Raw genomic sequence first — 68,483 nt, forward strand, 5'->3', positions numbered from 1 at the left:
TTGGAAGAGCTGGTGATTTTGTTGGATCCAGAGAACCAAGGGGTAAAGAACACCAAACATCTGGCGTCTCATTGCTCCTTCCCCGCCACCTGGGTTACTTACACCTACTCCATGAAGGACAGCAAGAGTCCTCTGAAGGCGTTGCTGGAGGGAGTCACCAGCAAGCACCCCGACTGGACAGTAGGGCGCCTGGCCAAGCTGCTCAAACATATGGAGCGCAACGACGCCATCACGGTTCTCACCAAACTGGAACTGAATGGGATGCAAGTGTAACATATTACATCTTTCGCTTCAGGTGTAGGACTGCAGAAGGTTTGCCTTTCGTTGATCATTTCTGGAAGATTCACACTGTAAATATTTAACCAATAACTAGCAATCGATGAAGACATGTTGATGAAGGAGGCTTCCAGAACAGATCATGCAGCAACACAAAGGAAATGTATATCGGGTGCTTCAATGCAGAAGAGAAATGTTCATCTAAGGAGTCAACACAGTGAACCATATACTGTAGTAAACGGTTTACATAGTCTTATTACATTTATTATCTTATTATTTTTATACACTTATTGAAATATTAGTGTATAAATAACGATTTAACAAATGCGGTTTTTTGTTTTTAAAGCCTGTTGTAATATGTATACAACAGTATTAGAGCCACATTAAGGGAGAAATGAAAACAACCTCATGAGAAAAAAGAAGCCAGTCATGTGAAATACGAGTCGATGGCATTTGCTTTGAAGACGCAGCTGCAGTTGATGTTACATTTGAATAGAATTAAAGCTCAGTAGACTTTATGTAAATGATGTGAAAGGCCCTAGTCTGCTGTGTATTGCGTTATTGTTCTTTGCTGTATTATGGCTGTATCCCATTCAGACCGGCACAGTGACGCCTATAGTATCGCGATACTTTGCGTGGCGATATTGTATCAATACACGGAAGCCAAGTATCGATCTTTTATTATATAAATTATACACTTTTTGGTCCAAAATCAATTTTTCAGTCCACTAGATGATGCCGTGTTATTTTTTGGTGAGGTCAGCAGCGGTCCGGATCATCGTTATCGGTAGGAAGGAAACAAAAATGGAGACAGCGGAGAAAGAAATTAGAAATGCGCCGTACGTCTCGACTTCCTGCCGCTCGTAGTGCCGCTGCTCGCACAGCTGTTGCTCGACACACAGGATAACACTCAAAGACATAAAAAAAAGCATGAATCAAACCGGCTGCTGGTGCTCTAGCATTAGTATCTAGCCATTCAGACGCAATTCCTGGAGAAGCCGGTGAAATTCACCAAGCTGTGTGCGCCTACGGATATAATTATGAACCCAGACACGAGGGCGTTTGATGTTCCCATGTTTTTGGTATTTCCACAACAAGTATGAAGCAGAACTAGTGGTTATTTAGTGGTTAAGGTGGATGGTGTAAATGAAAACTGTCTGCACACAGAGATAAGCCCCGCCCCCTCTCCGGCGCAAATGACGCGACTATGTAGACTTCAGTTCAGTTCGTCAGGTGCAACATTTATGACATTTGTCTGCTTGACAATCACATTTTGCTGCAATAAAAATGATTGAAGTGAGATGAACAGACTGAAAACTATCTTATTAGATCAAATATGTTGACAAAGTTTTCCTTTGGGGACAATTTGCAGTTGGAAAAAGGGGAATAAATTGCAATACTCAACATATCGCAGTATCGTGATAGTATTGAATCGCGAGGCCTCTGGTGACGCCCCCATCTGACGGATACGTGACCCCGTTTCAGTCTGAAAGTTTAAAGGAACAGTCGTCTCGAAACTGTCTGAAAACACATTTGGTGATGCGGGAACCTCACTATAAGAGAGGAAGAAGCAGGGCAGACGTCACACTGCCAGCCAATGGACTTATGAAATGTTAAAACCTGTGCACGTAATCCAATCAATCCACAAGCATGACTTGAATGTCCAGTTCTTAGTCGTTTTCCAACAGTGGTCCTAATAATAATAATAATAATAATAATAGTAATACTCTCTCATGCATATAGGAAATTGTGATTACTTTTTCTACTTTCACCTTTAATAATAAAAAATAAAATATGTTCAAACATCTTAACATCTTTATTAAGCAAATAACATTATAAATAAAAAAAGTGCATAGAAAAATTAAACAGGTTTAGAAATATGTATACAAATATTTACAAACCCAGGGTTTATTTGTACATGGTAACAAAGACGTAAATTTAAAGATCACATATTTTCTCATTTGTATGTCTTTTACACTTACTTTAAAATAACCCTACTATATATTTATATATATTTTTATATATATGTGTGTATATATAACATACAGCTTTCTTAACAGATTCTGGGAGAGATGGTCATGATAACTTCAGGTTTTGACTTCATCCTTCGTTGCAAACACACACGCTCACACACACAAAGACGCGCGCGCACACACACACACACACATGCTTTGCAGGACATTAAAACCAACCTAATCTCAAATTATCATCCTCTCTTTTTGCATCAGTATTCCCAAACATCTGTATAAACAGCTGAGGTAGAATCTTTGCAAGGAGTTGGGAGTGACTCTGCTCTTGTTGTCAGCTAGGTGATTGACACAAGTTATTCTGGGGCTCCATCCCAGTGATTGGACATGCAAGAAAGAAAGGGGATTAAGATCAAGACAAAAACTTGATGGACATTTGCTCCAAGAAGGGTGAGGAAGAACAAGAGAAAGGGGGAGGGGGTGACGATGGGCTTGGGGAGGCAAACAGTGCTCACTTTACTCCTGTGGCTGATTCTAAGACCGTCAGTACTCTACCGTAACAAAAAATAAAATTAAAATGATTCTTTTAAAAATACCTGCTCTCGATCAATTCCTGTCATAAAGGATAAAGGCTTTTAAATGTATGACACAACTGCCCCAAAATAAAATTCAAGTAAATTAGTGAAACAAAGGACATCAGTTGTAAACGGAACAAAAAGATACAAATGGGGGAGATCTCCTTATAAACTCGACCGTCGCCGTTTATACAAAGCACAACCGTTTAAAATAGAAATCAAAAACATGAATAAATAGAACTACCAATTTGAACAGTGTGAATTAGATTAGTCTCATCAATGACGGCACTGAACATCGACTAAGAACAACAATTAAACATTATTTCAAAAAAAAGGTGCCGAGTGCATTCTCTCAGCTCCGTTTCAGACCGAATGTTTTCTGCAACATCTAAAAAGTCTGTGCGCCATGTTCTCAACAAGCTTGGTGCAGGAGCTGAACACACACACACACACACACACACACACTCACTCAGTGGCGATGCTTTATACCAGTGCGCTTCCTGATTAAGAGATAAACTGTAGCAGGTCTCGCAAAGATGAAGATTATTTGTACGTTTGATGGTTGTTTATGTGCAACTGTAGGGCAGCAACGTCTTATTGCAATAGGTAATGAGCATCTGGCATGACAGTAGTAAAATATATATTTAAAAAAAGTGATATTCACCACAACTCTTCACTTTTGGCTTGGGTAGTGTTTGCTACATACACTGTACATCAAGAGAAGAACACGCCTTAAAGACACGTTCCTGTCTTTATAAATATGACACTATGTTACCGACTGAAACAGTTACATTGCTATCTAATTTGAAATCAACACAGGATGCAAGTAGGTGACAAAAAGCACACCAATGATTCAAAGGGTGAAACTTTGCAGACACTTTACATTCCCATGACAATAAGAGTACTGCTTGAGTGCATACATTTAAGATAAATGGTCTCAGCAGGGTGAATGAACAGCTAAACAATTCCTGATTTACGGGACATTTTTGTCCAACTAAAGACGTTAAAGACCATTCAAAGCTTAGCACCATGGTTGTGTTGTTATTGCCCCACCTCCCCCCTTCCCAAAACAAAGTCAAATAAAAAATATTAACAACGAGAGAAGTGTTAAATGAGAGATAAAACACACAAATAAAGGTTTGAGTAAATGTATGGCTCAAGAACTGACTTCACCACGGCATGGATGGGGCTATAATGTTCCCATCACTGGAGGATGGAGCAAACATGATTACAAGTGTAATAAAGACAGACGTACCCTCCCCCCTCTCACCTCCCACACACACACACAGAAATGAATAAAACATAAAGGGAATCTCTCAAAACCTACCAATAGGTTTTCAGCATTGATTCAAACAGATAAGGCTTGACGTGTGTATTAAAGAAACTCTATTGGTGTCATCCATACTGATCCAGGAACCTCATACATTTTAACGCCTGGTCTAAATGTTCCGTTGTCCTGAACACTAAAACCATATTTACTGCTGCTGTGTCAGCTGTACATCTGAACTCTTTCACAGACAAAGGAGAAACTTGCCTGATACGAACTTTCTGTGCGGGTTCTCCACTTTTTCTTCTTCTAAATATCCATAAAAATGTCCAAATATCACCAGCAAAATATTTACGACTGGTCTCATAGTGGCTAATTCCCCTTCTGTGCGGACTCTGCTGCCTCCCCAAGCCCATTCCACCTTAATTTAAGGCTTACTGGTAAACAGGATCCTTCCCATTTTCATACGAGCGATGTCTCAGTTGAGGAAGCGGCGACATCGCCTGGCCCCACAGTTACAGTTGAGTTTGCTGCTGGCGTCTTCGATGGGGAACTTGTAATCATAGGTGAGCTCCTCCCCCCTGTAGATCTTCCGAAGAGCAAAGATGACGATATGCTTCCGGCCTTCCACGTTGATCACTCGAGAGTAGCAGTTCGGTTCACAGGAGTGGTTGATGAATCTCGCCGCGTTGCCATGCATGGTTGCATCCACCACATCAAAGTCATCGATGCGGAACATGTAACAGCCAATACCCTGCGAAGGCAAAAAGAAAAAGTCAATCCTATTGATACAGCCTCTAACCTTTCTCAACTTTATTGTCGACTACATTTGAGTGAAACTTATCAAAGAAATAGAAACCAGACCAACCTTGCCATCGTAGTACTTTTCTCTTTTGTCAGTGAGCACTGAGCGAATGACGATGCCTGCATATTCAATGACCATCTCCCCTGCTTCAATGTTCCTCTTGCAGAAAAGACCACGCCCGTGGATCGCCGACCTGCAACAGACCCAAAGGTGTCAGAACCGGTTGGATCAGACAAGTTCATTCAATCCAATTTCTCGCAACTATTTGCAATCGTCTTAAATATGTATATGTATGTATTAAGCATTAACTTTAAAGATTTAGGGCTTGGGAAAACAAATAATTATATGGGTTCATCGTTATACTAATACATTTTAATTCTGTCTATTTATTGAAACAGTGGCATAGCACTACAACAAATCTAACATGGATAATAGATACAGTAAAAAAAGTAGTTTAATTTTAGTATTAATTTTTCCAATACTTTGTTCATCACCCGAGCTGTAAATTGTGTTTCGTGCCCATTAGCAAATGTTGGCATAATAAACTGTGATGAAGATTATAGAAAATATTGTCTGCTGAACATCAAAAACTTTTCAACATTGATTGACTTTAGCATGTTTCTTAAAAGGAGCACTGGATCCAAGTAAAGACAAACGGAACCGAAAGCATGACTGGGCCTTACGTTTTGATTTAGTATATTCTTTGTTCTCACTTTGTGTTAAGTCTCTCATGCCTTCCTCATAGGCTCTCTCCCATTAAACGGCTACAGATTGCACATCTGGGCAGCAGCTGTTGTTGATGTCAACATCTCAGGCATGCAATTCAGCAGTTAGCCAGAGGCTTCTCACAGATCTCCTGTAATTTTCTATTTTTTCACCATTCCACCCACAAATGTTACCCAATCTTGCACATAGCATTTACATAACACATGGATACCAGCTAGAACTTTATTCATAATAAACTGAAGGAGTTGCATACTTGACATGAACACTGTAAATGTTGTATGCACTCCATTTGCCATTCAATTTAGAGGACATGTGCTTCTATGCAGAGTGGTCCTACACCATGTGATAGCACTTCTCCTATAGATGGCACTAACGCTCCATTTCATATTGAACTGGACTTAATAAGTTTGTCTCACTTAAAAGCTTACTTTTACAAATCCTTAGTATTCCCAGAAAGGATTTGGGTGGTCTCTGAAAATGATGGTCCTTACCAGCATGACTAATAGCAGACCATTTGTATAATATTACATTTGACTCACTGTGGGCTCAGACACAATTGATGACTTGTCCCATTATGGTTTTCAGTGTGTTTCTTCTCTAAATTTTCTCAGAATGCAAAGTGACAAGCATTCTTGTTACTCTGTTCTAGAATTCACGTGAAATTCTATGTTTTAATGATGGGTTGTACCTAAATGTATTATTCATTTGAAACCCTAAACATGGCAAACAACGATGATTGCAACTTCTTGCTGTAATCATTGTGTTCTTCCTTCCCAAGGCGTTCGTTTTGAAATTCTAAAAAGCGCTTCACAATTGTATTGTTCCCACCCAACATGTGAAACCAAAAGCATTGAATTCTGATTATTTTGCAAATGTAGTTCTGTGCTGACCTGTACACGCCTACAGCCTCTTTGGATGTCCTTTCCAGATGTCTGAAGCGCATGGCCATGGGCAACTCCAAACTAGTAGCCCGTCTGAGGAAGAGAGGACAATAAATCAACAAAAAAATTCCAGACATGATTATTCTGCCACTTTTACTAAATTGTCTAATTGGTCTTAACAAACACCACGGTTGTAAACGCAGTTTAACCGAGGAAGAATATACAACTAGATGAATGAAGCCTGACCTTGTGGACTTCAAAAGAACCTCGTCTTCCTCATCGTCATAAGGCCCAGTGTCAGGAAGCTGCCTATGCTGAGAAGCCAGGAAGTTGAACATGTCAAATGTGGACTTCCTGCTGAGAGACAAGAGAAAACAATATGAGGTTAAGATGAGTATGGATTCATTCAAAAGTAAAACACAAAGAGTAAATTACTTTAAGACCTTTCAGGTTTTTTATCCTTTGTAATGCTATCTCACTTTCCATCTACATTTAGAGAAAATGACTAGACAATAGCTCCAATAAAGACACAAGAGCAGAACTGATCTGCAACTGATGTGAACTATAATTGGCATACGTGCCTCAGATACAGCTCGGAGCGAGCACAACCAGTGGGATTGACAGGGAGGTCGTCCTCCTGCGTGAACTGTTTGAAGAAACGGAAGGCGTGGCGTTGACAGCGGTGGGCTCCTTGCAGTTGCTCCAGCAAGAACACCACTGCGTCATGGACCAGACCCATCATATGGGCCCCGGTCACCCTCTGAAAGGTCAGAGGTCTCAACCTTGCAATAGCTCGCGCCTCCTGCACCCCATCTACCACTGCTTTCCACGCCACTGAAAAGAGAGTTTAGAATTAGGGGTCATTAAGTAAATACGATGAACAGAAACTGGTTTTATTATTTTGAGAACATGCTTGATAAGACTTTTGAGGGAAATATTGCTCATGTAACATCAGCCTTACCCTCAATACAGTCTGCCTCTGCACTGAAACCATCATCACTGGTTATGTCGAATCTTAAGTGTGGCTGGTCTCTGTTCGTTGGAAATTCCTCATCCTCAGACAGTGGTGGTTCATCATCTGAGATAGAAGCAGCGCCTACAAAAAACAATACATACATTCAGTATTTCACACTATTTGTAAATGCTGTGGCCACAACTTTAACAAAGTCTCATGCAATATTTCTTAATTCCCAGAAATCATTCAATCAAGCAGTAAAATGCATGAATACCAGAGTATTTCTTCCAGTCAGTCAGGGTGCTGTGTCCCACCGGTTCCCATGCATGCTGTTTGCCTTGTTCGCCCTGAGACATATAATCCCAAGGCTCTGATCTGAGAAAAATGAGAATACAAACACAAAACAGTCACCAAATGCACTCAATGTGATAGTCTTCTGGTGTAATTTACTCTTTCTACAAGCCACAATGGGAACACCGACACTGTAATGGTTTAGTAAATCCAAACATATGCCATTCATAAAGTAAATGAAATATCAAAGCTTCATTTGTAATCACTAAAAAAACAATAATTTTGTGAAAACATGGGCGAACCATAGTAGACGCCACTAGTACAACTGTAACGAGTCAAAGGTGTTGATACAGTCAGAATCAGAACCATTTATTGCCATGTATGTTTTCACATACAAGGAATTTGTCTTGGCGGGAGGTCCATGACATTTAACAATAAACACTTAACGATAAACAAAGTGCAATAATGGGAGGAATATTTACAATTAAATCTACTATTCTAGTAATCTCCCCCCTATTTATTGTATTAACTTAATTTCAAACAAGCAGGATTGATCAATCTATTAGTTCATCCAAAGTTTTTCACAAGAAATTATTAATTTCAGATGCAAAAAAAGACAAACGTTTGCTGGTTAGTTTTAAGGCAAGTAAAAAAGTCTTACCCCGAGCTTTCAGAATCACTTATATGCTCCTCCTTTAACTGATCCAGGTTCAGTACTCCTTTCACTGTTGGGGTCTTGATGCGGACTCCTGAAGCTCTGCTGGAGATGCTTGGAAAGGTCGGTCTGCGGAGCTCCTCATCCTCACTGGGCGGCTCTGGTTTTAAGAAGTCAACTTTAGACTTCTTTGTGACAATACGGTCGGAAAGCGAAGACACTCTCTTCATGCGGACATGTGTGCGAGGTCGGGGTGCGGGTGCTGGTGCTGGTGTTACTGATGGAGAGCGAGGCAACACTGGAGTCTCCGGTTCAATTAGTAAGCCAGGTGGTAAAACCAGTGAGGAGGGGCTTAGTGTTCGAAGCCCACTCCACTTGGGGGTGTAGTTACTCGCCATTGCTTGATTGATGATTGCTTGGGCACTTTCAGCAGGAGTCATGGGAGGATCCTCAGTTGGAAGAGCAGGCTGAGGCCCTGATGACTTGGCTTTCTTGGATGCACTCGAATCCTTCTTCTTCTTTGTTTTTTTCAACTCTGGAGCGGTTTCATGTTTTGGTGTTTTTGCACTCTTTCTGGGCTTCTTCACATTAACTGATGTCACTGTACCGTTGCTATTGTGAGTGAGCAGCTGCGTAATTGTAGTTGGATTCTGAACTGTGGACGGAGGAGCTGCTGTAGCAACGCTGGCCCCGGGGGGTGGAGAAGTCAAATTACCAGCTGCGGCTAGCGTGGCCGACAGTGCATTGCTTTGCAAAAGGCTGGCGATCTGAGTGACACAGTTGTAGGAGGAAGAGCTGGGAGTGGGAAGCTGAAAAGTGTTGCTTTCAGGGTTCTTCACAAAGATCTGCCCGAGGCGGTTCACCAGGAGGACATGTGGTGTAGGATCAACATTGGGACCACCCACCTCCTTCACAGTAAGAATAGCATGTCCAGGTAAAGGCTGGGGGACAACAGGCTGTTGAGGTTCCAAAGTTGGCCTGGATGTAGAAAAGTTGATGGAGATTGTGTGGCCCGGTGTAGCTTCCTTCTGCACAGATAAAGAGCTGTAGCCATTTAAGATGACAGGGGCCGAGCTGGTTTGGACTGACGTTGGAGCTGTTGAACATTGTGTGGAAAGTAGAGCCGACATTGACGCAGAAGAAGAAACAATGGTGACGGCTGTAGAGCACAATGGCTGTGTTTGTGTGGAGTAGACGGGGAGAGAGACAGTTCCACATGTTCCTGATGGGGGACAAATGCCTGACAGAGCTGATTGCACTGGATCTACAACCGGACTCAGGGTGGTTAGTTTAGCCGACAAGTTGCCCATTAACTCTTGTGAGGATGTTACTGGCTGAAGTGTAATACTCGTTAGAGGAGGTTTACTGAAACCTGGCAAACAGGAATACATCTGCAGAGAATCCAAGAGGCTTTGAGAGGAGCTCTGTATATCCGCAGACATCACAGGGGAGGGCTGAAGAAGGTCTAGCAGGGCGCCTTGAATGGCATCAGCAGAATCTGCTAATGCGGGCTCCATTGTATTTGCTGTCAAGTGGTTCATCAACACAGTGGAGTTGCTGCTGTCAGACTCGGAGCTCAGGGGTTTACGATCTTCAGATTGCTGGGTCTCAAGCGGTGGGCCTTCTCCCAAAGGAACCATCTCAGTTAAATGTGGACTAGTGTCACATCTCTCAAGAACAAGAGGTGTTCCAGAGGCAAATCTGGAACCCTGGAATATATCCTCCGAGTTTTTGGAAATTTGTGGAGAAACCAATCCCATGTTGTCCTCATTTGAATGACTGGTGTCGTGGGATTGTGGCGGATCTTTATGTGATCCATCTGTAGGACTTTTGCTGGCAACTGAGATGGTGACTGATGAAGAATCTGTGTAATTATCATTGGACGATGCTTTGGGGAACAGACTCTGAACACCCAGTGTGCTGTTTGTAGAGTTCGATTCAGGGGCATTTTTATTATTGAGGGTCTTGGCCTGTATCTGAGCTTGACTACAACCCTCAACCTTCTGAGCGTCATCGCTGGTCGCTATACTTGCATCACTCTCTGTACCGTCGTCTACGCCATCTAGCTGAGCCATAGAACGGGAGGAAGGGGAGGAAGGAGATTTGGAATGATCTTTTGATCCGGGACAGCTGACTATCGTCCGAGAAAAGTCAAAATAGTGCTCCATATCATCATCAGAAGAAGTGTTGCTCAAGTCATCTCTGGCTGAAGCTGCGGACCGCGGCAGGTTGGCAACGAGAGTCTTCCTCTTGTGTACCTCTTGGGCTCTTCCCCAATATTCATCCCGATCATCACCGTCCACCACTATTTGTCCCCCACAGTTCATTGCCACGCCTTCATTCAGGAGTGTCTCTTCAATCTCCAGTTCTGTCCTCATCTCTTGGGCCAGACTCACGTTGGAATCCTTGTGGAATGAACTGAAGGGGAATACTTCTTCACCCTTCTGTTGGTCTAAATCCCTTTGTGGCGATGTACCATTTGCTGGAGAGACATCTTCAGGTTCTGGTGAAGCCAAGAAGTTGTGTGGCACCTCGACTGAGTCTGACTGGTTCAGATCAAATGACAATCGATTTCTGGGTAGATGTGGTATGGTTGGAGAGAAAGACAGACTCGGTGAGGGAAAGCTTGCTGCACCGTCCTGCCAGGGTGACTGAGGAAAGAAAGATGAGGTACAATGGGTCATTGTATTCCCAGGGCATCGGACTGAGGAGGCACTTCTACCTCCAGCTGAGCGGGATGATGGAGAATTCAGCAGGTTGTCTGGAGCGCCAAGTGGGAGCAGCGGGGAAGTGGGAAGGGAAGACTTTCCAGCACGGAGAGTAATTGGTCCAGTCAGAGGACCCAGAGGAGGGGTGGGCATGTGACCGTGGGGGCCTGCTGTCTGAGAGTGTGGGCGAAGAACCCTTCGCGTTTCCTCCAGATCACTTATGGTTAATATGTGATGGGGTTTCAACTTGTTTAATCCTGAGAAGAAATCAAAATTGAGATGTGAGTTTATGATTTGATCAACATATTTGTTGTTTGTGGACTTCAATTCATTTATACTTTACCTGGGGATGGCAGGGGTCGGGACATTCCTCCAGCTGGTCTCCTGGGAATCTTTGGCCTGGCACCGGGATCGAACTTGTGGGTTGGTCCTGGGATAAAGGTTTCCTCCATTGGGGGTTGGGATTCCGTTATATCACTCTCTTGGGCTTCAGATTCTGAAGATTAATTGGGGAAACATATTTTTGAAATTATTATTATCTATTACTATCTTTCTAAAAAAACTGCAGTTTTTCAGTAATAAAATACACACCAGATAGTGGACAGGGACTGTGAGCAATTGTGTTATTGTCTCCTTGGTCAGGCATCTCCTCAACAGGCTTCTCAAGGACAACCGGCCGAACCTCCCGCACTGTACATGTATATTTGCACCGGCGCAATGGATTAACTGTACTCCAGTACCAACGAGAACACCTTAAGAAGGAAGAAGAACATTTTAAAAGTGTCTTTCATTCTATGCATCTACATAATATGTATTTATATAATACAATTTAAAAAGAATCAAATGCAACTTACTGAAAACCCACAGGGAACAGTTTTCCTTTGCTAGCCGAAAGTTCTGTCAGCACACCCAGTTGGTCTATCTGCAAGGAACCTGCATAGTGACAATGTGAATACCAATTAGTTAAAGATAAGGTCATATCAGCAAACGTCAACAAGTGAATAGGAAACCAAGATAGGCGTTTACCAATAATCACGTTGATTAATTCAGGTTCCAGTCCGGTCAAGAATTTTCTGCGGGGGCTGATCCCCTCAAAATCCACATACACCCTGCGGTTGACTTCAAATTCCTGTCCAGTTACCATCTGCAAAACAAAAAGGAAAAACAAGTGATAATGCAAAGCAGAATCAAATTCAAAACCTTTAAACTGATACAGTCAGAGACTGTTGCTGGAAGAACTGGAGGAGCAGAATTTACCCTGCCACTGATGAGTTGTCGGTGTTTGTAGCAGTAGACCTTTTTATCCTCCTGGAAGACACAGTGACGGGAGCGAGCGCACATGAAGTGATAGTTGCTTTGACAAGATGTCAGACAACAGCCCACTGTGGCACCAGTCTGGTTGCAGCGTTCACATCGCTATGAGGGGGTTGGGATTGAGGTAATAAAGGAACAGCAATCAATTACAAGAATGCATGTTTGTTTACAATTGAAGCCATCAGATTTTTTTTTATTCTCCAATATCAATATCTATTTAGCAGTTTATAAGTCATCAAACTCAGATTCCTATTAATAGTGTAAGAATGCACATTATTAAACCAACAGGTAACTTAATTTATGAGGTAAATTAACAACCAACCATCAAGCGGCCCCTTGTGACAGCACTGTGTACATGTAGTAGAGAGCCATTGTCCTCTTCAAACACCTCAGCTGACCACAGAGAGCAGTTGACATGTGCCCACTCATTCTGGCCCAAGTACAGCAACCGGCCGGCGTCCTTTGGAACAAAAACAACAACCCTTGAGAAGGCAAAAAATGCTGTATATGCAGTATTTACAAGCAGTTTACTCGCCAAGTTGGGTATTAACAATGTACATGTTTAATGCGTTACTTACATTAGGTTTGAGGTCTCCATATTTTTGGCACAAAGAGCACTGTCTCTCATCATCCTTAGACCATCCGGTTTCTAAATCAGCTTTTGAAAGGCGGCCCCTTTTCCCTGAAAATAAATAAATACATAACTTAAGACAGAGGAGGCCAAACACTGGACACGATAAAAAAAATGGAGTAGCCAATTCTATTCCCAGCCCTCCAAAATTGACAGCATTACCTTTGTATTTGAGCCTGACAGCCCTGCTGGTTTTGAAGTAGTTCTGGCTTATTAGCTCCCCAGACATTGGAGAAACTGCTTCTTCCTCCTTTACAATTAAGCTTTGTCCATTGTCGTCCTGCAGGAGCCCCAGCTGAGCCCTAGATGAGAGCTCCTCCCTCTCCTGCCACTGGGCATAAACATGCTCCGTCGTAGGTGGATGAACAGCATTGGACAGCATACCCCTATTTAAGAAAGAATTCAACAGTTCAACATCTAATAAACAGTTTTTCATGCCTAAAAAAAGAAAAAAAGAAAATGCGCAGTGCTTGTTACTTGTATATATTTGTACAAGTGCATCATATACATAATCATGATTATAGATTATTTCCAAAAAGTACTAATTTAAAAACATCCTAAAAACTATAATAATAATTATTACATCCAGTAAATAAAAAAAGATTACTCACATGGGTAATTCTTTGGTACAAGAGTTCCACACCTTTGGGTCTTGGCTGTTGAACCAATTAAATACTTCCTCAAGGAGCTAAAGAAAAAAATTACATCAGTTATTCATAAATGCTAACGTTCCTGCATTTGTAAAGCTATTACATAGCTTCCTGTTGCAGTTTCTCGCACTCATATCCCAAAACAACCAATGCGTTGACAAACAATTCTCAGTAATCTGTGCACTACTATTTTGGTCATACCGCACCTTTAAGTAGTAAGAGCGTGCAAGGGCAGTAGGTCTCTGCTCCTCTGGAAGATCCTCCTCTTGCTCAAGCCTCTTTCTCACAACCTGAACCACATCTTCATGGAACATTTTCTATAAAAAACAAAACACATTTTAGTATCCACTAAGCTGCACTGAGAAAAAAATCATTTGCTAAAACACAGTTTATACGTCATATTCCAAGCAGTCATTTTCAGTTTTCTTGCTTAAAAAATATTTTTCAATCCGGAAATTTTGATTTTTATATCCATAAAGCCCAATAAAATTAAGATTTGTTTTCCCCACAGCACTAAAGGACAGAAGTGTTTAGACACAGAATAAGTGTTGTGTACTCACCAACGTAGTATAAAGGCCTTTGTCAAACTTCTTGCCAACAGCTCGGAGGTCACAGGCCGGCTGTCCTTCTACTCCGCTGTCAGGATCAACCGACTTCTCACACTGCAGGAGAAACCAAAGCATATTTGACACACTGTATTTTACAGGTTTAAGTACTGCATCAGCGCCATAACAAACCACACACATAAACACATCATGTGACTGTCGTACTGTCATGTTATGTTTGATCCAAAGAAAAAGAAAAGCCCAGTCGCCTACCTGTGAGCAGGCAACAAGGTGCTGGGTAAGGGTGGAGGAGAGCAAGCAAGCCAGCACCTTTTCCACCCCAGACCTGAGCTCAATATAGAGCAGCTCTCTCCAAGCGCTGGGCTGGGTCACACTGCAGGGCCGACATGAATACACGACACTCTCTGGCAAGCTGGACAGGATCTCATACAGCTCATCTAAAAACATTTTACAAGACACAGGAATGCATCAGTGGAGGTTTAGTGAAATGCATTTCTCACCAAAATATCTTCACATACCTACAGCATTTTTTTTACTAGGTCATGTGCACCCACTGCATGTGTGGGAAGCAGAGCATTGTATGAGCACTCAGCAAATATTAGGTTCCGACAAGTAATACAAGTATTACGTGTCCCGTTCTTAAGCTTTTTTTCCTTGCTGCTCACTTCATTCTTTGGTATCCTTTGTTTTGAAATGCAAAAACCTCAGAACAAAAGTGTCACCATTTTTTTGTTTAAGTTTGACATGGCTTCACCTGTGTTAATAAAGAATAAAAATCACCTGTTAGATCCTCACACTTGGCATGTACCCAGTGGTTACAGGTGCCACACTGCATCATCTGACTGTCATAGTCATTGTCCTCATAGCACTTGAAGCAGATTGGACAGTAGTTACCTAATGAGACAAAGAGACATTCAGAGGAGATTAGCCTCAACATAGATCAGTAATGGTGGTTGACAATGTTAGAGGACAGATCATTCATCAAGTCTCTCCTCACCCAGTTCATTGAGTTTTGAACAGTCTGGACAGAGTCCTTTGTCGTGGTTCCAGTCAGTGTCCCAACTCTTCCCCGGTGTGACGCCACAACTTTTACACCTGATGCACGTCATACATACCTGAAGAGACCAGTAATCAATTAAATCCAACATCAGCATGCTTGTTTGGAAATACTTCTTTGGGCTTTGTCAGAAATATGAAACATACCCAAGCTTTCCGCTTCTTGTTTTGTTTTGGATAGTTGGGTCCCAGACAGGAAGTATGATAGCAGTTCTGGCATCGTTCACACTCCAACAACGGCTGAGGGAGACAGGAAAATGTAATGCTCACTGACTGAACTACATTAATACTGAGAAATAAAAACGAAATAGCTGGTAGTACCTTTGACTCCTTGTCTTTCCTGCCGCACACGTGGCAAAACTTGCAGCGACGACAGCACCAGTTTTCCTTGTTCTCCTCAGAGGGGCGGTCCGCTGGATCAAGGCAAAACTGGTGGAAGGGCTCACAGCATACTTGGCAATACAGCATCTGCAATAAGAAGTTGATAAAAACATTTCAGAAGTTGCCCTAACATTTTGAAAAATCTCCTGCAATGATGAGATTCATGTTTTTGGTTTGTGTGTTGTGTTTTACAAGCGCACAACTGCAAAAAACTTGTCAGTCAAGAGCTTAACACAAATTAAATAAGGGCAAAGATAATCAACTATTTCTATAAAAATACAGCAAATATATTAAGCAGTTACCTCATGTTGCCCATTACTGGCACATAGGAAGCAGACACATGGTGGCATGGGCGGTGCAGAGGTCAATATACTTAAACCACCCATATTCCAGACGTTGTCCAAAGTACAGTCCTCCTGAAACACAAACATTGTTTACGCGACACATTTAACAGCTGGGAAAAGACTTCTTACAATGATTACAAGCAGAATATTATAACTACTGACTCATTCCAGTATATTGTTTCAGTGTGGTGACTATGTGAGGCTTGGGTTTACATGTTTAAGTTCTACTATGGTCAAATGTTTTTACACATGTTGTTCTGGGGTTAAAATGTGCCAGTGAAGAAATCACTCGAAACACAGACCTCACAGGGACACAAATAGAAATGTTACGTAAATTACATCGACTTTAATTAACTACATGTGACTTGAATCAAAACACTTTGGGGTTAAACACTTTGACTCCACAGAAAGTTTTTTTCCATCTCATTCACCATAAGGCAGTCACACAGTCTGTGTTGTAACAACTGAACATCATCATTTTAGAAGTGTTTTATGTTCCAATACGTTATGTATGGTAAAAAAGTGACTTACCTTGAAGTCAATCCTGATTTTATGAGTAGGTTTCGAAGATTCCGTGTCTCTCTGCTCAAAACCATGGGCAAGTGCAGCCAGGACACTGGGGGGAGTCTGCTCCAAAGCACCCTGAGAGACAACCATAGAGACATGAATGTGGGCAGGAATAGACACACTTAAAGAAAAACATATACTTGCTTTTCACTAAATATTTGAACGTACTACTTAAGCGATTACCTTAATTGCACCGTATTTATATTTCTTAGTCATCGTTTTTTCTTCCTTCACTCACTTTGTGATAAAGAGCAACAGAGAGCTATGATGTGCTTATATAACTGAGTTTCCCTTCCAGGTAACATATTCATTGGCTTGTCTCAGTGTTTAGGTCATGACTGCAGTGCAGCTGTTTATGTTCATTCATATTGTTTTGATTACAATCATCACAGGGTTTTAAGATATTATGACTATCTGGTGATGAAATTGTCTCAATGTAATACTGATACCTCTATATGACCTACATAAGTAAACAAGACCATCAGATTTCTGAATTCTTTCCCTCAAATCCTTGTTGTCACAAATAGCCCCTACTTGCATAGTCCTGACCAATGAAATAATCCCTGCTACGTTGCGGATGTTGCGACATGTTTCTTCAAGGCCAGGGCATTGGTGAGGTCATTTCAGAGGATGGAGATTGGTCATATTAGCGTTGTTTCTCTTTGACATTTTCTCTGCGTGTTTGACTGCGTGTGTGTGAGCGTGGTACGCAAGGACAAGCAGTCGAGGAGGAAATGAGATGAGCACACACACAGGTGAGATTCTCCGTCAGGTTGCATTGTTTTTCAATACCGCGGGTAAGCAAACGTACATGCTATGGTAACTGTTGGTTACCACGGTTTACTGTGAACCGGAATACCGCTGCAACCGTAGAGCAAATCAAACACTAAAGCGCCACAAATGCAAAGAAAAAAACCAAATGAGAATTACCTTCTCAGGTTTACGTCGAGCAGGCGGGACACGGTGTGAGCTGGACTTTCGATGCCGGACTTCTTCATCTGAAATGTCTTCAAGGAATCCATCCAGTGACACAAAGTCTTTAGAAGGCAAGAAAAAAAAAAAATATTATTAAGGAGGCACATCAAAGGGCTTGATACTCTTACTAGTGATACCAATGTTTAAAATGTAAGAAATACTTTATACGCATTATATGTAAGATATTTATTAATAGTAGTGTTAAAAAAAAAAATCATCTAGATTATGAATGAAGCAGCCGTGTTGTCTAGTTTCTGAATGTTACTTTACCTTGACTGAAACGGGATCCAGCGCCCCTTCTCCTGGCTGGTGAGGCCGAGCTTGAGAAGGCTTTGTCATCCAGATCGGAGTCGTAGTCCACAAGGTCAAAGTAGACGCGGGGTTTCACAACACGCTTCGGCTGCTTCCTTACCGACGGACTGTGGTCGTCACCCGGCAGGCCAGATGGTGAATCTGCACCACCCTCGTTCCCTTCATCATTACTCGAATGTCCCGCACTGAGAGAGGATCGCCGTCGCTTAGAGGCACCTTGGGGAAAAAAAGAAGAGGCGGCATGGAGTTGACACACTAAATGCTGTGGAAGTGTAACAGCAACATGAGGCTTGCACGCTCAAGTGAAAACGTACCTTTCGGTGCCGTTCTTCCACTTAGTCTGCGTGCTTTTCGCTCTTCAATTTGATCACATCTCTTATACCTTGTGGAAAGAAAAAAGGATTTTAAATATTTTTTTTACCACTGTGATGGGAGTGCAACTAAGATTTAAATGTAGGTGCACTTACACACAACACTGTCGTTTGGTATTGGGACCACCAAACTTGGGTTTGTCGAGGCAGTTCATGCACTTGCCACAGTCGTCCTCGTGGTTGCAGCCTTTGCATGTGCCACACCTGCGAGAGCGATACCCAAATGGCCCGAGTCCTTTCCGTTTCCCAAAACTCAACGGCTTCTTGGTCTTGATGAACTTTGGATCGGACAGCCCGGGACTGTCTGATTCAGAGGGAGAACCGATATCTGCAACAACAATAGACAATCATCCAATAGTCAGTTAAGTACTTCACCTTTCAGAATGCGGTTGCAGACTCACGCACAGTAACTGATATTTTGACTTTCAAAGATGTTTTTAAATGATTATACACAATCAAGCAGAATCACAAGAGCCAAAGGAACATCAAATCCATAGAATTGTAAGATGTATAGGAAGATGGTTCCAGCAATAAACCAACTGTAAATACAATGTATTAAATAATTCACCTGTTAAATAGGGCTACATTAATTGTGTGGTTCCTTTGTTTGCCTTTTACAGATAAATAGATCAACATAGATACCTAAAGAGATGCATTGAATAGAATATTTTATGATCAATGCATCATCCTTTGCTCGGAATAAGAATTATCACCACATCTACTGCCAACAAATCATCCCATTCAAGTCATGAGAAGTTTTATGAGCATGTCTTATGAAAGCCAATCATAAGGCAGACTAGTGTCTATCAGTTTACACCTACCTTTAGGGATGGCTGAAGGGGAAATGCCAGTCCTTTCATGCAGAGGCAAGGCGCTAAGTCTGGGAATGTCATCTGGTACCAAGGCTCGAGGCTGCCCCAGCACCACGGATGCAGCACGACACACATGCTTGATCCGTGGACCACCTGCTTTACGGAACTCCTGGCACAGCGGGGAGATTAGCTGCGGCTGGAATTGACAAATAGTTTTCAAATGTGAATAATTAGTCATAGATTTCCGTAAAGTCTACTGAACAGAGCATGTGTGCTTTTGCCAAGTTTGCAACTGTAGCGTAAGGTTAATTAACAACAATACAAATGTAAAACCAGAGACAGAAACAAGAATTGTAGTTGGATCGATTTCTGCTTCGGGCCTATTGATTTTTTTTTTTACACTTACTTGTCCTTGGGGTGGCTCTGTCTTGACTGGAGCATCAGCATTAAGCTGAACCCTCTGCTTCCTCCTTTGTCTTTTTGAGGTCACATCTCGAGATCTGGCACCAGCCGGGCCAGATAACAGCTACAGGGTTAATAGGAAAAAAACGCTAGGCATCAATACATGCTTCAGAAAACTAAAAGAAAAACTAAAAAAAACTGAATCATTCAAACACTTGGAGGTTTTTCTCATCTATAACAGGTGCTATTCCACAGCCGTTATCTAATAATGAACAATTTAAGTCTACAATGACAGATCATGACCTTACCCCGGATGACTTTAGCTGTTTCTGCTGGTCAATCTTCATGAGCTGGACCTTGGCTTTCCTGAGGAGATTGAACATTCTTTTATTTGCACCAGTGAGGCGCGCTCGTTGTGAAGCTCCCTTCTCCACAGGTCCGAGATAGTCGCCTTCACCTGCGCCCGATTTCTGCTCTGAATGCAGCTCTCCTGTAGAAATAAAGTAATAAATGGCAATCTCTGGTCCATTATACGTAATAAAGCACGTTACATTAAATAATCTGATGCTTTTTAAATAAAGTTGCTTACCTGAGTGAAGTTGGGCAGTGTCTTTCCCTGCTGAACCCACTTTTTCGCCGAGCTGAATGGCAAAGGACTTGGAGTTCATAGTCCGAACACACACAGAGACTTTTCTCACCACTCCAGGAGAATCGAGGTCTTCAATCTTGAGCTTGAGCTTGGATTTCTCCTTCCCTGCGTTTGTATTTCGTTGCCTCAGGCTGATGCTCATGGCCTCATCATCGAGCCCCTCTGCTAAATCAACAGGAGGCGGAGGAAGTTTACTCACACTATCTGTCTCAGGTGTGTTTCTGCTTTTGGGAAGACCTGTGTGTGCCTTCTTAAGCCTTTGATAAATCTTGAGCTGAGCCGCTTGTTTATTAAACTTGTGGGAACTTTTCTTTTTGGGGGCCTCCAGCAGTTCATTAGATACTACTGTGGGCTTTTCAAGTGGTCTAGATAAATACAGACCCTCACATTTGTCCTCTGAAGCTTTGTCCAGTGTGTACTCTTCCTCACTTGGCTCTTCTGGCACGTGCCACTTGTTGAATGTAGAGTTCTTGAATGTAGACTTCTTCTTTGAAATTTTGCCACTTAGTCCGTCAGAAAATAGGCTGTCAGCTATATCAAGGTCGTCATCTAGGTCCTGAGATGAAAACAGATCAACATCCAACTGAGCGTCACGCAATAGGTCCTCCTCGTCAATCGGCAGGATAGGGGACATTGCTCTGCCCGTCCCATCATCTCGCCTCTTTCCTGGGCGCATTTGCAGGCCCAGTTGGAAACCCTTCTTTGGTGAGTTTCTTCGAGGCAATATCGACATTCCAGCATCATCCATAAACCTTTGCGGGGTCTTTATCACTCGTGAGGATCTGGCACTCACAACAGGCATAATGAAGTGCTTGATGTTTTTCACAAACTTTGATTTACCGCGTTGGGCATCAACAACATGCGCTCGTCTCTCATCGACTAACGTGTCGGTTTCTTCCTGCTTTAAACTATCGTTAAGCTCCATTTCCATCAACTGAGAAATTATTTTAGATGGTGGTTTTGGCCTTTTGGACCTCATAAAGTGAAGGCCTGAAGGTCGTTTTCTGTGTTTTTTATGAACTCCGACAAGTTTGGAGCTTGGAATTGGGGATGTTGCTTCCACAGGGTTGGAAATGTCACTATCCTCCTCAACAATTTTCTGAGTGGAGCGGAATTTAAGTGGCGCAAACTTCCCGTCTCTGCTCCGGTGCCTGTGTTTCTGACTCTGCTCAATCAATATTTTCCGCTTCTTTATTACTTTTTTGAGAGATTTTTTCTTTCTTCGTCGGCACCGCCTTTCTGGATCACGCGCTTGACTTTCTGCCACCAAAGAGTGTTGCGTATCGATTAACTGAATGTCGGTTTCCTCTTTTACTGGAGGAAATATCTCCTGTTCTTCCACTGACACGGTGTCCTGTTTTGGCTCAAGCTGGGTACACTCTTTAATTTCTGACTGACTGACTTCTGGTACTACAACAGACTCTGTGATAGTAGCTTCAACAGTAGCCACCTCTGCGCTGACATCAGTTTCAGGTGAGACAACAGCCTTCTTGCTTTGAACGGACCTCTTTTTGCCTAGTTTATTATTTCTACATCTTTTAGGTTTGGAAGGCACAGGCAATGGTTTGGCCTCTTCGATCTGTGGTTCTACCTCGTTCTCCACCTTCTGTGGAGAAACTTCAACTGGCACCTGTATGGGATCGTCAGCCACTTTTGAAGAATCCTCATCAGGAACTTCAGTGGAGTTCACATTGGTCACCTGTGAAGGATCCTCAGCCACATCCTGAAAGGCATTTTTAGGAAGATCATGTGAGCTGGAATTTTCAGCCTGAAAAGCGTCTTCAACGTGCTCTTGCGCCGCATCTTTCTCCTGTGGACTTGTTCTAAGCTTCCGTTTCTGTGTGGTCACTCGCTTACGACCGACAGACTTTGTTTGAGGTGAATCAAAGCTTGGTGTCCTCCGCCTTAGTCTCCTAGTTGGTGTGACCACAGTATCCAGACATGATGATTTGTCCTCAGTCACTTCACTCAGATCTTTCAGAACATCCTCTATATGTTCAGACACAGGGCTAACTTGCTGAATCAAAAAGGATGGCTTTGAACTTTTATGTTTGCCAGGAGAAGAGACCTTTTTGATCTGAAGAGGTGGAACTTTCCCGCAATCTGTTTTAATTATTTCTTGTGGAGGCGTTTCATTTGCTTGTTCCACTTCAACTTCCACCTGTAAAGTGGACTTTTCCTCAAATGACACCTCAGCCTTGTTTTGGGAAACCTTCTCATTGTTGTCCAAACCTTTACTCTCTTGTGAGGCCGAGTTATCCAGTTTAGATTTTGTATCCACAACCTTCAAACTGTTGTTGAGACTAGTATCACAATATGTGGACTGGTCCACTTCACTCACAGTCTTCTCTGTTATTTTTACAGTCTTCTCTGTGACTTTAACAGTGTGTTCAGCACCTTGTGGCTGACTCTCTCTCTTCACTAATGTTAAAGTCCAGACAAATTTTTTTCTCTGCTTTTTCTTTCGAGTTGAGTTCTTCCCACTGGCCTGTGCATCAAATTTGGGGTTTCTGATCTTCATCAACTTTAAACTTGGGACCGGCATTTCCTCGTTCCTGTCACTCGATTTTTCAGATAAAGGATCGGTCTCTGTGGATAATGTACCGTGGTTTTCTGGCACCGTAGCATCCTTATTCAGCCTCTTACTTTGCCTTCGCCGGACACTTCTTCCTGATGGTTTGGTCTCCATTGTTTGAGGAACTTCTGGCTTTGACTCCACCAGAACAGCGTCACTGTTACTGAGACCTTCTGGTTCCGCTGCACTGTCTGAGACTTTAGTGAGTGGGTTGGTGACTCTATTGCTCCTACGAATTACTTGTTGATTAACCTCCGAACCTTGCTCTGTCACAATGTCCTTATGCTTTAACTTCTTTGCATTTGTTTTTGGCTGCACAGTGCCACTCTCCTTTACAGTGTCAAACTGATCAGGTGATTTTCTCTCTTTTGATTTTTGGTCATCAACCACAACGTTGGCGCTAGTCTGGCAGACAGGCTCTGTTTTCTTTGAAGCTGATCTCCCACGCCTTCTTGTGGGTACAGTCCCCTCTCCCTCATTTTCGGTGCCATGTTTATCCTCTTGAGGTTCAGTTTTTAATTTGACGTGAGCACTTGAGATCTGGTCGCCCTGAATGTCCTTGGCTTTAGGCTGCTCCTGGATCTCCTTTATCTTCAACTTCTTCGCAGATTTCTTATGAGGCTCCTTTATGGTTTTCAGTTTCTTTTTGGCCACCAACTTTATAGTAATCCTTGGTGCTGCTGATGTGGCTCCGCTTTTAGTAGACTGTCGATCCATAGTGTTTTTTCCTTTCGAACCTTTCCTGCAGTCCTTTGCAGGCTCTGCTTCAGGAGATAAGCCGTGTGTTTTCTCCAAAGAATTTACATCCTTCACAGGATCAGGGGAGGTAATATCTGCCTCCACCGCTGGCGTTTTAAGCGGTAGCTTCTCACGTTGTCGTTTAGATTTTGTGTTGACAGCATCACCTAAACAACAAAAAAGATTTTAAATCCTCGAGGGAATGCTTAACTGGTAATTGCAAGAACCATCTTTAGATATTGTGTTGCAAACATAATTAAAACGCGTGTTTTTCATAAATTACAACAAATATAATTTGTTGTCATTTAGTGCAGTAATATACTTTTATAGTCTTCCTATTTTACCTTTAGAAGGGTTTTGTCGCAACCATACAGGTCCTTTGGAGCCCTTTCTCTCAGCTTCAAACCCTATGAAGTCGTCTCCCTTGAAAAGTAAAAAAAAAAGAGAAGATAATTAACACTTGAAGAAAAGTAACACCACTCTGCTGGAAATCTTCCAAACCATTAGCAAAAACTTAAAATATTATAGTTAACAAGATTCATTTTTTAAATCTAGAGCATGGCACTAATTGTATGCACTGCACTGTTGATGCAGGAACACTGAACAGTCCTCTCAAAATGTTGTATGAAGAATGGATTATTGTCCAAAATGTTAATGATTGTATAAATACACCAAACGTAACAATGTATGTTTATCTTAGCATATTGGACCAAAGGCTATGTCAAATTATGTTTTAAGAAATTGGTTAAGACTTCAATGCAATAAAATCAATGACAGGAGTAATTTCATTTTTCCACATTCAAACCAAATATCCATTCATCTCATGTGAATCGTAAAACATGACATGGGCCTGCAGTTGTAACAATCAGTGTGTTACCTGTTTGGGGGAACTCATCCTGAATTTCTCATGATCCAGTTACATGAAATCCAGACTATTTACAAATTCATGCAACATCAGTATCAGTCATGTATAACCCACACTTACAGTTAGCAGAACATCTACACAACCTACAAAAAAACTGCAGGGAAAGGCAGGTCTACAATTACGATTCCCTCCAAGTACTGAAACGTTACTCCCCCATGGTTGCAGCTGTAACCTGAAAGCCTACTAACAGTCCCACTCTTATAGACCAGGATTACACATCAACGATCAAAGTTTCATGTTTAATAGTGGTGAAAGTGCACATGGCTATGGCACCCTTCTGAACCATTATTTAAACCTGTCGCGTTTGGTAAAAGTAGCTAGCAGTTAGCCTTCCCCTCCTCTCGTTTAACTCAACTCACTTGTGTATACAGACAAGCTAGCCAGAATGAAGTTAAGTTTTCCGGATTGTTCACATCACAGCTAACGCTAAATTAAACAAATAAGTAGGGCCCTCGCGTTTTTTAATTTAAACCATTAAAGCCGCCACCTCTGCTCGCATCTGGACAGCGTATGGAGCCCGAACACTTAACGTTAGCCGTTAGCCGGCGAGCCATTAGCGCAGCAGCCCTCCCGTTCTTTGTGTCCGCTACTAGCAGCTAGCTGCTAACGCGCTGGCCCGATGTCGAGCGGGCCACAAGTCAGAATAACTGCGATTCCTGTTTACAAACTGGAGAACTCACCCGCTGGCTTTTTAAAAATACACTACAGTCGTGTTTTCATGCGCTAATATTTAACCTAAATTAAAGCAATCAAAAGGAGCGGGCGCTGCTGTATCCTCCGCGCTTCTTTGCTGAAGAGCTATTTTGTGTAAATGTCACGGAGAGCCGCTCTGCGCTAACACTCGTTAGCTCCCCGAGCTAAACGTTAGCTAAACGTTAACGTCAGCCTCGCGAGGGGGATGTTGACATTTCTCCACGGCGCGCTCCCCACCAGTCACATTACGCTCACACATTCAACAAATCACACAAAATATGAGAAAATTAAATAAAGATACTAACTCCTGGTTCGGTTTGGGACCTCACCTCTTCACTCCCACTCGAGCTGTATCCAGCCTGGCCGAGGACATGGTGGCTCGCCTCTAGTCCGAGTAAGCGCAAGTGAGACTGGTCTTCGTTTAACGATAGGACCAGGTTTGCGGGCCTTGGCCCTCCGTTAGTCACATCATCGGCGTCTGAGCCTGATCGTCCGAGCTGCCACCGTTTCTCTGAGCGCAAACGACTGCGTGACGACCAAGGCCGACCGGGGAAACGACCTCTGGCCGTAGCGGTTCCACCTTGGCCTCCTACGGCAGCCGCGGTTGCTGATCCGCATCCCGCTGCCGCCATCATTGCTTCAACAACAACACACACCGACGGCTAGCAGTTCGAGGAGAGACAAGAGGGAAGGCGCGAGATGGGAGGGGGGAGCCGCAAAGCTGCAAGGGAAAGTGAGTTTAGGTGAGGCTCCAATGGGCCGGGGAGAGGGTCAACCCTCGGGGTTGATTGTACATGAAATGTCCATACAGAAATGTAGTATTTCAAACTATGACACTTAAATAAATAAACGACAGTTGTTTTTATTTTTGTGTGTTTTTTTATTTATTGTATTATTCTACAATAGATGAATCTGGTGATGGTGAAAAGAGGAAGAGGCAGAAATGTATTTTAAAGTAAAATTTGAAAATACAGTTGCAGAATATATTAGCTAAGGAAGCTTTATAAAAGAGAGTAGACTAACTAGACCACTAGAAATCAAATAAAGTGTCTTCTTCACTTAAAAATCGAGTTTGGCAGGACATACAAAACTCTGTTAAAGTAGGGAATTAGTATATTGTTGTTGTGGATTTTAAGTACTGGGTCTTGGTTTAGGCCTTTTAATTGCCACCCATAAGTCATGTTTGATAGGAGGTGTGTGTCTGGCTATACAACAAACAAAAAAACTTTTCACGGGACGTTTTAAGTGAGATGGGTTTTTTTCCCCATTGGGAGTTATGTAAGAAGAAACAAGCTTAGATTGAAAGGGAAGTTGAGTCAAATTCAAGGATTGGTGAAGATGAACATGAATATAGGGGAAAGGGACGACTTTCGGAGGCAAAAACTCATGCACGAGTTGTGACACAACGGTCCAGCAGGTGGCGGTAGGCAGTGCAGGTTAGCAGGGGCGTGCCTTTAAAAAAAAATAACAAACAAAGAAGAAGGACGAAGAAGAAGAAGAATGCGATAGAGACGAAGAAGAGGGAGGAAGTGTTTGATTGTTTCTGTTTGGTTCATTTGCGACGCTTCTCTCACCCCTTGACCTTACAAATACCAGGTAGGTTTACATACCACACATACAGCGTGGTCACGAATACAAAATGTAAAACTACATCGCCCATCTAAAGAACGTAGTTTGTTTCTGCTACGTGTGTACAACCTAATGCTACATTGCTAAGCTAATGTAACGCTAACGTTAGCCTGAGGTCAATTTCAAGTCAGCTGACAAATGCCAACTTGTATTCAATTTTACTTTGATTATTTTGTTTTAGTCAGGCCCAGACTACTAGATAATCGCACTTTAAACGGAGCCATAACCAGCATCTCCTTTGTCACAGAAGTTTGTATTTGTGTTGTTTTTTTGAGCTGTTCCTGAACTCTTTTTTTTCTTCTTCTTTCTGGTGCAGCATCGTAATGAATCTGGAACGAATGCCCAATGAGGAGAAACTAACCCTTTGCCGAAAATATTATTTAGGTGAGAGTACTTGCAAAGCAATCGTGAATCGAGTTTGGTTACAAACATCTTTACATTATCTCTTAGTTCCTCCTTTTCTGTTTGTAAATGCAAGTAGTGTTAACGCCTTATAGTTACTATATATCAAATTGATTAGATTACCGGGATGTTTCCAGTGACGGGGAATCTTTTGTATTGTAAAGCATCAGCAACCTTGAATCGAGTTGCCTTAGTATGAAGTCAGTAGTATTGTCATTGATGATGTTTTTTACATTGATGTTTCTCAGGTGGCTTTGCATTTCTGCCATTCCTGTGGCTGGTCAATGTAGTTTGGTTTTTTAAGGAGGCCTTTATGAAGCCACTTTACACTGAACAGCTGCAGATCAAAACATGTAAGTATCATGACTGCTCCTTAATACAAATTGTGTTCGATCATGGTCAAACTACTTTGAGGTTAGTTGTCTTTTTGGATCCCTTAAATCTTGGTAGAGTTGGGATGACTTTTCTAGGTGAGCTTCCTAATCAGCGTTTGACATTATTTTTTTAATATAAAACTTTTATTTATGGATTTGTTGTATCCATTGATTTAGGTTTTAAACTGTAGGATTTCGTTTTAGGAAAACACCATACAAATATTTCACTCCGTATGTGATTTGAGAATTATCACAATATTAATTTGATTAATTTCCACTCCTGAATCTTTAAAGTAGGACATAAAATATGCACGTCATGCTTTTTACTCTTGAGCTTTGTTCAAACAAACAATTAAGACAGTGAATGTCTCTGTGGTTAGTATTTACTGTTTCATATAAATGCGAGCCACCATTGTTTTTGAAATACTGAATATTTCAAATACTATATTTGCAATATTCAGAGCTTTTTTTATTTGTTTAAGAAAAGCTAAACAAATTTAAAAAAAAATTGTTTAAGAAAAGCTGCAGGCAAATGTGTTTCTTTTTCTTTTTTTAATGCCAAGTAATTGTCTCCTTGTGTTTTTTGTCTAGATGTGAAGCGGTCAGCACTGGGTTTGTTGCTATGGGTAACAGTGCTGACCACATGGATCACCATTTTCCAGCGCTTCAGAGCAGAGTGGGGGGAGGTGGGAGATTACCTCTCCTTCACAATTCCACTAGGCATTCCTTGAAAACATTTTTCTATGTCAGGTCTTTTAAAAGTAACTAATGATCCACTAAAAAAGGACCAAAGAGTTTTTCTTCTTTAACTACAGTGAAAGATTCTGGTGAATTGTCTGGTCTCTGGAGATAAATGTAACGTCTGATTCACATTGACATAATCCCCTATGTCTTTAAATTATAAATGCTCAAGGATTCATGTTTATTTTTTTGTTCTTGCCAAGGCATTTCAGAAAATTCCTTTGAGTTCCTTCTTTTTTTAAGAGTAGGCTAATTAACTTAGGTTAGAAGACGATGTTTACAGTATTGAAAGTAAACAATGACGCTGGATGTGCATTCCGGTTTGTTCAGGACATTAAACATTATATCCAACAACTTTTTTTGCTTGACTTTTTGTGGAGTGTAATGTTTGTGCGATTGTGCACCCCAAATTATTTGTACTTGTGTATGAATGACGAATAAAAACAATCAAACATTCATAATGCCTCCAAGTTGTTATGTTTTCATGTATTGTATTTCCCAAAGCGAATTCATACTCCTGTTGGAATATCATTGCCCCTCTAGGATCAATTAATCTGTATTGTCTTTGTTTGGTGACTCACTGGTGAGCTATTTTCTCTCTCTATCTATAACTACATATACATATATACTCCTGATAATTTGCGTTGTTATAGAGGCTCCTAAAGTCTGGACAATCACTGGCGCCTGTTGTGAAACCCAGTAAGTTAATCCCTCCAAATGTTGCCACTTCCCTATCATCCTATATGAGTCATAACATAATCAGTGCCATTTTTAGTCACTCCAGTCCAGTCAAAGCTTTGGTGACAGGTTTTACATTACTAACAGGGAGAACATGTGCCCGCCATATAAACTGCTGACTTCACTGAAGGGTGCCAGTAACAACACAGAAGTATCAGCATGTACAGGTCTTTTATGATGCAGGGAGTCCCTTTAATAAAACTGATTCACGGGGAGTAAACACAAAATCCTTTTATGGACTTTGTACTGTGTGTGTGTGTGTGTGTGTGTGTGTGCGCGTGTATACTGAGTGAAGAGATGGGAAGTAACTACATTTCATTACACTTTTGAGGCACTTTAATTACTTAAATTGTTTGAACTTTTTATATATATTTAATAATACAACACTCACAGGTCCTGCTTTTAAGATTCTTAAATATTGAATGCAGGACTTATCCTCGAGTATTTTTATATTGAGGCATCACAACTCACTTAAGTACATGCTCTGAATAGTTGGGCTGCCAGTTACAGTGAGTGATGGAGGATGGAAGCACACGTGCTGTGGCATGTGCTAGGACGTCGCTGCTGTCACTGTCCGTCTGCATCAGCTCACGAGGGTCACAACATCTCTTTTGAACTTATTTTTGGATAGACCTTCCTTGACAACCGACCTTAACTATATATTTCGCAACAGGCCCGATAAGCAAATGTGGACAGTCCGTTTGTATCGGCGCCATCAACCCTCGGGATGAACTGTGCGCTACAACACTGGCAATTGCTAATCAGCACGTTGATTGCTCATAAGCTGGCAACAGCTGTGCCACTCCCGAAACAATACACTATTTTCCTATAAGGCCCTGCCCGACCACCCAAGGGTACGCATCTAGAACATAACAGAGGCAAGGTGCCCCGCTATGAATTCCCAGCTCATTATGCAACTCCAGTATAAAAACACACCGTACGTCAGCCACGTCATGCACCCAAAGAGAGACGCGCTCGCGGTCAGACAGACGGGACTCACTGTCCCCCTTTAGAGACCAGCAGAGAACAAGCGGTGTAAACAGGGGCAGTCCTTGTGCTCACTTATTTGGTCAGGACATTTAAGAAGAGGTAAGTTGTGGCCATTGGTGTATGCCTTGTAGTCGTGCAAGCTGTATCCTCTACTGCTGTCAAGTCAACTTCTTTTTTTTTCTTCTTTTTTTTAAAGTTTTTTCCTATTTAGAAATGGACTTCATCCTGCCACCCACTCTTCCAGCTGGTGGTATTCCATGGCAGAAGGTTTTACCACCTCTTATTCCTCGGCTGAGTGGGACTTACGGACAATATAATTGGTCCCCGAATTTACTGATTCCAGAGTCGGATAACACCAGCTCTGCAGAGGTAAGTTTGCCGACAATACTTATGTTAAAAAGGTGATTGCATTTATTTTTGGCTCAATAGAACTGCATTAAAACAAATAATATTCAGTAATACCAAATACACTTTTACCAGGGTCACATCAATACGGAAGCCCTCTTTCTTTTAATTGGGGGTGGGGAGAAAAATATATACATGCGCTTATAAAGAGGGATGAAAACAAAGACTCAAGTTGCACCTCGTAGCTCTTTTCAGAGCTTTCAAGTTCATTTTAGTGATCATCATCAAATGAAAACCCTGAGATGCAGTTGAAATCTGTTAAAACTACTGTTTCCAAGGTCAATGATGAACTTTCACGAATAAGAGTATGATGGCAAATAGGAATCTGTTGGCTGTTTGCTGTGCTTCAAGGTATTTTATTTCTATATAACATACAGTATTTACTTCTTTGTTGGTAGGTGAACTGTGATGACAGTGGTTTTACAATTCAAGTCGATGTAAAGCACTTCAACCCAGAAGACTTGATGGTCAAAGTGATAGGAGACTTTGTGGAAGTGCAAGGAAAGCATGAAGAAAAAAAGGTTTGTATCTGAGAGGAATATGACTGTATGTTGTGTTTTGATTTAAAATAGTTAGGATTTGCCTCATCCTCTAAACTTGTATTTCCTATTTTGTCAGAAGGAAGGGTCAGGGGTTACAACACGGCAGTTTAACCGCCGCTACCGAATCCCAAAGGGAGTGGACACCATGGCTTTGGAATCAGCGGTCTCTCCAGACGGCATCCTCATCATATCTGCACCGATGCTGCAAGCAGAGGACTCCAGAATCCTGACCTAATCCCATTAAAACCAACCCCTCAAATCTCTGCCATCTTCACCACATATGAAAACAAATGCAACTTTGAGAAAATACAGGCAAACAGAAATAACTCCAGGCCCCTTCAGTCACAGCAAAAGGCAGCATGTGTCAGAACACCCATTTGTTCTGTTCCAGGCACTGTGTTAATATTCCCTGCACTCTGAGGTTTGTATATACTGCTCTTCTATTACTAATCAATTTTACGTGATGTTTCGAGGAACCAGTCTCTGTAAATATTCTGCGTTCGAAAGTTCAAGCTGCTGTTTTTTGTGTGCAACTTTTGTTAAATGTAATGCAATTGTGATTGATGATGCACGCAAACATATCGGCAAACTCTTTAATGTGGAAATACTTCTTCAAAAATAAACTCTATTTCTTTATAAAATAAAAAAGTGACTACATCAAGTGCCTCTTGTCAAGTAACGTGTTGCTCGTCCAGGAATTCAATCAACTTCGAGTCCACTTCACTAAAAGGAAAAATACAGGAGATTATTTTTCGGGAATATAGGGTGCTATGTTTGGAGGATTCTAATAACATTATTAGAGGTACAATTCATAAGAGTTTAAGATGAATGGCTTTCTGGGAACATAATGTACATAAATGATGCCCAAAAATGTATTTTACCTGATCTGCTCTTTTACCCATCTCCTCTGCTTGCGAAGGACTAGTAATAAAGGGTCATCTTCAAACTCTTTTTCATCTGAGTCTGAAAAATAAGTTGATAATGGAATATGTTCAACTTGCCCACATAGTATACACATAGCAGACCAATGCTTTAAGTTATTGTTTTCTTGTTTAAACCCTTGAAAGGCAGTATGAATTTAGGACTACTGTGAAATTTAATAGTAATAATAATGCATTTAATTTATATAGCGCTTTTCATAATACTCAAAGTCACTTTACACAACATTTTTAAAATATCCTAAAAGCTATACAATAAAACAAATAAAATAATTAAGAACATGGAACACACAGTCACATATTAAAAGTAGTTCTGAAGAGGTGGGTTGTGATTTGAATGTGGAGAGGTCAGTGCAGTCTCAGATGAGTTTGGGGAGAGAGTTCCCGAGGGAGGGGGCAACTATGGAGAAGGATCTGTCACCCCATGTCCGGTTAACATGGATAACATGTTACAGCATTCGCAAAAAAAAAGAGAAAAACTCCAGGGTTTTAACCTAAAGGGTTGTTGCATGTTGGGAAAAGAAATAATAGAAAAGAATATATTCTCCACAATTAACTCCAGGGTAAAGAGTGGTGCTCTTTGCTGCCAGAGGCTCACCTTCAGCTTCTTGCAGCAGCTGGGAAATGACCTCCATAGAGTTCTGTGCATCGCATGGAGAAACCGAGGATTGTGGCGGTGCAGAGGCAGTGCAAGGAGGAGAAACCGACGAGACCGGGGTCCTTTGTGCAAGAGATGGATCCACCGTGGGAAACAATACCTCTGAAACTACCTGTCAAGGCCCAAATGAGAACACCCTACAGATTAATACAGCTGTTAATTACCATAGTAACATTACACGTCACCAAATGATGATGTATGACCTTTAAACAACACAAGGTGTGCAGAGTGATGGACACACAGTATAATTAATCTGTGGTAACTAGAGAATTTAAAGATTTTTTTTCATCTCATTCCAACATGGTTAGATATGAACACTAGTGCATCTTAAATTATTTGATATGACAATGACTCAGACACGATCCGTCTCTTGAAGACAACTACTTAAATATGAATCCTCACGACCTACTGTATTTTGAGCAGCGACACACACGATTTAATTTAATCACTTATACTGCTGGCAAGTTATTACGTTATTCTGACAGTAAGGGAAACATTAAGACATCTTTGATAAGGTGTTAATCCCACTACTTAGAGAGCATTAAAGAAAATAACTTGAGAACCTGTCCTAGGACACTGTGGATTGGAGAAGGGGGTGGTGCATGATCGCCAGCAAAGCTCTCACTGGAAAACCCCTGGCTTCCTTCCTGTTGCGGCTGCTCTGCCCACGGCAGGACTATTTTGGGAACTTTTTGATGTGTAAAACCCCTGTTTGTCGGACCAGGGCCATCAACATGTTCCCTACCCACCGTATATCTGCAAAAATACAAATATTAGGCATCAAGACATGATTTTTGTTTACTCTGTGTGCATGTTTCAATACTACCTTGTGGATTTCTTCTGCTTTCTGAAGGACGGCGCCGTCTTAGTCTCATTCTTCTCTGACTCTCTTGTCTGGGCTTTCTCTTTCTTGTTCCTCTCAGACCTTTTGTGGTGAATAAGCTCCGCTATGTCTGTATCTCCAGATGAAGCAGGTGGTGGGGATGACATATGCTCACGACGATGTTCATCCGTGAAAGTATTTATCGAGTTCCCGGGCACTTGGGTCTTTTTACAGACAACTTTAGTCTGAGACTCATCTTTACTTTCTGAAAGGTGTTGTAGCGTGGCAGTACGAGATGACTGGATGGGACACGGCAAGACATCACAGAGTAAATGCATGTGGGCAGGCACAGTCTGGGGTTGAGAGACTGAAGAGCCAGAGACAACAAAGGGAGGGAAGGGCGTTGGATCTGAAGCTTGGGGACATGATCTGTGGGCTTCTTTGGTTTGGGGCTGGGGTGCAGTGATGTGGGGGCGTGTAGATGTTTGTGAGAATTCAGGAGGCTGTGTACTCTGGCGTTGCTAGAGATAATGCAAGAAAAAGAAATTTTAAATAATTCTGTAAATCTGGAATGAATAATAAACAAAACATATGGAGTAAATATTAGACATTTTGACTCAAACCTTGTAAGCCTGTCCACTGTCTGAGGGATGGCTTAAACTGGGGGCCTGCCAGTTAAATGTGGGACCATGAAGACTGGAGTGTTGCAGGGACTGCGACCCCTCCCTGGCCTGCTCGATCTTTCTCCTTAAGCGCCACTGGAACAAGATGTCCTCTTCCCGACGTGTGGGGGGCGCCAGAGAAGGAATGACAGAGGATTCTGCGCTGGCCTTTGCTATGAATGTCAATCAAACATATTGCACAATCACACTGACACAGCAATACAGTTTAAAATAACAAGCAGGAAACAATTAAGAATGACATAAAGTTGGCATTGAGGAAGTTAAAATCTCAATTTTTTTTAATACTGTTTATTACTTACTGGGAATCAAAGGTCTTCGCACTGGCTCAAATACGCTGACTGGAGAAGAGAAGTCTGAGGATTCCGGGCCCTCTGAGCTGACAGGGATAGATGCATCACTCTGAGTACATTCCCTGTTAGAAAGAAAAAAAGTGACTTACATTGAAGGAATACATTCAATGATCATTAAAGCTACTTGCTGGTCTTCATACCCTCTCAGCAGAAGTCTGCCAGCCTTTTCTTGAAGGTGTTGTATTTCTGTGTCATCAAATTCACCGTGAGAGATGTCTGATAACGTCTGAGAAACAAAAAGAACAGACGGAACACTGAACAAGCCACAATTTTGCTCTTGATATTTCAATATTAAGAATACTCAATACGGTGTGAATAAATAGAACTAGATCATTCAATTTGAAGCATTTAAATAAAAAAATAATCTGATCAGTCACATTGTCTGGCCACATATTGCTCCCAATACTGTATATATTGAGACACTTTTATAATTTTGTGAGTGTGGTACGTTTGACCCAAGCAGGTTGAACGATCCATAAATGTATTAAACGCGGCTGCATAAACAATGATTTTTCAGACATTTAGTAAACACAGAGATTGGTGGTGTGGTGCTGAAATATAAATATGTATATGCACACGTTGGCATAAGGTGTCTCTCCTGCTGCCCCTCCTGGCATAAACCAAGGCAGGATGCAGACCCAATAATCCATTATAATAGCATGCACAACCAATAAAAAACTAAATGGAAAAGTATCTGCTGTTTTTTTTGTCCTACATTTTAAAGAATACAAACAATGCAGTTATTTTGATTTAGTAGAGAAAGACATTAACAGGCTATATTGTGGCTCAATCCCAGTAAATTTACAGATGCACTCACACTAAGTGATCCTCCACATGGCGAAGGGAATCTGTTATGTCGATGCTGCCCAGCTAGACTGAAAATGTCAAGTCCGTAGTCATCTTTCAGAGGCTGGATACCATCTGTGCAGAAGAAGAGATTCAACAGAAAGATTTTACCAGCAAGGTTGCTTTTCACATTGAAATTAAGTGGCTGGTGGTGACAGTTAACAACCCCTACATTAAAAAAACAGCAAGTGAGAATGCACCTTTGTCTGTTGTTTTAGTGGGTGTTGAACTGCAGGGTACAGAAGAGGGTGACATCCACCAAAAAGGCTGCTCCTTCTCTCCATCGGCGGAAGGGCTCTGCTGGCGCTCCTCACGACTCTGCGGTCGACCATGGCGGAAGCGATCTATGTACCTGGGAAAAGGTCAATGTTGGTCATAAGCAGTGATTAAAATAGTAAAGAACCACCGACCAGTTTCTATATCTTCCAGTGTTTACATCACAGTTACCATGGCATTGTCTCGTTTTTCAGTGCGATTAAAAGTTTAAGAGGATTAATTAGGTACTTAGGGGCACAGGCACGGCTACATTAGAGGGAATGGTAGACTCTATGAAACTGAAGCATACTTTGCCAGCACTGAATCTTGCTGAACTCCTAGCTCTGAGGAATATGTAGATTGTCCTGCTCTCGCAGACTGGGGTTTAGGTGTCTCCATGTCAGATGAGGTTGTAGTGCTGGAAGGACAAGATCCACGCTCGGTGGAGGGCCAGGACTCTGCAAAGACTGGTTGTCCATCCGTGGTGGCAAAACGTTGTTCACACAGCTGTTGGGTCTCTGGGCACAGAGTGTGTAATTGTGAACTGGTTCGCGATTTTGAACGCACAGGACTTGAAGTCTGTAAAAGAACAACAATGTGATATACATGTTTGCAAAAAAGCAACATATAAATTAAACGCATCTTGCAGTGTATAAAGTTTACTTAAAAGCATACTGTTTTGTTCTTTTTCTTTGAAAGGGACTGTTTACAGGATGGTTGGTAGTATCCCTTGGCCCCTCTGCTCAGTTTTAAGGGATTCACAGGACTGCTGTAAAACAAAAAAAACAAAAACTTACAAACACCAGTAACCATTGTTTAGGGTACTATAAATATAATATGAACATCTTACCTGGATTTCATTACAGTTTTAGAACATCACAGGTTATTCCTAATAGCACCGAAAACTGGATGCACTTCCCTGTGTGTCTGATTTATGCCTGGCCCCAACTAAGGTCTCTGACAATAAAGTAGAACTAGTTAACCTTGAAAGACCCACCGGTCTTCAGGGTCGACTTGGCATGTCCACAAAATAAAGTTACCATGGAGTCAAACGCCAGTAGACACACATTGCGCATACAATAGCACATTAAGATGCTTCAGGAGCACTTACAAGAGCTATTAATCCAACGAGTCCCACGTTTTAACTGAAGATAAAACTGCAAAAGCTATTTTTTGACAAATATAACGTGCTCGACGAAACCAGAAGAAAGAGTCCCTGTTTATGCCGATCGTTATTTACCACACGGTTTGTAGCCAATAGGAAGCGAGTTGATTGTGACGGACGTAAAAGCTACCCAATCACGAAGACTATCCGCAAAGCAAAAGAACCAATCAGTGAATAGGAAACCGACAGCGCGCGGAAGAGGAAAGTCTCTAAAGGCAGATCAAACGAGCTAAGTTAGCAACGGCCATTTAAGATAGCAAACAAATAAAACGTCCAGTTTGCAGTTTATTTCCATGTATTTTTTGTCTTGAAATCGCACTGGGTTACTTTTAGTCAGCTAACCGCTAAACTAGGTAAAAGGCTCGTGAACTAACGTTAGCTTTAACGTCACCCAATGGTCACCGCTAACTCACCGGCCTAACTGGCGAGCTAACGTCCTGTACGGTAGTGCTGTCAAGTAGCATCGGTTACAAGTTGGTATCAACACTAAAACGCTGCATATCGGTCTCCTGGAGTTAACGTGTGGTTATAAAAGTGAACGCTAACGTGACATAGACGTTATATAAAGGTGGAGATAATGCACCACGTCAAGATCAAGACTGAGAGGCCAGGTGAGTAACGTTAACGTTACTACATTTTAACCCCACAGTTAAGTAGATGCTCTAAACCTATTGACTCTTTGTTGCGAGTAACGTTCAGTTCCGTTTCAGTAAAGCACCCAGTTGACTACTTTTCTCATTACTTGCAGATCTCGAGGGGGCTGGTGCACGCAGCAGATTGGATGATGTGTTAAAGGGACTGGTGGAGAAGACTGAAAGTGACAGGTCGGTACAACGTTTAAGTTGGAAACCCATCTAGTCGTTTTGATCACTTTACTATCAGACTAATATCGTTGTATTTTTTTTTTAACAGGGAACAAAATGAGGCTGATACTGGAAAAATATCAGCTGACTCCCTAAACAAGTATGGATCAACGATTTGCATCTCAAATGTATTTGTCAACTTTTGTAGACTGTATGATGCACTGTAGCTGGTGCTGTGAAATGTATGAATCTCGTGTATAATATACAGTGTTAAAGCTTGTTTTTATATTTCATGTTTCACTTGCTTTCTCTAGGGATTTGTCACCATCATCTGCTGGAAAAAGGCAAGTGTCTATTTTTCAACTGAGCGGTGGATGTCTGCACACTGTAATAGCTATAAAAAAAACAGTCATGTTTTAGTTTTTTTTAAGTTTCCATCCTTGTTTTGATTTTGCCAGGCCGTCAGCTCGATTTCCACAGCACCGGAGGAAGAAGCGTAAAGAGATGGATGAGGGCTTACCAGAGAGCAATCAACACAAACAAAGTAAACTGAATGCACGTTTTGAAAACAATTCAGGAAGAAATTACATTGCAGTAAATGTCCTTTTTGCTTGCATTGTGGTCATTTTGCTTTTTAACTTCATTGTAAAATGTCTTATCTTTTCTTTATCTTCCCATTGTCTGTCTTTTTCCACTTGTTAGACGCTTACATTATTAAGTTGTTTGATCGCAGTGTGGATCTGGCTCAGTTCAACACCAGCACCCCACTGTATCCTATTTGCCGTGCCTGGATGAGAAACAATCCTTCTGTTCGAGCGCCGCCTGCTTCCCCAAGCCCCCCACACATTATGGTGGAGGAAGACGTACGTATGACATACAGTTATGTCAAATAACTTACCATTTAATACACAAAGTAAAGTACAATGTTAGATTTATATTTTAAAGAAAATCTGGCTTTTTTTTACATGAATTGTGTTAGAATGATGTTTTCTAGTTTTTAGCTTTACAAAGTAAGGTAGCTATTGTGGCGAAAAGTATTATGTTAAACAATATTATGAGATTGCATCAACTCAGGAATACTACTTAATTGAGGGGATTATTCAAAATGCAGCACTCTTTTTACACATCTGTATATGCTTTAATACACTTTATACAAAGTGTTTAGAATTATATATAAAAGGCAAACTGTTTGTATGACAAAGCCTAGTACTGATGGTCTGTGGTAATAGTTAAATTAGGCTCTTAAAGTCACTAGAGCTTCTCTGCCAGTCTGACCAGCATAAGGGCGCTCTCTTGTGGTGCTCTCTTGTGACTTATTTACCAGAGTACTTAAAGTACATAAAGTATTAGACATTTATAATACCTACAGATGCTGTTATGCCAAGATCTTTGTGCATCATAAGGCCAGAAATATATTTTTAGTAAATGTCTGTTTAACTTCATTCCTTAATTTAAATGTTCTTTCTTTTGCCAGCTTACAGAAATGATCAATGGTAAAGGTCAGACTGTCTACAGACTCCCTCCTCCAACGTCTTGTCCAATCAGCACCTCTGGTGAACCCATCAATCTCAGGATCCCACAGACTGAAAAACCCACCATTAACAAGGTTCTGTATATTGTATGCATGATAATTATTGATGGTGTTTTACTTAATGAAACATTAAAATCAAATGAATTAGTTAAAAAGTTAACTAATGAATTATAATGAACTAAATTTGAATTGTTTCTCTTGCCACAGACGACAGATTCACATCCTGTATCAGGATCTCTCATATGTGACCACATGGAACGTTGGAAAAAGATAAGGCAAAAGTATGTTCTTTTATTGAAGGAGTTACTCACATTATCATTGACTTTTGTACTGTAGACAACCGACCTTGCGGTCTGGGTTCTTTGGGTGTTCTTTTGACATTTGTGAATTGTTGATCTTATGAAGTAAATGCACTTATTGAAAGTCGCTTTGGATAAAAGCATTGACTAAATTAAATGTAATGTAATGAAGTTCGGTCATGATTTACAATTAATGTGAACGTGTTTGCAAGTTAGATTTTTTGCAAGAACACTGAAACATCCAAAAGTTTGGTTTGAGTTGAGCTGACTCATGTTGTTCTTTTGTTCCTAGATGGAAGGAGTGCTCTAACAAGAACCAGTTAAGATACAGCGAGAGTATCAAGGTTCTTAAGGAGATGAAGGAGCTCTACGATCGCTAGCTGGCTGGTTCTGTGGCTCTCCACCATAAAACAAACTCCACGCAGTTGTAAGGGAGCCATGGTATATAGCAGTGGATCTTTGAACACAGCTGCTATGTACGTAATCAGACTCATAGGAAAGCATGAACATAACGTTGAGCCTTAAATAAACCATATGTCCTACACATTGCAGAAGAAATATTCGACAAAGTTTTTTTTGCAATTTGTTCCAGTGTGATGTGGGACTGTTTTTATTCATACAAATGATTTGTAGTTATCTGAATAAACTAATCAGTTTTCGAGACACACTGTGACTTCCTCCTTCATGTAACATCCCAAACATAACCAGACTAAAGTCCATTGTGATCTCAACCACTTTCAGATTTGCTCGATTCAACACGCAAGAAAACACAGCAACTTAACGGAGCTTGAATTACATTTGCTATTCAATATGACTCGTTCTTTTGAAATGCATGTTACCTTTTTGTTTTTTTATCAATCAACTTAGGTGATGCCCCAGTAATGCCAATACTATAAGATTACATGACACTCTTAAGTGAAGTGTTAGACAATGAACACATTCTAAACATGTTGTGTTGCAATATTGCTGACTTGATGGGAAGTTACAGGAAGTTAAGTGATGAGTAAGTATTTGGGCAATAACACATTTGTTTTACTACAGCACATTGATAAAAGTGCTGACGGTAGTTTGATCAAGATGAAATACACACCAGATTACATGGGATTTACATAATACATAAGACCACGAATAACTTGTAGCTAGATACCGCTATACAAAATATTTAGATTTTATTAACGATGCATGGCATGAGGTCATTAAATGATCCATTTGAGCAAGGGAGTCCTTACAAAAAGCCTAAATACAGGCCAGGAGGGATGGAGCAATTGTTTTAGTTAATACATAAACCTAATAAATAAATGAAAAAGGCGAAGGAAATAAACAATGTGGGGCTAGACTGCACAAATCAGGGAGTTTATTATAAAGTTATGCATACAATATCATAGATTGTCCCAAAATATGTAGGCAAATTATGAATAAACCACCACTACACACATCAATTTGAACCAAATCAAAACACCCAAGTTAAAACACAGCAACCTAAGGAAACCAAGCATGTTAAAACAGCTCTGATCTGCTTGAGGATACCTTGTTTCTCAGCTGATGTGCCTCAACAATAACTCCCCCACCAAACATGAATCTAATAAATATCAAATTTGTTAAACAATTATTTAACAAATCATTAATTTGGTCCTATAGTGCAATATTTATTTTTGGCTCATGTATATGAGCCAAAAGAAATATTGTATGGTTAAATAATTTCATGAGTAAAATCATGCTTTTAAAGATTTTAAAAAGGGGATCAAATCACCTAACAAAGGCTGGCCACAGGTGTGTCTTAGTGCAGGCAAAAGGCTTCCTCTGTCCCTTGCCTGAGTCTTTACTGGGTCCTAGTGCTCGAAGATTATGAGTTTCCCTTCCACAATTAATTAAAATGTTCATCGAGGAGTGCTGTTGTGATAGCAGATGCTTTTATGCCTTAAATTGAAGAAAGCACACAAAGTACCCAATGTGCACAAGATAGTTAATGACCAGGGACCACCCAAGTTGCAAAAAAAAGTGTTTGAGGGAGTTTCTCAAGAGATAAAGAACTAATATACTACAAATAAGTGCATTACAATAATTTCCCAAAGTGGTATTTTCTTCATCGTTTTCTTGTTTTGCACTTTTGATACTTTTGATTTGCCGTGTGTTTTCAAGTAATCTGACAGGTCTGCTTTACAGAGTACGTTCTATTTTCTGAACGCAGGAAACCAAGCATATGCCGTTGAGGTATCCTGCAAGATAAAACACGTGTGGTGAGCAGTGTGCATGAGTGTTTGTCATGTAGAAGGAAGAGAACATTTCATCAAAATTAAATTTGTATTCATTGTATTGAAATGCGTATAGCTCAATCATTAAAGCGCAGTCTTGTGTGACAGTCTCAAAGATGCTGCTGTGCACAATTAGCTTCTTAATAACTATGGTTAAATATGCTGGAGCATCAAAAGCTAACAAAGATAAACATACATCTCATTATCATATGAATTATAGGCATTTCCATATCTGATGTATTGAAGGTTACAGTTTCATGGTACAAAATAATTCATTGTTACAAAAATAGAACTTGATATTTACACCCTAAAGCCACAGCACACCCACACAGGTGTTTTCAATTATTCTGGCTGATTAGACCTGATATATTGGGAGCTGTGTGATGTCATCAAGCTGCGTTTACTAGTCATACAAAGGTGACCGTTGTAACAGGTGCAACATAAGTAACAAGTGAGTCCGTAAGGATGTCTAATCAACCATATTTGAAAACACCTGATCCCGAGTATTAGTCGCTTTAATCCAAAATAAACACATTGAAAATATACAAAATATATAAAAAAATTAATTGGACAGATATACTGAGCGAATGAATTTAACATGCTATTTGTAAGATGTTTGTACTCTACTTTTCTCCCTATTGAGTACAAGTTTGATGTGGACACATTAGATTGACATCTCCTAATCCGTGCTCCCGGTCTCTCTCTCGGTCTCCGCATTGATGACCATTTTGCTTTCTTCAAAGTTCAAGGAAGCGGATGTGCCTTTCCTCTCCTCGGGTGCAGCAGAGTCAGACTTCCGGGTCGTTCGAGAAAAGTGTGATGACAAGCTGCGAGAAGACATAAACGACAAGTGGTCCTCTGCCAGGGCGCTCTCTAGGACAAGGCATATGGACTGCTTGAGCTTCTTCTGGAATTCATCACACATGAAGACGTAGAGAACGGGGTTGAGGCAGCTGTTCATAAAACCTAGGCTCAAAAGCACTGGACCCACAATAATAACAATATTCTGGAGATCTGGGTTAAATGGGATCATTAATTCTATTAAACAGAAAATGTGGAAGGGCAACCAGCAGAGGAAGAATGCAAGAACGACAGAGAAAATGATTCGGCGAGACCTCTGTTTCCTAATCCTCTGCATGCGCCCTGCACGAACAGCTATGGCCACATAAGAGACCAATATTACCAGAAAAGGGATGAGGAAGCCCATGACAAAGCGAAAGATGGTGAGACTCCATTTTTGTGCTACGCCGGATTCCGAATAACCACAGTGAATCTTCTCCCCTCTTCTCTTAACCTCCCGAAAGGTGGCATAAGGGGTGCTGCAGACCGCAGCAGTCACCCAGATGAGAACGCATATAACCTGGGCTTTGCAAACTGTGCGCTTGTTGTGCGCCCACACCGCCACCCAGATGGACAGGCAACGGTCCAGACTTATGGCGGTCAGAAGAAAGATGCTTGCAAACATGTTGACTACATTCACAAAGGTGTTGAGCTTGCACATGAATTCTCCAAATGGCCATTGGTGCTCCTGGGAGATTGAAATGATGGAGAAAATCAGGAAGGCTGTAAAGAGGAAGTCAGCCAGAGCCAAGTTGAGAAACCAAACTGAGTTGACCGTTTTCTTCATCCTGCAGCCGGTCACGTAGATGACTACACCGTTGCCCAGAGTCCCAAACATAAATATCACGCAGTAGATGACCAGGGACACCGTACGCATATTTCTGTAAAGCCCATCTACCCCAGGTGGTTGGCGTACAGTGGAAGTGATGTTATCTATTGAGCAAAAAATTAATGTGAAAATACAGACATTAGTTTCTTCAACACAATCTGCAATATGCATTGAGAAACAGACAATTACATTACTTTTATAACCAGAAAGAGTAAATGATCTGTCTTTGTTAACTGCATGCTGGTTGGTAGTTTTGAGCATTGTGTTGTTGAATGCTCCTCTGTTCATATTCTATAGTATCTCCCACTTTAGTCATAAATTGGATGAAGTAGACATAGAGTACTTTGTATTAAATTGCAAGTCTACGTTTCTCCCATTGCACTCAATGTTGTGCCCAGAAAATATGGTTTATGCATCTTTAGTTTAGATCAATTTGGTAAGAAATGATAGAAGACCACCTTTCTGTGAATGCATTCTAAAAGCATCGATCCTTATATGTAAAGTGTCTTACCAGTCCCCATTTTTCTGGTGCAGCGAGAGTCTGTCTTTATTCTAAATTGATATCTCTCTGGTTCTGCCTCTACTCAATCTCTCTCTGATCACTCCTCCTTCTCAGTTCATGCAGCTGCCAATAAGAACACTACTTCTGCTGTTGTCATGACTTTTCAAAATGGCATTAAGCCATAAACAGGGACAAAATAACCAGAACACCTTAGAATGTAATGCAATCCAACAAGACTGTATGATCTAAAAAATAATTGATCTTCAATCAGTCTCAATAGAAGTTGATGTCAGCTTTACAAGGATAGTATTTATTACAAGACTCAAATGTTTTATATTTCATTATATGAAAAGTTTTGTTTTTCAAAGCTATCTAACTCAAAACCTCTTGAACTGCTTTTCATTATTTATTTGTTTTACATTTATCCTAAAATGCATCTTTTTTGTATGCTGCACAATCCTGCTTTTCAACCACTCAATCACACACACACACACACACACACACACACACACACACACACACACACACACACACACACACACACACACACACACACACACACACACACACACACAAACACACACATAGAATGTGCAACATGCCATTCTATCAGGCTGACATGAATGTAAAACATGAAAACCAACACTGATGTTATTAAAAGTTATATATTGTATATATAATTTCTCACACATGCATCAAACAAAGCAGTACAGCGAGTGGTTGCTACCATTCAAAGTCAAGAGAAATAGTAGGATGCTTGTGACAGCTTATATTGATGCTGCGTAGAATCACTCATTGATCACAGTGATTAGCAAGATGATGCACATCTGTATTGCTGATTTTTGTTGTTGCATTTTAGTTGGAAGCAACAGTCTGGTCAATCCAGCTTCGTAGGTAGGACACACGGGCATACACTGCAGGGGTGCGCACATTGCAGTTGGAGGTACCCCAGGACACAATACCTACAAGGGACCACGCTCCATTGTTCTCACAGACCATAGGGCCACCAGAGTCACCCTGCAATGAAACAAATGGGCATCTAAATGGCTTTTAAGAGCATGCATGGGGTCATCTAATATAATAAAATAGAATTGACATTGCTTGATAATAAGGCATTGAGAGATCTTTCTGCACAGCTGTGCGCAGGATGTGAGCTGGCTTGCGTAACTCTAAAATCATTCCAAAAACAGGAAACACATGTAACAAAAATATTGTTGAGTGAGAAGGCTAACTCTTCAGTAACACTTTCATAATCAAGTTGTTTAAATTTAAATTCAGTAGTCAGATTTACAAGTACATACAAGCAATTATAATTTATCTATCTATATCTATCTATCCATTTATTTATCTATCTATATATATATATACACCATTATTAATTTGGAAATTTTGTGTATAATATCTCATCTAATGTTATCAAAAGTTATACATTTACAAATGATTTCATATTGACATTTTCAGTTGTTATAAACAAATTATAATTTACAATTTTCTGTAAATCATTTGTTAATTATAACTAAAGGACATTTGTGATACATGAGCAAACAATTTGTCATCAGCAAAGAAATGTATATAAATGCCATCATTACTTTATAACAAACAATTGGTTTATAACCAACTTGAAGCTCATTGTTGTTTTGAAGAATAAAAACAACAACCCTGCATTTCAGGCGTTGTAATGGCCGTTACCTGACAGGAGGACACTCCAGAAGCACCGGCACAGATCATGGAGTCAGTGATTCTGTTATAACCCCAGTACTGCTTGCACTGAGTAGGGGTGAGCAGAGGCAGGGCAGTCTGCTGGAGGTAGCGGGGGCTTGCTGAGAACGCAGAGGAAATGGAGATGAGGCTATATCTGCATAAATACATATTTTACATTGACATTCAGCATTCCGCCTTTATCGTTTTCCTTTGTGAAAATGGAACATCTGTGTGTAAGACTTGTAAAGTAGTCGCTCTCTCACAGGTTTGACCGGTCTTGCCCCATCCAGTGGTGACACATCGGGTTCCAGAGGGGATGTTGGTGCTGGAAGAGGCCAGGCACACAGGAGACACACGGGGTGCCATCTGCACTGGGGACGACAGCTTCAGGAGGGTGATGTCATTGTTGAAGTTCTGGGCGTTGTAGTAGGGGTGAGTGATGGCCTGGATGGAGACGTGAGCATATATCATGAGCAAATATAAGAACAATTTGTAATGAAAGGAAATGTTAAATTAAAAGATCACATTATTTGAAATAAAAGAAAGCTTGTGTGGATTATGGCCTTGCTTACCCTGGAAATGGACTTGACCTGAATTTGCTCACTGTTGCTCTGACGATCATGTTCTCCCAGGATAACACGGTGGCTTCTAGGACTGGGGGGGAAAACAAAAACAGAGAGAGGAGAGATCACAGAGATGGCAATGTTGGGCTTTTGCTCATGTGGATGTGGGACACCTCAGCATTACTTACGACACGCGGCAGTGAGCGGCAGTGACAACCCAGTACTGGCTGATCAGGGAACCGCCACAGAAGTGGAATCCACGACCGTCCTAGAAATGAGAACATGCATATTCTCCATGACATTTTTTTGATTTATACAAGGGGCTGAGATTGTCGTGATTTAAAGGTGCATGACTTAGGCTACCTGAAGAGACACCTGCCAAGGCCAGGACCCGGGCACAGCATTCTGTCCATTGACAATCTTGTTGTATCCGCTCACTTGGGGCCTGATAGAAGGTACTCCACACCCTGAGGGCAAATCGCACAGTTGGAAATGTATCTTCTTGTCCCACAAAAGGGCATATAGTAGGAATATTGGGAATTGTTTTGTTTACAATCTAATAAAGTGTGAGAAAAATGTTCTTCACATAATGCATCTGCTGGTATTGTGCAGTCACTCACCCAGTGCAGAGACCACAAGAGCCAAACAACTGACTAGAAAGAACATGGCCACTTCTCGATGGTTTCTTCACTTTCCTGTGTCACTTGTGTGGGACACTGGCTTTTATACGTGTAGCACACACACTTGACCCTGAGTTCCCTGTGTTACGCTACACACACGCACACACACACACACACACACACACACACACACACCAATGACTGCGATAGGTCTGGGAAGAGAACACCTGGTGATAAGCATATGAGATGACCTATAACTTAAATGTTTATCCACTTCGTCCTATGCTTGTGTTTGTCCTGTTAGCTTTTAGCAAACATATAGTTGTGTAATTATTCCATTGGTAAAAAGCAACAACACATCCAAAAAAGCATAACATTTTACAATTCATGTGTTCTTGAATTAATGTTGAGGAAAAGCTGTATTCGATCTTGCTTTCATATTTGTTTCACATCTCACACATCAGAGGAAAAAATATGCATGCAAATTATTTTACAAGATATTCTTATCGACAATAACATAATTTTTGTCACGCCTTGTTATGTACCTTCCTGTGTGTAAGCTATATTTACAGGAAAGAAGATAATGATCAAAGCCTTTGCGGTACCAGTGTTATCTACACAAAGTGCATACCTATGCACTAACGAATATACGGAATATGAGTTATTCAGAAATGTAATGATATTAAAAGACATACATTCCCAAGAAATGCACAGTGCATTATGCCAACTAGCATCCCATTGGTGATCTTTATTGATTCAATTGTTTAAATACTTCATGCAAATCATCACTGGTGAATAATGAAGAGAACACACAGCCTCTGAGTATGTCTTATGTGACTGAATATTTTAAATGCCTGCCACATTTAGTTGCTTAGCATTGTTAAGTTTATGAACAAACATGATAGCAAGAATCTAAATCAAAATAAGCCTGTGATCTAATTTCCATTGGATGTGTATTCTGGCAAAGTAAATATCTTAGAGGCAGTAAGTGTATGTTGGGATCTGAGATAAAGACACTGTCAGCATAGTCTTCAGTCGACTTCCTCGATAGTTGGGCCGGAGGAGGAGCCGCCTCCAGCTCCACCAGAGAAACCACCGGGCATCCCTCCTGGCATCCCTCCTGGCATCCCTCCTGGCATACCCCCCTGGTATAAGTTGGAGATGACGGGGTTGCACACCTTCTCCAGTTCCTTCTGCTGGTGATCGTACTCTTCCTTCTCTGCTGTCTGCAACAGAAAGCACAAATGTTTCATTGTCACAGAAACGTGATGGGTTGTTATGCATTGTGGTTATCTATTCCATGAACATGATGTGAAAGAAACATATAGGGGGTTTGCTTCACACTGTTTACATGATTGAGGACTCCGCTCTGCTTTCACAATGTGAGCAAAAGACGAACCTTGTCGCTCATCAAGACTTATAGTACAGTCAACAGTGTGTTTACCTGGTTCCTGTCCAGCCAGGCAATGACTTCGTTGCACTTGTCTACGATGGACTTTTTGTCCTCAGGGCTGATCTTGTCTTGGAGCTTCTCGTCCTCCACTGTGCTCTTCATGTTGAAGGCCAGAGATTCGAGGGAGTTCTTGGCTGTGACCTTTTCTTTCTGGATCTCGTCTTCAGCCCTGAACTGCTCCGCCTCCTGCACCATCTGCTCAATGTCCTCCTTGCTCAACCGCCCTATGAAATAAATGAAATACAAAGCTGTGTACCATCTGTGCAATATTTATTTGTTCTCTTTGTTCACGTGTAGCTATCCTCCAGCCGTGCTACATCAGCTTCTGATTTAATATATATTTCATATGGTTCTCTACCTTTATCATTAGTGATGGTGATCTTGTTCTCCTTTCCAGTGCTTTTGTCCACTGCAGACACATTGAGGATGCCATTGGCATCAATGTCAAAGGTCACCTCAATCTGAGGGACACCTCTGGGAGCAGGTGGAATACCAGTCAGCTCAAACTTGCCCAGCAGGTTGTTGTCCTTGGTCATGGCTCTCTCACCTTCATAAACCTGAAAAGAGTTACTCAACTCAGATTTTTTTTGCATTAACATCCACTTTTAGAAGTAATTGTAATACACTGGGAGAGCAATGAAAAGCAAACTGTTATTTGTCTAGAACTACCTGAATAAGCACACCAGGTTGGTTCTCTGAATAGGTGGTAAAGGTCTGGGTTTGCTTGGTGGGAATCGTGGTGTTCCTTTTGATAAGGACAGTCATTACTCCTCCAGCGGTTTCAATTCCCAGGGACAGGGGCGTGACATCCAGCAGGAGCAGGTCCTGTACATTCTCAGACTTATCACCAGCCAAGATGGCTGCCTGCACAGCTGTAAATAGTTGAACAATTGTGAAGCTAATACCATAACAACAATAACGCTTAAATATAAACCATCTAATCATATTTGAACAACGGCTTTTATACTGAAATCGGAATATATACCAGAAAATGCTGTAGAAATACCCACCTGCACCATAAGCTACCGCCTCATCAGGGTTGATGCTCTTATTCAGGTCGCGGCCATTGAATAAGTCCTGCAGCAGCTTTTGAATCTTGGGGATGCGCGTGGAGCCGCCCACCAGGACAATGTCATGGATCTGGGCCTTGTCCATCTTGCCATCCCTCAGGGCCTTCTCCACAGGCTCGAGGGTCCCACGGAACAGGTCTGCATTGAGCTCTTCGAAACGGGCTCTGGTGATAGAAGTGTAGAAATCGACTCCTTCGTAGAGGGAATCGATCTCAATGCTGGCCTGGGTGCTGCTGGAGAGGGTGCGCTTGGCACGCTCGCAGGCTGTGCGTAGACGACGCACAGCTCGCTTGTTGGTGTTGATTTCTTTTTTGAACTTGCGCTTGAACTCGGCTATGAAGTGGTTAACCATGCGGTTGTCAAAGTCTTCACCCCCCAAGTGAGTGTCCCCGGCTGTGGACTTGACCTCAAAGATGCCATCCTCAATAGTCAGGATTGACACATCAAATGTACCACCTCCGAGGTCAAAGATAAGGACGTTGCGTTCACCGCCAACCTAAAAGAAATGGTAAGAATGACTAATAGGAGCATGAAAGATGTTACGGTGTGCATCTTGTTTGTAAGTTACCTTTTTGTCCAGGCCATAAGCAATGGCTGCAGCAGTGGGCTCATTGATGATGCGCAGCACATTAAGCCCAGCGATGACTCCAGCATCTTTGGTGGCTTGACGCTGGGAGTCATTGAAGTAAGCAGGAACTGTGACAACTGCATTGTTGACAGGCTGGAAAGACAGTACGGCCTTGAGTTAATAATGTGCGTGTTCAAACTATTCTACTTTTTACAATCTGTCGCCACGTTGCAAACATGAACAATACTTTTTCTCACAATGTGTTTTGAGGCAGAGGGAAGCGCTTGCTATGATTCTGAGGTCTTGCATTTGAGATTCAAGTTAAGTGTAACAGGTATAGATCCTAAGTTGCAGTTTGTCACTGCCACCTTTGTAAAACGCAAACTACCTTATAGGATATAGGATTGTACTCTTATTGTCATCTACCTTGCCGAGATAAGCCTCAGATATCTCCTTCATCTTGGTGAGGACCATCGAGGACACTTCCTCAGGGTAAAAGGTCTTTATTTCACCCTTGTATTCAACCTCCACCTTGGGTTTGGTTGAGTCATTCACAACCTTGAAGGGCCAGTACTTCATGTCTGACTGCACCACAGGATCGTCAAACTTACGACCAATCAGACGCTTCGCATCTAAAGGAGATTTAGGATAATAAAAAAAACAAGACACTGGTCAGTCACGTGTTATTTTGGATCACTGTTTCTGAGCCTGTTGCCTTTTGGGTGTCGCAGTCCTCACCAAATACAGTGTTGGCCGGGTTCATGGCCACCTGGTTCTTGGCAGCATCTCCAATCAGTCTCTCGGTGTCTGTGAAGGCCACATAGCTGGGCGTTGTCCTGTTTCCTTGGTCATTGGCAATGATTTCCACTTTGCCATGCTGGAAGATGCCCACACAGGAATATGTGGTTCCCAGATCAATGCCTACCGCTGGTCCTTTAGACATCTTACAAAAACAAAGCAAGAAGAAATGAATGTGTTTTTAATTGCAGCCCTGAATACAGTTTTGATCTTAACTGTTTTGTACTTGGACTTGTGTTTCCTTGCAGTATTAATAAAGCAATGTGTACACACCTGTATACTATGTGCACACATGTGGGTGTATATGCCTGGCCCTGTTACATAAGTCCGTGCAAGGTGCAAGGCCACATGAGGCTCAGTGGGTGGAGTGGTGGGAGAGCATCTATGGCTAAACCACCTCCTGACTCTTGAGACCAAACGATTGGTGGATGTCACACTGGCCTTTAATTCTCTCTCCACACAGTTTCTCGCTCCGCTCCTCCCTCAGCAACAGTGAAATGTGATGTACTGCTCCTGGAATAGTGATCAGTGTGTCTATGTTCCGACAGCTGGCTCCAAATAGCTTACTTGCCATTTCTATAATAAGCATCAGCGTATGGCAATGAATGGAAGGTGGCTAAAAATGAACAGATCATTTATCAGTGACTAGTGGGCAAGACTGGTTCCTATTAAAACAGAAAGAACCACCGCTTTCTAAAAGTGCAGTAACTGGTGTTTGATTTGTGAAAAACTCAACAAAAGTCTGTTTCCACCGTTCAGCAGACAGGAAATTCATTTTTTTTAGAGGCAGAGAAAAACACAAGCACATATTGCACATTAATATTCCACCAAATCACAAGAACAAAGGTGCCTTATTTAAGTTTACAGATCTTTAGATGAACCGTCTTTGCTCTGCATGCTTACAGGGTGACAGTTGAACCCTGTTCCCTATAATGTCCCAGAACGGCTTCAACTATTTCAGACTATTGAATTATCACTTGTTATTCAGTTGTGTAAGCAGAAAATGCTGACATGCGAAATTCCGACTAACTGTTGCTTCACTGCCTGCCATACGCCCAATTCTAAAAGTCCTCATGTGCAGTACAAAACATATATTTTGGAACATGAACACAACAGCACTGTGTCAAAGTGATGCACACATGGAGGCGGTTTATATTAGATTTTGGTATAGTTAATGCTATTCAGCTTTATTTGGTTGCAGCAACCCTGAAGACCCACTGACACTGTTGGGAAATGGAAACAAATAATCCAAAAAGATTTTTTTAATGGACACTCACTCAACTGTGTGGTTCTTCTTACAGATTCTGCTTCAGCTTGTCATGCTGCTGTTTGACAAAAGCCATGCAAGCCTCACTTATTTGGGAATACCTCTCGTTGGCACCACATTCGGCTTTCAAAGCAGCAAGCAAGACGGACTATGAAGCCAGGCTGAGTGCAATGCTACTTAAGGGGTTACCTTGTGCTGTCAGATGTTCAAGATTTGAGAGTTTACTGAGTTCTCCCCTCGCACACAACTCTCCTGACTTTCAAGATTCTCCTGAATCTTGAATGAAACTCTGGCACATGAATTTCCTTCGGATTAATAAAGTTCTATTTTATCTTGTCTTATCTTGTCTACTCCTTTCCCTATCCTGGCCGGCGAACTAAAAGGACGAGTGTCTCTGCTTCCCAGTGTATATAGAGCGCTGTGCGTGCAGGGAGAGCCCATCTGGGTGTCAGGTGACTCCACCAAGGAAAGTTCTAGGCCCATGTGTCAGCTCATTTAATGGGTTTCCTTGAAAGAAAGCGTGATGTTGTTACCTCTGTAGCCCTCTGCCAGTTGAGCAGGAATAATTAACTAAAATAAAATAAAAAATGTATCAGTACATTTTCAAAATACTTTTTAATCATTATAACAAAATATATGGATAGCCATAAACCTCTGGAGTCATGCAATCAATGTGCCTAAACAGATGTTTGATTATGAAGCCAGAAGTTAAAACTATTTGCATTTTAGAACCTGAAATAGATGGTTCTCTGTGGCTGAGGATGAGCGCAGTGTTGGAGGTTTGATCCCCCGCTTCTCTGCTTTACACTCCCTTAATAAAATGTCCATGAGCAATACACTACACCCTGCTCTGCTGCTGTGTGTCAACATTTTAAAATCGCTTTGTATTAATGCATGTATGATAATAAATGTAGTCCATCCACATGGACTAAACTACAATATATACCCCGACCCCGTATCGATGAATATAATAACTGTGGTTGTAAACAGTCACATACTTTTGTATGTTTCTGCTTTCCTATACAGTTTTAAATCCCAGTTGATCTATAAAGAGATTTTTTATTCAGAGCATGAATTACAATTATAAGTTATCTAAGTTAATTCTAACTTACTAAGGTAAATAAGTAAACTAAACGTGGATATTGCAAACACATATAGTAAACAATCGTCAGCAGTTTTATTGAGGTATACATTTTTGGTTACATATATACTGTACATGTTTCATTCTCAGTTTATAAGACAGCAGTGCAGTCATTTCCCTTCTCCTTACGACACGGTTCCTCTGCCAGAGCTCAAAAACTGGACGTCTATTCTTGTTACATAGGCCTCTCTGACACAGAGACCATCTGGCACTAGATATAACTGCAGTTTGTTACAAACACCACATGTTGCGACACGCCAGATTTTAGTTTTCACACACGCCTGTTAGTAGTTGTTTTCTTCTTGGAGTTGAATATTACATAATCCGGAATACAAGTCCTCTGAAGCGTGATTCCAATCGCCTACTAAGATATCATGGCAGTTAAGGAGAGCAACCAAAATAACTCACAGTTGGTGTGGGTCAACTGTCATACAATAAATACTGTACATTAATAATAAACAGCAGTAACGGATCCAATAAAATAAGCAGCCATCAGTGTGTTTCCCTCACAAATGAAAACAATCAAAACTCTAAATAGGGATTTTATGTCCCCCGGTTATAAATTACAGTTTCATCAGAGACTTTGACATCAGGTATTTAAATAGTAGCTTTTACTTTAAAACAAGTAAACTACGGAGTTGATAAAGAAAGTTCTCTTCTTTGCTCTCGTCCGTTTTACAGCAAACATTCATATAGTCCCAAGCGCAGCGCTTGCAGTAGTTGTACAAATGGCGCTCTGCTTTCTTTAGCGTGCTGTTCAGTTCCAGAGTTCCCTGAAGGCTGCACAAAAAGGCAAAGTTTAACCAACACATCCATTAACAAAAACGCAATGCATTTGTATGTGATGAGATTTATACGTCTTAGCATACAGACAAACCTGCTAGTAAACTGGATAAGTTGTACTTCATCACGGCAACGTAGCAAAGACTCTCTGTTTTCTAACAGGATGGCGGCACAGATGAAGAGCTCAAAGGTGAAGTCAGTGTTGATGGCCTGCAGCTCCGACTCGGAATTGTCCTCTGCAGAGACACATCGGAGCATTAAAGTAGAGGCAACTATCCCTCCATATTCAACCTTGTTTATCCTTCCAACTTCAGTTCTTTGTTTCACCTGTGCTGCATTTTTGTGCCAGCCTTTCCTGATAACGTGCTCGGTCTACTTGCTGGGAGATAAGCTCCAGGTGGTCACAACTCAGGATCTCGAACAAACGTAATGCGTCACTGTGTTCAAACTCCCTCTGGAAACCCAGCAGCAGCCACCTTAAAGGACGCACAAAAGAAATGTGCATGTGAAACAATAACACATATAAACCCATAGTCAGACATAAGAGAATACAAATAGAGAATGGTAGCAAAGATCTGTGTCCACATACCTGTGGCAGAAGGTGAAGCTCTCCATGCGGTCTGTGACCAAATGAGCATAAAGTGGAGGGTCCAGCTCCTTCAACAGGGCGGCCTCCAACTCTAAAAGAGAGCAAACAAAACTCTTTCATAAGCTTCGACTGCAGAATCTAAAGCCATAGACTGTACTTTCTTGCAGTGGAATCTGTAGTCAATCAGTACAATTTGTTCATAATAAAATATTTGGGTGGGTTTTATTGTATTTCTAATGCATTTTTGTCTAATTTTGGCCCATTTATTTTAGGATTTTGTTCATATTTTAGATTTTGTTGTTGTCTGAATGCGTGATTTAGTCACACACCTCTACTGATTTGAAAAATAAAGACTTTCAGGAATCTGTACACTCTGTCTCAGTCTAAACACACAACATTTACATATAATGGGACAGTTGATTGTATGTACTGGAATTATTTGTTTTACCACTAGAGGGCGCAAATTTTTTTGCAATTACATTCAGGAAGAAATCTCATTTTACAACATGTATATCTGGGAAACATCGCATTTTGTATACATTAAGTTGCAGTTCTTGTTGGTTATCTGACCTATTTTCCTGTGCAGACCATCAGCCCTGAAGTCCTTGGAGAACTTCTCCATGTAGCAAGAGAAACTCCAATAAGCGTCAACCGCGGAGTTGAGAACCTCCAGGAACCGGCTGCATAGGTCATTCATTCCTTGGGCATAACTGACCTCTGGATTAACAATCGAGAGAAATGATGCACACACAACCAATAGTTATTGTCTTTAACAGGGCAACACACAGCCTCTAATGCTGCCTGACCTCGTCAGTGTTAATAATCCTGAGAGGGGGCTCATTCTTGCCGATTACCTGGATGAAAAGCAGCATAAGTGATGAGGATATCTCTCAAAACCAACAGGTTGGCTGAACCTTCACCCCTGCAGAAACAGAAGTGAGCAGAATTAGTTGAACACTGCAGAATCTTATTTCATGTGCACTACATAGAGTCGAGTTGGTCTTGGTAGTTATGGAAATAATCCACAGAAACATAGTAAATGACGATAGTTGCTCCCTCACATTTATAAGACAAATAACCATAAACTTAGGAATCCTTTTCCAAAAAGAATATAATAATAATACTAATACTATAAGTGATGCAAATGTTCAAGCTTTTGAAACAAAAGAGACAAGGTATCTTGGAAGCTAGTAAATTAAATGAGGTATTTTTACGTTCCCCAGTGTTTATCTCAAATCAGAAACAACTTACAGCTCACTAAAATTAATAATATTTGAATAAAAGTCTAAAAGTTAAAATGGTAGAAAATGCTGATAGCCTATTAAATGCTATTTGTGTGCCTACAAATTCAAGATTTACCCAGGACAAAATAAAGCATGTACGACCTGTGTATCGCTGCTGTGCAATAAGATCCACAGGATTCCTTGTTTTTCATCATTATTAAAAAGTGATGTATTGGCATTCCAGTCTTACAACAATATATAACAGTTGGCTATTTGCTTTTTTGTTCTCCTTTCCAGGTCAACGGAGGTGAGCAGAAAGGCGATGATCCCTTTTAGCTGCTTAAAACTAAAAGGTCTGGATGCTAATTCCCACATTCATGTCAAGGGTCAGCAATCACATCCAACACACTATCTGTTGACTCACAGACACGGCTGACAATCACTCACTGATAGTAGCTCAGGTCTCTGTTCGTCCTGGCCACATCTTTGTCGATGATCCGTGTGGCTTCCCTCAGCTCCTTTCGGTCAAACGTGACTCGCTCAAACAATATCTGGTAACAGGAAGTAAACGTTGACACAAATATGTTGATTGTGATCTCTGCGTGGAGCGCTGTAGTGGACTCCATGCATTTGAACACATTTAGTCTGGTCCTGGCATTAGAAATGGGAATAGTATTATAAACTTGTGTCAGTGCACTCTGTTGAAGCTGCGTGTGAAGTATCGCTATCTGCATGCACACAACTAGCAGTTGTTCCTAAGAGCACACACTTCCCAGACAGAAGTGACTTGTACTTGAACCAGTAAATTATATCCTGTTGTGGAATTTCCCTAAATACACTTCAGTCCTCACCCTTTAAACGCGTAATCACTTCTATCAAACAAAGACAAAGTAAACATATGTAATGGAACTGCAGATGCAGAGGTGTATTGAATAGAAAACTGCGTACATATAAAATAAAAACACAACATTGAAATATAAAGATTACAATTATACTACCACATATTTCATTAATCTAACCTGTGACTGAAGCTCCAAGAAAGCCAGTCGGTCCCTGACCTCATCAGACTGGTCCTGGGTCTGTTGCTGGGCCAGTGCCTGCCTCTGGTCAAAGTACCCGACTGCTGCCACCAACTCAGCTGAAATGAAGACAGGATCATGTGGTCGGTCATATGTGTTTGAACAGAATAAAAAGTAGTGCAGGGAAAGAGAAAAAAACAAGAATGAAAGGTTGACACACTCGGGAGCCGCATGACTCTTCATTGCGATGCGTGTTTGAGCTTTTACCGTCAGTGCCGTTGAGGTGCATCCGCACGGCCGAAGGAAGGAACTGCTGCCACTTTCTCTTCATGACCCGGAAACGTACCAACATCTGCTCCTGCAGCAGAGAGCGCTCTAAAGCTGTCGAGCTGCACGGGTACATCCCAAACAAGAAGCGCCACGCCAGACCCCGCTCAGAGGGACACACACCACCTGGACAGGGATAGAAAACCTTTTTGATTATTTACAGTGGTCAATAGAACTGACTCACTAGTGTTTTCAATCCAAAAGGTCATTTTGAGTCATCAAACCAAAGCGCCACCAGACCAAAACCAACCCTGAGGGAATCACATGCAATAATTACAGCTTTTCATCTGTGAAAAGAGGGAATCTGATCCAAATTTGTATGAACTTTACCCTGCTTTCATCTGGATTTCAGATGTCTTATGTAATGTTTCACTCTGCAGGTTCTTTAATCTTTGGTTTCCATGTTTTGCAGATGGAATGTGGATAAAGGTCAAAAGGAAAAAGAAGAAAGGGGGGCGAGTTTCCACATTCTTGCTCATGGATGATAGATTCAAAGTGATGTTTTACCCCAGCGAGAGCTCTCATGTGTCGATGTTCATCGTCCTGTGCCTGGATAATGCCAGGAGTAGTAGACTGGCAGTCTAAGGACTGTGTTTAGGGGCTGCTTTCACATATTTTAAGATCCTCATTTATCAGCTTCCCCCACTTCTATTAATGTTTCAGTCATGTGATTTTATTCTGCTTCTTAGAAATCATACCAACCGTCTAAATGGTATATCTGTGGCTTTATCTCGGAAGTCACACTGGGGTTCTTTGCTGGAGGGGGTCAGATGTGCAATGCAATGTTAGACTGGAGACAATGGTTCAAGTGTAGCTCAGCTGATGTCTTGGAGCAAAGCCTCACTTCCTCTCCTCTTTGAACGCTCACGGATGCTTCTAAACACATCTGATCATAAGAATTCCTGTTGACGAATTTACTGCAGCAGCACAATACTGCATGAGAAGACTTTTATTTTGTATTTTATACACTGAAGCCACATGTTGATTATAATCTTTTATTTGTATATTTTATATTTTGTTCAGAATTATTTTAGGCCTTAGTGTTCAGGGTGAAAAACCATATATATTATTAAACAACTGCATCCAAGGAAGTTCCATGTCATATCATACAATATTAATATAGATATTTGCAAATAATCTTTCAAACATAAATTTCACACGATTAGCAAAAATGTTATGGGATTATTAAATAATCCAGTTTAACCTGTTGTAACCTCAGAATCATGAGCTGGACAGAAGTTGGATGCAAACAGTTATTGCATAAAGTTTGTATTGTAATATTTATATGTAAAGTCACGCTCTATAAATACTAATATACATATTTAGGAAATTCACTTTCTAGATAGATAGATAGATAGATAGATAGATAGATAGATAGATAGATAGATAGATAGATAGATCTACCGTTTTTGAATATGTGCATCCTCAGCCGTGACTCGTCGACCCTCCCCTCGGCGTCCATGACCCCGGGTAAGGTGAGCCGTGTCCCGGACAGAGCCGGAGAGCTGGCGGCTGCTCCTCTCCTCTGGACGCGGACACCTGATTGGTGACTACCCGCTGAGCTCGCCTCCTCTCCGGCTGTCTGCTGCGGGTTCCCGTCATTGGAGTCTTCCATCGGTGCCCGCATTCGTCTCGATCTCACCACGAACAGGTGAAGCAGGGCTGGCCAGCGGATAACACACTTTCATCCTCCTGCAGACTACTGCTCACTAAACAACTTCCCAAAACAACCCGTCGCGAGGTGAAACCAGGCAGGACTGACTTCCGCCAACTCGAGTCGACTCGTTTCAGATCTCAAAACTTGTTGAATGACTTTCAGCAAAACCATTTCCAGCCCTGTTGGGTCTCATTCGGCCATCTGGAGTCACATGACTGCACCTTGAGATCCGCGTTTGGCCCACATTCCAGGTGGACTGGAGAGCCAAAGTTCACGTTGAATCTGCGAGCATAACTCACTCCACCTAGTGGTTTAATCATGTAACAGCATGACGCACACTGCTATACCTGCAGGAGAGCCAGAGCTGGAGAGGAGGTGACCTTAAAACACAGGATGCAATGCTCTTTATGGTCCAGTTCAGTGGTTCCCAAATGGGGGTACTAGTACCCCAGGTAAATTTAACATAAATTCAAAAATCCTTTATTAATAATAGTAATTTAATAAATATTAAATAATATAAGTGTGTGTTCTTAAACTGAATTGTATATATTATATATTAAATCAGACACTGATGGCACAGCTCTGTGTATTATATTGTTTTTTCAACCAAAAATGCTCTGCACTGCTTAGGGGTCCCCAAACCTTTTCCTGTGAGGGCCACATAACTTTTCCCTTCTCTGATGGGGGCCGGGGTCAGTTTGTAACAGAAACAGTGTGACGATCGCCGGGTTGCCTAAATGTAAACATTTATTGTTTTCCATAAAGCCACACATAACCAAATATTAATAACCCTTTCCGGGATCTTCACAGAAAAAAAAGTCAGGAAATAAATAACACTATTTATGAAATAAATAATAACACTATTTATGAAATAAATAATAACCAAATTCCCCTCTCTGAGATCTTCACATAAAAAAGTCAGGAAATAAATAACACTATTTGTGAAATAAACAAACAGCCTTTTCTTTGCATTGAACAAAATAATTATCGTTTGACCACTGCAGGTTAAATATCCTGCATTCTGAATCAATTTTTCTCTTACCTAACCTTTTTGCCATTATTCTGTTCTATTTGACAGGGGCTAGTCTAGGATTTGCTTGGCCAGACTGAACAAAAATCATAGTGCGTCTCTGGTATTGTTCAGGGGGCCTTAGTTAGCGGGCTTTAGTTTGGGGACCACTGGCTTAGGGGGTACTTGGCTGAAAAACTATTTCACAGGGGTACAGCACTGAAAAAAGGTTGAGAACCACTAGTCTAGTTATTCTTTAATCCAGTCTGATTCAAGTAACATGTTAATATGAGACCTAGTTGCTGATAAAGTTTGTTGGCCTGCTTTTGCTAATGCATCAAAACAATAAGAAGTTGTTAAATGGATCTCCTAAACTAACTGTGGGATGCAATATTATAGGTCTATATGTAAATTGAACTACAGAAAAAAGAATTTAGTGGCCAACCAGGTCATGTCCTTCTGAATCCAAATTGAAGGTATATTGTACAGAAAACAAAACACCTTTGATACAATTCTGAGCTGAAATTGACTTGACTGCTGTTGCAACTACCAAAATATATTCCCTAATCCATATTTAACGAATATAAGAGCAGTATTATTCTCAGCTGGAGGAAACACAGTGAGAAGAGCTTTAAAAGATAAAGGCTAGCATTGATTCATGTCCATCTTTTCCTGGCATTGTGTACATTGAAAGGATTATTGAGCTCGGTCCATATCGGCTGTGAAGTCTTTCCTTCCTACAGTGATCAATTGGAAGTGATGGGGACAAAAGCAGAATCCAGAATCAATGCATTCTAAAGGTCAGCTAAAGCAAATATTAGGCTTTCGGCGATTCACGTTGGTATCTGTCTCTTTTAGAATGAAACTCCTCCTCTGTGCTTTCATGGCCTGAGTTTCTGCAGCAGAGGTAACACAAAGAGAGAATGGAGAGACATACCAGACAGCTTGAGCCATGCTTATAACCTCTGTGGCCAGCAGGAGGAACCATTACAGCAACCAACAACACGACCAATTTACGCGTGGGCATGTCATGGTTAGATTAGCCTTGAACATATATGAATTTATCCGTTTGGTCGTCTGGGACGGGTCTACTTTCTGTTTCAAGAGTCAGAACTAAACATGGAGAAGCAGCATTCAGCTTTTCTGCTCCACATATCTGGAACAAAGTCCCTGAAAGCTGCAGGTCTGCCGAGACCCTCAGCTCCTTCTCCTATTTCTTAAACTGCACTGCAACTATTATTCATTTTTTGTTGTTGCTTTTTTACTGTTTTAAAATGAATGTTCTTAATTGTTTTTAAATCTTGTTTTCTTCCGCATTATGTTTTGATGCTTTTAATGGTTTTATGTGAAGCACTTTGAATCACCTTATTGTTGAAATGTGCTATACAAATACACTTGCCTTTAATGTAAATGCAAACTTGATGGCATTTATCAAGCCATAATGTCAATGCTTTTACCTGACATTAAAGTGTCACTTCTGCTCTGTGAGCAGAGGTGACACTTTACTCTTTAGGCGGATGGACAACGCCTCTATCTGTGTGAAATGTTGCACATCTTAGCCGATGCTGTTGTGACACTGATGTGGTAACGTACACACTGTTTATTCACACCACTGAGTTATGGTATGCGTGTAAAAAACAAATATTGGTGGATTGTGTTTTAGAGAAGATGTAATGTGATGTTCCTTGAAACTAGTAGAGCAACACTTAACGCTTTTCAATATTGTACCCAATGCATTACTGATGTTGAACTAAAGCCTGCTTTGTGTTATGACACGTCACATTTTCATCACATGTTATGGATTCATTCTGAAACTCAATGTAAATATAGTTTAAATTGATGCTCACTCAGAGAAGTGTAAACAGTCACGTTCTCTGTCCAGTTTTTTATTTTATTTTCAAAGGATATGACGGCACAAGCACATCAGCTGAAGTATTTTCTCATTTTCTTTGGAAGTCACACCACGGTCAGTGTTATGTTTTTTGTCTCAACTTCCTTTTTTTCTCAAGTCATGCTGAACAGGAAACACACCCAACCATTTCACATCATCGGTCAGATCTAATACATATTGAAAGAGCTCAACAACCTCTTCTGGGTCCCTCTCACAGTGAGTCTTTAGAAGTCGGGCAGTTTAACGCCTCGTAGAATTCAATCTATACAGTTTCAGGATGCTGGTTGACCTCAGAATGTCTTCCTTTGATCAGATGAAGCCGATGGGCCTTATTGATCTGACTCTCATATTGATCCTGGCGTCTAATTCAAAAGGTGGGTGACATATTGAGTCGATATCTTTGTTTTACATTTTATCTCGTGAAGTATGCCCTTTGATAAATATTAATTCTGGTTTTATTTTGAACCTAGGTCAAAGCTGGAATGTTAATGTCCCCAAATATATCAATGCAACCTTGAGTTCAAACGTGACCATAGGATGTACGTTCACTGTTCCGCCGGAACACTACACTGAAAATGTTGAGGTGTACTGGAAGAAGAGCGAGAGAAGCAAGTTTAAAACCTTTGACAAGGACCAAAATGTGTTTGTTTTTCACCCGAATGACACATTTGTGCTGGAGAAGTACAGAGGAAAGACAAAGCTCGTTGGAGATGAGAGCAAAGGAGACTGTTCCCTCAAGATCTCTGGCATCGTGGATAATGTACTAAACATCTATGTGAGACTTATCGCAAAGAACCAGAACTATAGTTTTACCCGTAATCCTGTCTCCATTTTTGTGTCTGGTAAGATTTTTTATTTTTTTTGTATAGGTCATGAATCAAATTGAATGAAGGGCAATTAAATCACAACTATACATGTTCCTCCCACAGGTTTTACACTAAACAAAATACCAGGTAACCTGTGAGCTTTTATTCTCTCATTCACATTTATATACTTTGTTTCTATACTCCTCAATTTGCTAGTATGGCTGTTCAATATTTCTATTTCGATATCAGAAAAAGTAGGTTAAAATGATGATGAAAATTGATTTGTTTTTTTAGATATCCATCAACCAACTCCCACCTTGCAAACATCAACAAGTAAGTTTATACAGTTAGATATTTAATATGTCTAAATCTGTAATTTGGTTTCCTTCAATAATAATATTCCTGTCCGTGTGTAGTTTCCTCCACAGTGAATACGACACAGGAGACTGTACCGCATGTGGTCATCTATGCACCAGTCGTTGCAATTCTGATCATTATTATTGTCGTTGGAATAGTCTTTGGCATAAAACACAAAAGGTAACTTCATTTGTAATTTGGAGTGTTTGTTTCATGACTGACTGTTGTGTTTTTCTCACGTAAATTCTCTGCAGACACCTTTCACTCAAAATTTTGTTTTGCTTAATGTCACTTCATTTGATATTTGACCCACGCTGTGCAAATGGTTGCATGTGCAGAGTTTGACATCTGAAGTCTTTTTTCCCACTTAAATTCAAAAGAGAATTTGCTCATCTTCCATCTGAGTTTAAGGCAAGCACAATTGGTCCAGAGCAGAGTATTTTCATGTCATAAACATGAAAAACAACATAAACATGTCTGGAGGGGGGCTTTAAATATGTTGTCAAAATATTTTTTAGATGAACGGGTAATATCTTTTTCATTATTTTTACAGGTCAAAATCTTTGAACAGGGATGATTCTGGATATTATGCAAATTTTAGCCGAGCAAACCATTTGAAAAGGTTTGTTTCTTGATACAAGTGTGAAATCAAATTAGAAAGTTGACATTTTGTGTAATGTATGTGTGTGTATGTGGCAAAAGATATGTGAGTGTGACACTGATGTTTTTTTTTACTTTTCAGAGAAGTATCTTGCAAAAAACAAGAGAACATAAAGCTCTCCGAAGAGAAGGGCATTGAGGACCCTGTCTACATCAATCTTGAGGTACAATACTAATATACTAAGAAGGTGGGAACTAAAACAAAAACCACAGCCCAATATATAATCCAACGTCTGTTTTTGCAGGCCCCTCCAGATCAGATGGATCAAAGTACGGATCACACAGACAATATATATGGAAATGTGGATTATTCAAAATAGTAGAAAAGCTGCTTCACACAAATCTATGTGGAACTTCATTTTTAAATGGTATTTCTGTATCCTGCATGTGTGAACATTTCCTTTGTTATCACGAGTAAGAAAGGACTCACAGCATCCAAAGGACTGTATGAGATAAAGACTACATGCCATTAATTAAAACAAAGCAGAGTTGCAAGTAGTCTTCTGTATTTACCGGCTCATGGTTGCAGAAATTGTTAGAGCCCCCCGCTCAATCTGATTGGCCCACCAAGAGATGACCAGAAAGAGACGAAAAACGACCACAATGAGACCACCTCAAGAGATGAAAAACAGCCACTAGGTATGACTACACAGAGACAAATAAATACTAAAACACAAAGAGGCACAAAACTACAAAGTCGACACAGCTGCACCATTTGTATGGTGTCTCTTTCAGTCTGGGTGTCTTGTATGTAGATGGGGGACCTTATACATGTCTGTTTCCAGGGGCCAATTTCCCAGTGACAAATAGACGCTGTTTATTTATATCATGACTAATTACAATACTAAAGTAAACAAAATAAATCATTTGTTTATTACAGTGAATATGTACCCATTGATAATGGACAGTTTATTCTTGCTCTGAACCAGAGCTTCAAATGTGTCTTCACAAATTATTACTCATTTTACAAATGAGCGCCCAGTGTGACCTGCCCTTGATATTCACCTTTTAAAGCTGGGATCTTTCCCTAACCATCACCAAGTGTGATACAGGAGAAGATATCAAGTATTTCATTTGCAACACCGTATGACTGCAGTCCTGTTTACTGAGGAATTTATTCACGTAATCTGCTTTGTTCAACTGTACAGCTACAACTTTACTTGACACATTTTGGGTTCAGTGACAAGTTACATTGCATGTTTTTTCTAGTCTTTCTCAATATGTTTGCCAATTCACTTCCTGTGTTATCAGGGCAGGACCTGAAACTTCTGTTTTCTTTTCTGATTCAGTCTCCTATTTAGAGATTTAGTTATTATTTGTAATGTCATTTCATTTAGAACTATAATATAGAATAAGAACTGTACCAAACAATAAAAGGTTACAAGTGCTTGCCATTGCTTGTCCATTGTTCTACATTTATTGAGCAATCTTCATATTCCGATTAGATTTAGCTGAGGATGAGCCTTTCTCGACCTTGGTTGTATCAGTGTGCATACTGGAACTGGCTTATCTCTTGTTCGAGGAAATTTGTTTTACATTGAATTCATACTGCAATTTCTCATATGTGACAGGCCAAACTAAACACATGCTTATGCCATACTTTAAAACAATATATTACATACACATTACTGCTCCTACAACCACTTGATGCAATCTTTGCATCCCTGCAGGTGAAGTCTATTCATAGAAGTACATTTCTTTATTTTTGTTTAGTTTACAAATGTATTAGAGTTGCAACTAAAATACAAGTTACATATTCACCAGCGATTAAAAAGACTGAATATGCCATTTCTTCTTTGTGAGGTTTGAACTCATTCGACTGACCATCACATGACTCTTCAACCAATGCCTGAACAGCGGAGCTGTGAAATGTATGAATGGAATTTCCCTCATGGTTAATATTCTTAAAAGAAAATATGAAAAAATAACACTGACTGATAAAGAGCTAAGGATACATGTGGTAAAGTAAAATATACATATTGTAACTCATCTACGATCTCCTAACAGGGTTTCTTTATGTTTGATTTTACTTCCTGTGAGTTTTTGCATTACTAAAGTATGTTTTTTGCCTTTCTGGGTTGTGCGTCTGGGTGAGCCTCTGCTGCGCACTGAACATGGCAGTGAAAGTCTTTAATGTAATGGAAATGAACTGTATCAATCTCACACTTTAAGTATTTTTTAAACAGAAAACTTGGAATAATTCAATGGAATGGACAGAGCTCTTCACCACAGATGGTTTGGATGTCTGACCCGGAAAAATAGGTCAACATGAGTTTTATACATGTACAATTATTATTGAAATGTTTGCCCTATTCCCCACTCCCCCTTGCTCCAATTTCCACCACATCTTTTAAAACAGTCCTTTTGGTGATTCATCATTTTCTTCATTTTTCATGTGTTATCAATTCGATAGTGAGACAAAATGTAGCGTCTGTGCATTACTGGAAATTCTTTCTGTATTCATATTCAAAAGTAGAAACAGAAGTAACAAAGTGATCACATATTGCAACAATATCCGTCTCCTGGGCTTCTGCTGTAAAACATTTCGTAACACTTTACATTTTAGAGGTTGAAGCTGGACTATAAACATCACAGACAAACAACACTGTGCACGTCTTCACTGAGAGAAGGTGCCATTAAAAGGATTCACAAGTGAGGGAGAAGGCATTATTCTTAAACGTGTGGATTATTTAGTGAGGTCAGTTCGCCCAGACTGAACCGGGCCATCTTGGAATGATAGCAGGGGTATCTTTCTATTGTTTGGATTCTTCTGTTTTCTTGTTTTCTTTCTCTAGGCTATCACTTTTCCTTTCTCAGGGCCGCGACCAAGCGGCAGGCGCCAGCTGGGTGACGTGGACTGTCTCCTGTCTGCACACGGATGGCAGTGTTGGGGGGAGGGGAAAGGGGAGAGGGCAACCATTTCAAAGAATAATTGTTGATGTATAAAACTCATGTGAATTATTTTTTCCGGGTCAGACCTCCGAACCATTTGTGGGGAAGAGCTCTGCCCATTCAATTGAATTATTTCCATACTTAAAGACATTTAAGTGTTTCACATCGCATTTGTTTTCCACAGAAGGAAATTGACAAGTTAAATTTCCATTACATGCACGTCTTCACTGAGAGAAGGTGCCATTAAAAGGATTCACAGGTGAGGGAATTGTTGGTGCAAAAATACAACAAGCTGTTTAATGTGTCTTTTATTGCCTGATGACTTTTTTTACACTTTAGATTTCTCTTCCTCATCAGTGATGGAGCTGAAGTTGTGGTGTTCCTTCCTGTTGTTTCATGGTGAGTCTTACATTAACATTCTTTTGCATAAAATACACTAAATGCTAATCCAATACTCTCTCTTGTTTTCAGTGATCCATGCCCAGATGTTCAGCCGTTGGTACATATATGTTCCAACAAAGATTCCCGCCGTGGAGGGGTCCTGTGTGATCATTCCCTGCAGCTTCGGCTACCCCAGGTACAACTCAGCGGTGAATAGAGAGATAAAGCTAGGGTTCTGGAAGAACGGGAATAAGGTTGTCGCAAACACTTACAAAAGAGTGTTTTACGCCGATGAACACAGAAAACGAATCAGGTTTTTGGGAAATGTGCAAGCACAAAACTGCACCATGCAGCTGAATGATGTCAGGAGAACTGATGTCGGCCCTTTCCACTTGAGGATTGAAATACTGCGGTCCAGAAGCTTCTCCTTCATAAATAATTTAGTGTACATTGACGTTATAAGTGAGTATTATAGAATACTTTCATCATTTTGAAGCCAACTGATTTTTTTAAAATATTTGAATAACTTGACATTCTGTTTAATCTCTGCAGGCAACCCAGCGCCTCCATCTCTGTCGGTGTATGGGAAGGCTAAAGTGACTGCCTACTGCTATGTGCTTCACTCCTGCCCAACAAGTCCCCCCAAATTCTCCTGGAGCCAACCCGGAGCCTACCACCCCGAAACAAGCCAGCAGAATTCGTGGCAGTGGAAGACGATGTCAGAGCTGATCTTTCGCCCTCGACACACTTCCTTCAACCAGACTTTAAAATGCACGGTGTGGTACAGTGGAGGGAAGCAGGCGACGAGCTCGATAATTCTCCCAAAATAACGGTGAGAATACCAACCTTTCAGTCTGCATGTAAATTAATTCATGTGTCAACAAGTTTCTCATCTGTACTTTAATTAATGTCTTTCAGCTGCTTTACTCCGACAGATGTTGAGCTGAAACATACATACTATCCTGATGTGGTATGATGACAGAGAGATGCTGTTTGACCAAAAGTGAACTATAAGTCCACACTATATATAAAGAATCAAGAAACACAATCAGTCAGTTGACACACTGTAATGTAATTTGAAAGACATGAAATGCCCTGAAATGTAATGTGTCACTCTCATGATCAGTTGTGTTAACTTCAGTAATGCTTTGCTGTGTAAGGGTTATTTCAATATGATTTATTGTGTCTTATTCAAATGAAATACCAAATCAATTAGTAAATGTTTGACTGTGTAAAAACAGAAGGGTATGAAGGAGAAAGATGCACCCTTGAATTCTAGTATGAATATGTATAATACAACACAGTTTTGTGAGAATATGTATTCAATGTAGTTAATAAAAAAACTTGATTCTATGATTTGTGGATGTACATTTTGTATTATTTCAGATCAAAAAATGTTTCAGGGAACCTATATGAGGTTCAACATTCAAAGGATTAAATGAAACAAATCAACAGGCAATATTTAAATTCCTTTAAATGAGCTGCACTTCACAAATGCTTTTTTTTAAATCTGAATGCTAAAGATTGCTAAATTAGCAGTTAGCAAATAAACTGGAAGCAGTTTTTCAGATTTCGTGTTGTTAATGGTTTTTTTTACACAGCAATATAAATCAGACTGCTATAAAATGGGAAGATGCCTCTGTTTTTCTTCCACATTTTTCAAAATATTACAAAGCTGTCGAGGAATACTAAATCTCCCAAAATGAGTTTGCGTTTACTGTTTATGATAATTTGAGGCAAAGCTTGTGCCGAGAATAGAGTGACATTGGCATTACTATTAACACACATTGAAAGCCTCAAGGGGTTTTCCACATTGACCTGAGCACACACAGAACATTTTCCCTTTGTTTTGGTTGATTAATTAATAAGTGAATACAATCTGTGAGGCTGCACGTGCTCATACATTTACAGTAAAGGTGAACCAGTTAGTATGCCATTAAAATTATTCTTCCTTGACATTTGACATTATGATACAAGTGTTTTTGTGAAGCAAGTATACACATGTGTTCGCCACACTTGTACTTAACAGGTTACTCACCAGGATGC

At 40.8% G+C, this 68,483-nt stretch overlaps 10 protein-coding genes and 1 long non-coding RNA gene across 12 annotated transcripts in view; 4 read left to right on the forward strand and 7 right to left on the reverse strand.

Annotated features, from left to right (window-relative positions):
- Positions 1-803, forward strand: part of igflr1 (IGF-like family receptor 1) — a gene marked incomplete at its 5' end in the record, with an annotated part of 2,605 nt that extends 1,802 nt beyond the window's left edge. The window contains one exon of the mRNA XM_079227337.1: positions 1-803. This exon is cut by the window's left edge and continues 53 nt beyond it. Coding sequence (XP_079083463.1) covers positions 1-273 — 273 coding nt within the window. The 3' untranslated portion in view covers positions 274-803.
- A 3,383-nt stretch (positions 804-4,186) lies between these two features.
- On the reverse strand, positions 4,187-25,702 carry kmt2bb (lysine (K)-specific methyltransferase 2Bb; the record flags this gene model as incomplete). Its single annotated transcript, XM_079227584.1, has 36 exons — positions 4,187-4,839; positions 4,954-5,083; positions 6,507-6,590; positions 6,744-6,847; positions 7,075-7,331; positions 7,459-7,593; positions 7,727-7,827; positions 8,405-11,363; positions 11,450-11,602; positions 11,698-11,858; positions 11,961-12,039; positions 12,133-12,250; positions 12,364-12,522; positions 12,743-12,880; positions 12,999-13,102; positions 13,214-13,437; positions 13,663-13,739; positions 13,908-14,018; positions 14,262-14,363; positions 14,520-14,704; positions 15,048-15,161; positions 15,265-15,382; positions 15,471-15,563; positions 15,645-15,791; positions 16,007-16,120; positions 16,580-16,690; positions 17,546-17,652; positions 17,861-18,118; positions 18,217-18,284; positions 18,370-18,601; positions 19,095-19,281; positions 19,492-19,611; positions 19,796-19,977; positions 20,077-23,616; positions 23,794-23,872; positions 25,373-25,702. 36 exons carry the CDS (start codon positions 25,700-25,702, stop codon positions 4,564-4,566), a joined length of 11,457 nt encoding a protein of 3,818 aa, XP_079083710.1. The 3' UTR covers positions 4,187-4,563.
- An 834-nt stretch (positions 25,703-26,536) lies between these two features.
- Positions 26,537-28,567, forward strand: psenen (presenilin enhancer, gamma-secretase subunit). The gene is made up of 4 exons (XM_079227593.1): positions 26,537-26,663; positions 27,013-27,080; positions 27,347-27,451; positions 28,064-28,567. The coding sequence occupies exons 2-4, from the start codon at positions 27,020-27,022 to the stop codon at positions 28,201-28,203; spliced, it is 306 nt and encodes a 101-aa protein (XP_079083719.1). The 5' UTR covers positions 26,537-26,663; positions 27,013-27,019; the 3' UTR covers positions 28,204-28,567.
- Positions 28,568-29,912: 1,345 nt separating this feature from the next.
- On the forward strand, positions 29,913-31,545 carry hspb6 (heat shock protein, alpha-crystallin-related, b6). Of its 2 annotated transcripts, XM_079227590.1 has the most exons (4): positions 29,913-30,040; positions 30,138-30,310; positions 30,745-30,867; positions 30,965-31,545. In XM_079227590.1, exons 2-4 carry the CDS (start codon positions 30,155-30,157, stop codon positions 31,121-31,123), a joined length of 438 nt encoding a protein of 145 aa, XP_079083716.1. In that variant the 5' UTR covers positions 29,913-30,040; positions 30,138-30,154; the 3' UTR covers positions 31,124-31,545. The 2 variants fall into 2 exon arrangements, with proteins under 2 accessions (XP_079083716.1, XP_079083717.1); XM_079227591.1 differs by lacking the exon at positions 29,913-30,040 and having other exon boundaries at positions 30,060-30,310; positions 30,968-31,545.
- Positions 31,478-35,931, reverse strand: proser3 (proline and serine rich 3). Its single transcript, XM_079227338.1, has 11 exons — positions 35,752-35,931; positions 35,387-35,538; positions 35,158-35,261; positions 34,481-34,566; positions 34,290-34,402; positions 33,931-34,142; positions 33,311-33,828; positions 33,048-33,240; positions 32,425-32,596; positions 31,770-31,851; positions 31,478-31,611 (listed from the first exon to the last, which is right to left on the reverse strand). Exons 1-11 carry the CDS (start codon positions 35,838-35,840, stop codon positions 31,560-31,562), a joined length of 1,773 nt encoding a protein of 590 aa, XP_079083464.1. The 5' UTR covers positions 35,841-35,931; the 3' UTR covers positions 31,478-31,559.
- A 21-nt stretch (positions 35,932-35,952) lies between these two features.
- On the reverse strand, positions 35,953-36,552 carry LOC306744892. The gene is made up of 3 exons (XR_013771108.1): positions 36,292-36,552; positions 36,117-36,210; positions 35,953-36,020 (listed from the first exon to the last, which is right to left on the reverse strand). It is a non-coding gene; the product is annotated as an uncharacterized lncRNA (long non-coding RNA).
- A 525-nt stretch (positions 36,553-37,077) lies between these two features.
- lin37 (lin-37 DREAM MuvB core complex component) lies at positions 37,078-39,776 on the forward strand. Its single transcript, XM_079227589.1, has 9 exons — positions 37,078-37,217; positions 37,355-37,430; positions 37,519-37,569; positions 37,724-37,753; positions 37,868-37,953; positions 38,112-38,272; positions 38,884-39,015; positions 39,148-39,221; positions 39,532-39,776. The coding sequence occupies exons 1-9, from the start codon at positions 37,184-37,186 to the stop codon at positions 39,617-39,619; spliced, it is 732 nt and encodes a 243-aa protein (XP_079083715.1). The 5' UTR covers positions 37,078-37,183; the 3' UTR covers positions 39,620-39,776.
- An 806-nt stretch (positions 39,777-40,582) lies between these two features.
- Positions 40,583-43,222, reverse strand: LOC306744886 (C3a anaphylatoxin chemotactic receptor-like). Its single transcript, XM_079227587.1, has one exon. It carries the CDS (start codon positions 43,206-43,208, stop codon positions 42,171-42,173), a length of 1,038 nt encoding a protein of 345 aa, XP_079083713.1. The 5' UTR covers positions 43,209-43,222; the 3' UTR covers positions 40,583-42,170.
- Positions 43,223-44,517: 1,295 nt separating this feature from the next.
- On the reverse strand, positions 44,518-46,671 carry LOC306744887 (chymotrypsin-like protease CTRL-1; the record flags this gene model as incomplete). Its single annotated transcript, XM_079227588.1, has 7 exons — positions 46,547-46,671; positions 46,290-46,393; positions 46,115-46,194; positions 45,936-46,017; positions 45,627-45,807; positions 45,352-45,482; positions 44,518-44,679 (listed from the first exon to the last, which is right to left on the reverse strand). Exons 1-7 carry the CDS (start codon positions 46,590-46,592, stop codon positions 44,518-44,520), a joined length of 786 nt encoding a protein of 261 aa, XP_079083714.1. The 5' UTR covers positions 46,593-46,671.
- Positions 46,672-47,444: 773 nt separating this feature from the next.
- hsc70 (heat shock cognate 70) lies at positions 47,445-52,067 on the reverse strand. Its single transcript, XM_079227210.1, has 9 exons — positions 51,892-52,067; positions 50,376-50,580; positions 50,064-50,269; positions 49,638-49,790; positions 49,010-49,565; positions 48,669-48,871; positions 48,358-48,556; positions 47,991-48,223; positions 47,445-47,772 (listed from the first exon to the last, which is right to left on the reverse strand). The coding sequence occupies exons 2-9, from the start codon at positions 50,578-50,580 to the stop codon at positions 47,578-47,580; spliced, it is 1,950 nt and encodes a 649-aa protein (XP_079083336.1). The 5' UTR covers positions 51,892-52,067; the 3' UTR covers positions 47,445-47,577.
- Positions 52,068-52,906: 839 nt separating this feature from the next.
- Positions 52,907-54,256, reverse strand: LOC306745024 (uncharacterized protein). The gene is made up of 4 exons (XM_079227750.1): positions 54,216-54,256; positions 53,954-54,102; positions 53,721-53,862; positions 52,907-53,623 (listed from the first exon to the last, which is right to left on the reverse strand). The coding sequence occupies exons 1-4, from the start codon at positions 54,239-54,241 to the stop codon at positions 53,455-53,457; spliced, it is 486 nt and encodes a 161-aa protein (XP_079083876.1). The 5' UTR covers positions 54,242-54,256; the 3' UTR covers positions 52,907-53,454.
- Between the last annotated feature and the right edge of the window lie 14,227 nt (positions 54,257-68,483).

This window comes from Taurulus bubalis (assembly GCF_910589615.1).
Source record: "Taurulus bubalis genome assembly, chromosome: 12".
Lineage (NCBI taxonomy): Eukaryota > Metazoa > Chordata > Actinopteri > Perciformes > Cottidae > Taurulus > Taurulus bubalis.

Coding starts and splice junctions, on each gene's coding strand:
- psenen (XM_079227593.1), top strand. CDS start 27,020: ATGAATCTGGAACGAATGCCCAATGAGGAGAAACTAACCCTTTGCCGA. Junction 27,081..27,346: donor TTGCCGAAAATATTATTTAG/GTGAGAGTACTT, acceptor GATGTTTCTCAG/GTGGCTTTGCATTTCTGCCA. Junction 27,452..28,063: donor ACAGCTGCAGATCAAAACAT/GTAAGTATCATG, acceptor TTTTTTGTCTAG/ATGTGAAGCGGTCAGCACTG.
- hspb6 (XM_079227591.1), top strand. CDS start 30,062: ATGCCTTGTAGTCGTGCAAGCTGTATCCTCTACTGCTGTCAAGTCAAC. Junction 30,311..30,744: donor ATAACACCAGCTCTGCAGAG/GTAAGTTTGCCG, acceptor CTTTGTTGGTAG/GTGAACTGTGATGACAGTGG. Junction 30,868..30,967: donor GAAAGCATGAAGAAAAAAAG/GTTTGTATCTGA, acceptor TTTTGTCAGAAG/GAAGGGTCAGGGGTTACAAC.
- proser3 (XM_079227338.1), bottom strand. CDS start 35,840: ATGGAGACACCTAAACCCCAGTCTGCGAGAGCAGGACAATCTACATAT. Junction 35,262..35,386: donor CACTAAAACAACAGACAAAG/GTGCATTCTCAC, acceptor TCTTCTGCACAG/ATGGTATCCAGCCTCTGAAA. Junction 32,597..33,047: donor TCCACAGTGTCCTAGGACAG/GTTCTCAAGTTA, acceptor GGGCCTTGACAG/GTAGTTTCAGAGGTATTGTT.
- lin37 (XM_079227589.1), top strand. CDS start 37,184: ATGCACCACGTCAAGATCAAGACTGAGAGGCCAG. Junction 37,218..37,354: donor GATCAAGACTGAGAGGCCAG/GTGAGTAACGTT, acceptor CATTACTTGCAG/ATCTCGAGGGGGCTGGTGCA. Junction 39,222..39,531: donor TGGAAAAAGATAAGGCAAAA/GTATGTTCTTTT, acceptor TTTTGTTCCTAG/ATGGAAGGAGTGCTCTAACA.
- LOC306744886 (XM_079227587.1), bottom strand. CDS start 43,208: ATGCGTACGGTGTCCCTGGTCATCTACTGCGTGATATTTATGTTTGGG.
- hsc70 (XM_079227210.1), bottom strand. CDS start 50,580: ATGTCTAAAGGACCAGCGGTAGGCATTGATCTGGGAACCACATATTCC. Junction 48,872..49,009: donor GGCGGTAGCTTATGGTGCAG/GTGGGTATTTCT, acceptor AACTATTTACAG/CTGTGCAGGCAGCCATCTTG. Junction 48,557..48,668: donor AACCTGGTGTGCTTATTCAG/GTAGTTCTAGAC, acceptor AACTCTTTTCAG/GTTTATGAAGGTGAGAGAGC.
- LOC306745024 (XM_079227750.1), bottom strand. CDS start 54,241: ATGGAGAGCTTCACCTTCTGCCACAG. Junction 54,103..54,215: donor AGCTTCACCTTCTGCCACAG/GTATGTGGACAC, acceptor GCGTCCTTTAAG/GTGGCTGCTGCTGGGTTTCC. Junction 53,624..53,720: donor CTTATCCAGTTTACTAGCAG/GTTTGTCTGTAT, acceptor CTTTTTGTGCAG/CCTTCAGGGAACTCTGGAAC.